Source organism: Cryptomeria japonica, chromosome 9 (assembly GCF_030272615.1).
Source record: "Cryptomeria japonica chromosome 9, Sugi_1.0, whole genome shotgun sequence".
NCBI classification, from domain to species: domain Eukaryota; kingdom Viridiplantae; phylum Streptophyta; class Pinopsida; order Cupressales; family Cupressaceae; genus Cryptomeria; species Cryptomeria japonica.
In genome coordinates, this window is record NC_081413.1 from 352290196 (window position 1) to 352362284 (window position 72089).

The following is a 72089-nucleotide window of genomic DNA, read 5'->3' on the forward strand; positions in this document are numbered from 1 at the left end:
TTGAACTTGAGTAATATCTCCTCCTCCCATTAGATCTAAGGAGTCAACACAGTCATCATTGATGGTCCTCCGAAATATCAACTTCATAGAGTCTTCACTTAAGTTACTATGTTTAGATTTGCTGACACTAAATAAAAACCTTTCCAAATAGTCCTCTAGGCTTTCATCTTCTTTTTGTGTCATTCTAAAGATATCATCACCATGTCGGTCCATTCCTCTGCAATAGTCTTTATATTTCTTCCTAAACTCATAAACCATCTCAAAGCAACTTCTTTCAAAGCAGCAAGGAATAACTTGAGTTTATGAGCATCGGTGGTATAATCATAACTCCTGCAAAGGATATCAAATTCAAACAAAAAGGTGTCTGGATCCTCTATTACCAACCCATAAAATTTTGGAAGTGAAGAGGCTGGTATGTTTTTCAAATTTGCATTATCATGCAAGTCAAGAATGGGAAGCTCAAATGTTGGATTTACAGGTGGAGGTGGAGGATTTGCTGCCATTGGTCCCTGATAAATAACTAAAGGTAAAATGTTTTTTTCAAGGGGATCATTCAGAAATTCTTGGTCTCCTTCTGACAAATTAAAGACACTACCATTTAGCACATAGGTTTCTACAAAAGGGTTTACTTCAGGTGCTTGATCTGATCTTATATCTTGAGTAGAATGCGAGGGAAGAAATCTTCCTAATGCATCTCTTCTCCTCCTATGCATGCAAATTAATGAAAGAAATTCTAAAGGCTAATTAAAAAAACTTAAAACTAATGGTTTACAACAGATTCTTAGCTTGGCACCATCCCCGATAATGTCACCAAAAATGTTGGTCCTGACAACTGGAATGGCAACTATGTGATAAAACACAATTCAGAGATTGAATATTCTTGAATAGATAACTTTTCCTATGGAAAAGGCTCATTTAGTTATCAACCAGGGATGTGAACTTGAAATGGGCCAGCACTGTATGTGCACCAAGTTCATATTGCAACCATTTTATATAACTGCAGGAAATGAAATTCTTCTTAAAGAAAACACACAAAATCTCTAATAAACTAATACTTAATCCTACAACTAGAATTTTCTTTAAACAACTACTGTTAAAAGATAAAGTTCTGGTGAGAAGCAGGAACTACTCTACTATCGTGGCTGCAAGAACAGACACAGGAACTGTTTCCTATGGCTGTAGGAACAGACAACTGCAGAAACAACTATTATAGAAGTATGAAAACTAGTTAAAACATACAAAGGATTACTCACCAAGTGGGACCCCTTGAGTGAGTATTTCCAGAACTTTAGATTACACTTATCTAATCATTCAAAATCACGTTGATCCCTTTATTTCATTTTGACTGGAAAATACATACATAACACCAGAAAATAGTGTACTAAAAAATATTATCTTTTTCTCTGCTATCCCCGAGAGGAGAGAGGTCCTTTTATTTATAGGAAAGCTTATAACAAACTTCTAACTAACTGCCCACATCCCTACGGAATAGGTGAACATGATTTATTAACAAAAGAAGAAGAAGTTAGCATAGGATAGCAGAACAACATTTGTCCTGCAGCTGAGAAAATATAGCATGACCACCTCCTAGATTTAAGATCCACTAGGAACAGTTATAAATGTTTTCATAAATAAATCTGCTGAAGAACTGGTCAAGTGATCCCGATCATAACTACATTCTTTTGAGGTTATATACTTGATGATCTTTTGAACCACCATTTGTCTTTACTTCACCTTTGCTGACCCTGCATCAAGATATTAACACGCACAACAACATGTGTTTATACTAATGCTAACATGATATAACATAAACCATATTTATAATTAACTTTAGATATTTGCATAGATAGATCATTTGAAACCACAATATAACATCCTTAGGTATAGGTTAAACCAGTTTCAAAAACACTTAAAAGGTATCATCTTAGGAAAGCATTATAATCAAAATGTCATCTAATCATAAGACCTAGGTAAGAGTATTATATCATAAATCTATAAAAATAGAGCCATTGTTTAGGCTCATCAACTCCTCCCAATGAAAAAATCCATGCAGTTTATCATTTCCAGAATGATCAGACTCAAAAGGTCTTACAATGCACCAATGCACCACTTAAATCCTCTAAAGAAACTTCTTCTCTAGTTGCAAACTTGGCAAGTTTAAGTCCAACGAAGAAAATAGTGCCATTTCTTTTAACAATCACACTTTAATCTGCCATCACAAAAATTATTGTAGATGACATTTGTGTCTAATTATAAAATATTCTTCCAATATCATCTCTGTCTCAAATACATCTGCCTACCTTTGAATATTAGCACCATCACTATCAACAAGATACATACCAAATGCAATATATAGGTAAGCACGATGATGGATCACATAAATTTTACTAGTATCCTCTCTGCAGTCTGCATCCAGCCATTTAAATTTGGTAGATAAAGGTTAGCAATATTTTGAACTTATGAAACAAGAATACAACATCTCACCCATGGTGGAACACTGCCTATATGGTAAATTTTCTTGGCCAAATTGGTCATTATGTTAAGATTTGCCTTCTTCACATTCTCAAGTCCACCGAAATCATCCCACTTTACATTTGGTACTTTTGGCTATCCCCAAAGATGATGCATCTCCTTTGTGATTTGTTCAAATGATTGTTCCAAATCTTGCCTACTAGATGGCCAAAAATACTTGTAAAATTATGCTATATATCTTATTAAATTTATCAAACTCTCTTCGATCAAATATGCGAGCAGTGAACATCAAATAATGTTTTAGGATTCGCTATTCAATTCTTCAATATTCTACTCATTTGTTCAGGGACATATTAGGAAATAAGCCCCCATGAGCTATTGTGTTTCTTTGGACTAAATTCTTAAGTGTGTGGCACTTCTCTTGGTGCACCATGAGTCTTTGTCTTCGTCATAAACCTACATTCTACAATGGCTTTTTTTATCCTATGCAATCTTCATAAAGGGACGACTCAGTCTTCTACAAATTCTCCTTTGATTATGTTGTCTTAGTGGCATTCTTTTATCCAAGCTTTCAATTGCAGAAAACTATACTTCAAACATTTCTCCTTCAATTTCCTTCAACATTTTGTCTAAATGAATCACTTTCTTTATTTGTGTTTCCACAATATGCATACATACCAGTTGAACTATTTCTCATATTCATGTTGTTGAATTTTCCTGTCCATGAATATCATTGCTTCATCTCCTCAAACTTGATCATCAAACTCTCAACCATTCTGAAATAGATAAGGGTGCATAAGTGAAGACAATGTGATCGTTTCACAATATGAAATGACTACTCATTAAAACAAGCAATTCAAATATTATTCTTTGTGCCCTCTCATATTTTCTTTCCCAAAATTTATTTAGGATATGAGCTCTTCCATCCACATTCAGTCCAAACCTGCTAAAACGTTGAACAAGAAATTTTCATTCGCCATTGGAAGCATTAAATAAAATGAACTAAGCACCTTGCCACTCAATCTTCCTCTTTAAATTGTATGTGTACTTATTCTATCTCAAGATATCGTGTGGCTATTAATTATATTACTAGAGTTTATATGTAATAATCTACAATGAAAAACTATTAAGACATTTGATGAGCCCCCTTTTGACTCAGGTTCTTCTTCCTTTGTTGTTAATTTAAAAATTTTGCAATAGTTTAAGATAATCAAGTTATAATCCTGAAATAAGTTTGTTTTTTTATTCTTCTTGTCTTCTACTTCATCCTTGTGGTGAAAAGGGGCAGTTATGACTAATATGATTTTTCATGATTTTAGATACTTATTGGGATAGCTGTAAACACCTAACAAATTCCACTCAAATAAAAACCATAAACCTATGTGGAATTTTATAACATAGGCTTTTCCAGAATTTTGACAGCTTTCTTCTTCTCACAAATATGCGACTTTTGAAAATTTCAAGATAAATTTTAAAAAATTTAGCTAAAAAATAGTCCCTCACAACATAAAAATATAGTTTTTTTAACTCCTTTGAAGGTTCAAGGATCAAGGGACATGACTTAACATATTTGAAAATGATCAGTCATTCTTAAAAACTTCTAAAAAAATTTAATCTAAAGGATTAAAATATGTTAATAGCTCCAAAAGGTTGTACTGGATGGATAGTTGTGGTCTTTAAGTGGTCATTTGGAAGGTCACTTTAGAATGGTGAGTTGTAATAGAAATATCTAGATTCTTATTGTTTACAGCAATGGTAGAGACATGATTGACATATTGTTAGATGTGGTTAATCGTTATTTCATAGCCGATGTTGACGTAATTTGCATTATTGTCCTATTTGCTAGTTGAGTTGGGGGCTTTATACTTCCCATGGTTTTGTGCAAAGGATTTGTAAATATTGTGTGGTTAGTATCTAAAAATCTTAATGGTGTCTCTTCTATGTTTCCTTAAGCAATGAGATCTTGGATAATATTTTTTAGTCTGTTGCAATTATAAGTTTTGTGTCCCTTTGTTTTATGGTACTCATAGAAATTGTTATCATTTCACCAAGAGGGATTGAAGTGTCCTAGATCATAGTGTTTTATTTTAGTAAGTGTGATTGTGTTAGATTGTATGAACTTCTTCAAAGCTGACTCAATCCCCTAAAGGAGTGTATTTGCATCTAGGGATATTGTTGTTATTCCTAGAAGGTCCAAATTATGATTTGGATTGAGCATCATTTGCTGATAGATTATTGTGATTTGGTTGGTTATTTATTGGCATGTTAGAAAATCCCTTTAAAGAAATAAGGGGTTCAGCTTTGTTGATCACTGGGGTATCTATGACGCCATCATTTGTTACATGTTTGTTACATGACCAAAATTTGGATTTGTAGTTGTTCGAACTAGAGCAATTGTTGCTAGTCTCTTTGTAAATATTTATACTTCCCTTAGAAATGAGGGTTTTCTCACATTTAAGTCCGTTGTGTATCACTCAATCAAAAATTTATAGACATTGCATTTGTAATGTGAACATCATTTCTCTATTCAAGTTTTCAATGAATATTTGCACTTGATCTTTCTCGAGTATATGACATGGACTCTTGCTTGCAAAACTTCAAAATCATTGCAAGATTGAAGGAAAGCTTTCCCCATTCTTTTTCTTGGTTGTGAAAAGATCCATTATTTTCATTTGGTGTTTTATATTATATGAGAAATATGGGATGAATTTCTCAACTAGTTCATTCTAGGTTTGCATGTCATGTGGCAAGTGCAAAAACCACTCCATGGCTTGTCCTCCGAGACTTCAAGGGAAGAGGAGCATAAGGTATGTATCATTATGTGCAACCTCAAGAAAGGCACCAATGAAAATTTCCCTAATATAATCTCAAGGGTCTCCCTTTCCCTCATATTTATCAAATTTGGTGTTTCAAAGTTTGGGGGAAAGGGTGGTATGTATAACAAACTTTCAAAAAGATAAGGGCATAAGTCCTCCATCATATAGGTTTTCTTGAGTCTTCCATCTTGGATGTTCTAGATTTGTTGTTGTAAGTTATAAACATGTCATATAAGGATCTTTGTAGGTGTTGGTGAAACATGATTGTTATGCGTAGAGTAAGATTGGAGATGTTGATTGGGATTTGCAAAGGGATTTGTATTGGAATAGATGGGTGATTGTTTGAAAGTATAGCCATGTTGGTTTGCATTATGTAGGTTATGATGAGACATGTTGTAACCCACCATGGAAGTCAAATTTGGTGGAGGTGTGTATGTGTTATCATTAGAAGGGGCACCATGAGATGTTGATTATTGGTTATTAATTGATGTACCTAATGGGAGTGGGGTGTTATTCTGAGATATGGATGGTGTTGTTAGGGGTTGAGAAGTGTTAGCGGTATTTGTTTGAGATATGGAAGGTGGTATGTTTTTATTTTGAGATAGTATACCATATGACGGGCTAGTAAATTGTGAGTTATGTGTGGGTGGTGTGGATGTGCTAACATGAGTGGTTTTGTGAGATTTGTTAACTGGAAACATACCCATGGATATTTGTTGAGAAGAATATGGTATAGAAGGGGATCTTAAACTTTGTGATATGTTTTTCACCTCAGGTTCTTTCACAAGTGATAGATCGAAATTCGAAGGTAATTTTTTCCTATTTTGGGCAAGTAGGAGAAAATATTTGTTTGGGTTGACAGATAACAAAACATCCATGAATTTAATAACATGGGGATCTAGTAGGGCATCATTGATTCCATCTTGTGTCATACCCTTTTAATTTTTAATTTTTTTAAAACTTGTAATTAAAATGTGGTAGGGTGGCCCCATGTCATGTTTTTCATTGTGACTATGATAAGGATTGAAAATTCATTGTACTACCAGGGTTGAATTTGGGATCAGATGTTGTATCTATTTGATTTTTGGTTCGTGCTCGCGTGTTGATTGTATAAGTTTGAGGAAGTTGTATCTTTTTAGATTGGGATCACGTGTCGACCATACGAGACTTAGAGACTCACTTAATGTTGTTCTAAAGTGATACTAAGGTTAGGACTATAATAATATGTTAAGAACCTATAGCAAATTCAAGTGAACTATACTATGTTTTTGTGATTTTTGAATTTTAAGGATGAAAATGTAACTTAGGAAAAGACAATGAAATTCTATATTTTTTTTGGAATTTTTTTTTTTGGGAAAATGATTGAATGGAACCCTACAAGACTGAAAGGAGAATTTAGACCTCAATATCAAGATGATTATGATGGTAAATTTGATAGAGTATTGACCTTTACTAAACTAAAGACTTAGGGGTTCAATTGTTGGTGAAAAAGATACATAAAAGGGGTTACAAAGGTCTAAAATGTCCTAACAATGACTATGCAATTGATCCAAGATTTGTTTCTTGGGCTTCCCAAATTCATTTTAAAGCTTATATGCAAGCTAGGAACTAAGAAGTGAAAGATTCGTTTGATAATGCAAGCTAAATGGGGAATGAAAACCTATGTTATGGACAGAATGTAAATTGAGCTAAATGTAACCTTAAAGAGTAAAGTCCTGACTAGGACAATCCTCAAAGACTTAAACCTAAAAAATGTAATGTCTAAATGCAATAAAAAGGTAAATCGCAATGGTTTTGATAGTCACAAATATCTCAAAACTCTAATCTTGATCCAAATTGAAGGTCTAGTTGTGAATTTTTGGACTTCCTAATCTTATTAGTCAATTGCATCATGGTCATTGGAAAATGTGATATAGATTAAACCAATACAACATAGCGATAAATGTATGCAGTATATATTTTAACAAATGCATTATAGGACTGATCAGTTGCAGTGAAGATTTGGCATTGTTGGGTGAATATTTTGTCACTAGCGTACCAATGATAAAATATGTGATTCACACATAGCTATGTTGAAAAATTAATCTCTCCTCTCATCAAGGGGAGGTTCCCTTTCAAATTTCTTCTCTAATTAACAAGAAACTAAAATTTATGGATAAGTTTTAGGCATATAACTCTCTTTTTTCAGATTCTATGTATTCTTCCTCCACTTTGTTACAACTCTCTATCACTTTTGATACTTAAAGAAATGAACAAACTAATCCAATAAATTATACCAAAACTTACAACCAAGAAGCACAAAGTCTTTCTTGAATGCAATTCTAACTAAGCTTATTATCACAAATGGTAAGAAATCCAACTTACAGCTCAAAGTATTCAAGTGTACTTCCCCAATCCTTAAAACCACAAGTAAATAGCAGCAATACAAAGCCTACCACTAATCACTTAAAAGCAAAAAATTTCTCAAATCTGTAAACAACACAAAGTCTATTTGTACAATTGGAAGGCTCTTTCATAAACTTTAACAATTTCACCAAAATATTCAAGATCATAAAGAATGATTATGAGAACTAAACTTAAGAATGATTCCAATCACAATCACAATATTTAGTCCAACACAAAGTTTGGAAACTATTGAATTGCTATCTTTATTTCCTTGAATCCACTTTTTTTACATCAAAAGCATAAAGTCTTAATTGAGATAAAAATTGGGCAGAGTTTTGCTAAGCATATTCAAGATAAACTATATACAAATGAGGGTCCTCCTTATATATGAAAAGAGTGGAGAAAAACGTGGGCACAGTTGACTAATTCAACTGCACAGTCCCACTTGACTACAACTACAACAAAAATAAATTATGCAACTGCGAGAAAACTGGCAGCATCTAACAATGCAACTATGCGGAAAGAAAATGTCAAAAATGGGACATTTTATTCATCTTTCTCCTCCTCATTAGATTTGTGAAATTATTTAAACTTGGTCAAGATGGCCTCCATCTCAGCTTTGTTTGGCATTGGGGTAGAATCAGTGATAATAAAAGCATGGGAGATTGCATCCTCGGCCTTTATATATTCCTTTTTTCCATCTTTCAACATGGTGCAAGGACCTCAAAACTGACTTGAATCTCCAGCAATTTATCAAATGCACTTAGAGAGAAATCCTGTTTCATCCAGTGATCCATTAGGGAAAGAAATTCATGTGTGATGGCATCACTAGTAACAAGATTTTGATTGTCATCATATAGATTAGAAAGAATGCCAGCAATCCTGGCCGAAATGAGATCAATCTCATCATCACCTTCCTTCCTTTCTCGGTCTAGCTCTGTAATCATCAACCTTATTGTCTCTTTATTGTGAGACAACAATGACAAGATTTGGATATACTTCTCTCTTGTTGGAACTACTTTATTCTCTACGAGGACTTATATTATGAAGTCCTCCATTTTGTTCCAAAGAGTTGCACTTCTCTCAATATCTTCTATTTCTTGAGATAAGGAAGTCTTAATACTTTGCATTTGACTTTGAATTACTTCAAAATCAGCCAACAAATTAATTGTTGAACTTAGAAGATGAGATCCTTTTGATTTCAATCATTCAATCCACTCATCTACTACTCAGCTCTTGACTCCCACCTATTCAACCTTCTTGAGAGCCTTAGTATCTATTGAGGAACCTATAGGATCTATTTCTTGGGAGGATTGTGTAACCTTGAGAAGAACACTGGTTAATTGCTTACACTTTTGTTTTAACCCATTCTTCTCATCTCTTTCTTGATCAAATCTCCCCAACAAATAGTCAAAAGTAGTTTGGGAATCCAACTTAACACTCTCATGCGTTTCCACTCCAAGATCTACAGTTTGCATAGTATAGTACTCAGGTTGTATATTACCTTTATTCTTATTTGATGATGGTACCATGACCTTAGCATATTTCCTCTTGGTAGCTAGATCTACCAATACACAAGAAATAGTCTTTGACTTTTTTGTACCTTTGGATTTTGGGGGAACCAACTATTCAAAATCAAACTCATTCGATGAAATTACCTGTTTCTTTCTTTTGGGTGCTACTACCTCCATCCAAGGTGGTAATTATGGATTGGCAAGTGGAGTGGTAGCCTCTTGTTGAGTATCAACTGGTATTTCTGAATCAAACTAACTTGAAGTTGTGGCAGTTGTGGATGTCATTACTAGTATCAAGGTTGAAGTGTCCTGTGATATGCCAGTTGATGTAGCAATAGTAGTTTCTATTGATACCTCCTTTGTAACAATTATAGATGGAATAATGGAAGGTACATTAGTAACTATCTCAGTACTTACAAGGGATGGAAATTCTACTATGACCATTGTAGAAGGTAAAGTCACCTTCTGTTGTTCTGCAAAAGCTTGCTTCATAGTTTCAGTAAAATCCAACATTGAGGATTCAATAGTGGTTGAAGGAATATCATCCAAACTGGAAAAAATGGATAGTGTAAAATATTGTTGGGCAGTCTCTAATTGTGGTATTTTCATATCTAATTCTTCATCATCAAATTCCTCATCTTCTTGATCTGAGTCAGTTTCAATAGAATGAATAACAATTTTCTGGATGAGTTGATACATGTGAGGTGGTGAGAGTATTACCCTCTCCTTGAAGTATTGGTTCTTCAAGCTGTTCTTCCTCTTGATGAGGAATTTACCCTTCTTCCGGTTCTTTTTCCTTCTTAGTTTCCTCAATAAACTGCTGCTCTGGCTCTTTTGTGGTTGTCTCTTGCATTGTTGAAGATGACTCACCTTTTTTAGACCCTTTAATTATGAATTTGATTTTAGGTCGTTTTCCCTTAGAGTGTTGCAGGGACTGAGGGTAGTTCTTGTTGATCTGCTTTGCTTTTAGTCCTCATTTCAGTCGTATCTATTTTACCAACTGGGCCATCGCTATTGTCATCATCACTGAAACTATTAGGAAGTTGTTTCATTCTAAGCTTCTTCTTCAACAACCATGCATTGGTATTTTCCAAAATAGGGGAAATTCTTTGAGTAATAGATTTACTCTCCTTTTTTGACCATTGCACCAGTGGGAGTGGAGAATCAACAATTTTCTTTTCATAATAGACTAGGTCTACTATGTCATCAGTATCCTCCATGGTCATTGGTATTTTAGAAGGTCAGATGACTGAAATCCATTCTCCTTATGTCTTCTTCATCTTGACAATATGCCCATACATCTTCAAACCTAAAAAACATGGGTGTAATTTCTTTTGAGCTTATTCTTCATGCCACGAAAATCAAAATTATTTTGTGCTTTGAACCTCCTCATGGTATTCCATTGCATTTCCTCTTCCATGTTCTTGGCCTTGGGATTAGTCATAACCGAATACCGGCCAATAGATTCTGAGAATTTTAATCCAGTCTTATGGGCTTGTGGCTACTTTTCGTGCACATAAATTAGTTGTCGACATAGCTCCATGAGTAAAATTTTGTTAGATGGATATCTTGGCAAAATAAAAGGTTCTCTTGAGAAACATCCTATTCGGATGTAAGTGAATGTAGAGAATTGAAGAAAAATACATCCAAAATGAGAAACCCTATTATATGTTGCCTCTGACAATCTTTTCTTCTGCAAACCTTTATCAAACATACACTTCCATACAACAAAGAAAGCGCCATTGACTCTTCTGAAATGACTCCCTTGATTTTTGATTATGAGTTGATCATAATAATCCCAGACAGGTACTAACCTCCTGTCACCTTTTGTAGATAAACTTGGATATTGCCTCATGGAGGCGGCTGCATATACAAGGTATGAGGTCATAAAGAATTTGAGGTTATTTTAACCTCCTTCAATTATGCACAGAGTGCGTCACTGATCTGCTCACCCCAATCTATCTTGGTATCTCCTTTCCTAATTATATTCATATAATAACACATCTAGCTTTGAAAATAATGAGAATCTTTCAAACCTTTCACCCGTGCTAACATGGTGACCATATCATTGTATTCCTCACTGAAGTCACTTCTATGGAAATACTTTGGTCATCTTGAGGTGGTGGAATTTCTAGCAGTAGAGAGAAAAACTGTATTAATTAATTTCTTAAATTTTACCTCATTTTTCTCAAAATATTCTTGAGCACTTTCTTGAGAAATGGTGGCCACTTATTCGACTGGAGAACCCTTGAAGATGCTATTAAAGAAAACATTGTCCAATGTCATAACCACATTTTGATCAACATCCTTTACTTGTCTAGTATTTGGATCGAAATAATCTGCCACTGCAAGTACAAAATCTGGATCGTGAGCTAAGATTGGAAAGGAAGCATATTTGTGCAACTCTGATTTGATCAAGTTTGTCAAGCATGATAGAGCTTTCTCAAATTGATCAATGAACTCCTGCATATTGACATGACCAATTTATGTATCCTTGATCTCCTTCATATTAGAATCTGCTAAGCTTTCTGGGTACATATTCAAGTATTTATCATACTTGTACTTCATCTTCTTTGCTGATGGTTTTCTCTGTGAGGATTCCAATTGACTTGATGAAGGCTTTGATTTGTCTTAAGAGGGTTTTGACATTTGCAAAGTATTGCATTCAATACTGAGGATTAGCTTCTTCGACAGTCATCATCATCATAAAACTAAATTTTATCAAATGGATCAAAAATTCGGAGTCAGAATGGACTTGGGAACAAAACTATCAAAAATTGGTAGGTCAGGGAAAAAAGTCTGATCTACACCTTAGGAGTCAAAAATTGCACATCAGACTTTAAAGTCCGAAGTGCAAGGGCAAGTATGCTCAAAGGATAAGCACACCGGACTTTATAGTCCAATGTGTAGGAGAATAACATCGATTGACATGTCGGGTTTAAAAACCCATCATGTTAATCAGACAAACCCAACTTACATATCAAACTTTAAAGTCTTATATGTAAGATATAACTCTTCTGCTAACATGTCAGGTTTTAAAACCCGACATGTTAACAAGAAGGATATCTCCTGCATATCGGACTTTAAAGTCCGATATGTAGGAAACATCTTCCTTCACCTGCATGTCAGGATTTTAAACCCAACATGCAGATGAAGAAAAAGAGAGGAAGTAAAGATTGAGAACAATCAGATTCCAAAATCCGATGCGCTCCAACCTCAAACATGGAAACCCCAAAAAGGAAATGATGAAAAAGAAGAACAAAGGACAAAAAAGAAAGGGAAAACCCAAAAAGAAATAAATGAAAACCTACCTCAATCAAGGTGATCGACAAAAATCTGATGAATCCGCAAGATAATCACAAGCGAAAATAGAGGAAAAAGCAAGAGGGCATGCAATATTAGCAAACAAAATGAGGAATTTAAACACAACTTAATAAATAACCCTCATTTTATCAATTAATACCCTCATTAATTGATAAGCGCGTTGTGCATGTCGGGCTTTAAAGTCTGACATGCAGGATAAAACCTCTTGCAAGTTGGACTTTTAAGTTGGACATGCAAGCCACTATTATCAACCTATACATCGGACTTTAAAGTCTGATGTGCAAGAGCAAAGACCCTGTAGGCTGAACTTTAAAGTCTGATCTGCAGGAGAAAGACTACCTGCACGTCAGACTTTAAAGTCCGATCTATAGGAGAAGGAACTAATACAATGCACATCGGACTTTAAAGTCCGATGTGCAATTATTTCAAAGGAGAAGCCTGCAAGTCGAACTTTAAAGTCTGACCTACAGGCATAACTGTAAAAAAGCAAAAAATAAAAGAACTTAAAAACAAGAAAAACAAAAGATGAAAAGCAAAAGGAGATAATCGACGGAGTCGATAACCTCTCCCAGAGGACGTAAGCTACAAAACAGACCAGTTTTGTAGGGTTGCCTCATGATTTTAGTCATGTTGAAATCAAGGATAATAGGCATATGCGTGACAAATTTAAATAATTGTGGTTCTCTAGTTTTGCGATGATTTTGTTTCAGTTTTTGGTCAATTTTTATTTAAAACAATAAAAAAACACAGTAGACAAATTGTAAGTTGACCTTGATACTAACTTTGATATTTAAAGTTTTGTTTGAGGGCCTAAATTAGCCCAAAGTTCTTTTTGCAATGGTATCAACATGTCGATAAGAAAATAATCATAAACAATTACAGACTAGTACTCAAGGGTACAATACTAGTTAATTGGGCCCACAATGCAAGTGTTAATACCTCATGAATGGTTTTGGACAACTTTCTTTCAAGAATGAATAGCTATAGATCCATTCCTTTATGAGAGTTAACCTTTTCTCTCTCTTTAGGATGGCTATGAGAGTCAAGTCCAAGGATTTCTCTCTCAACTCAGCCATATCTCCTACACCATTAAACAACTATAGAGGTTGACTTCTAAAATAACAAATGACAAATATTAAATTATCCAAGAACAACAATGTAGGATAAGAATGTGGAGACCTAGTATGTGTCAATCAAGATGATGTGATCAGACTTGGATCCTAGCCCAATATGTCCCGCATCATCAGAGTGTTAGCCAATTTCTTTCATTTAGTGCAAAATAGTCGCAAGATTAAATGTTTCTAATGTTTGATCTACACCCAAGCGATAAGTCACATTTTCACTTTTGCAAGGATTTTCCATTAAAATTCTGAAATACCTTAACTTTATCAAAAGTGTTTTTAAAAAAAAGAAGGATCTTTTGTTTGACCAAATCCACAAGCATGTGAAAAGAGGGAACCTTTTTTATTTAATTTTCAATGAGCTTCAACTATTTCAATTATGCATTGCATGAAAAGAGAGAAATCATTTTACAAGGAATTCAAGTCATAAATAAACTAGAAGAGTCGCTAGGGATTCATCAACAATTGCCCTCTTCCCATAATAAGTTAGAACTCTTCATGGCAGCCAAGACTACATTAAACCTTGATGAGGCCCTATCATTAAGGAGCATGATGGGGCTTTATCTCATAAAATGGAGGGGAAATTATTGCTATGTATTTAGACATTATGGTTTCTTCTTTCAATACTTATGAAGGCTATTACAGAGGTGCAACATATAATAATGTATAATAGGGGCAGTCAAGGTAATGCATTTCTTACTTTCTCTAGAGCATCATTCTTTTGTTTTTTGTCAAGTTTATGGTTAAAACATATTATGTATATTACTTTTTCTTTTGGAGTTTGATGTTTCACAACACAAACAAGAGAAATACAACTAATAGATGACATGAGAGGAGGGTAATATTTATGGGAAGAATACTTTTTGTGGGGATTATAGAATGCATAGGGCGTAACTATCAAGACAATTCCATATTGACAAATAGGGAAAAGAAATAAGAAGTGCAGGTCATTCATAGCAAAAGACAGTCCATTTTAAAAGACCAGAACAATCATTAGTATGCAAGAAAGAAGGATGAGTTTTTTTTTTTGAGCAAAATATTATGCACAAATCATATATCACATTCCACTCAATAGATGCTAGAGGTATATTCCTCTTGGATATGAGAATGCCATGTAAAAGGGTAGTAGCAACAAGAAGAGTGACTATTGCAAATGGAAAAGAAAGGACAAAGGTCAACAAGGTTAGAAGAATGATACCATGGAAGGCAAATGATTGTGAAGGGATGGTCTTATAACAAAAAACAATGAGAGTATCATAGTCTATAAACCTGAATGGCCAAGGGAGAAGGTCCAAGTTTCCAAAAGATACTTGTTCACATGCATGTCATGTGCAAAAAGTGGAAATAATATGTCATACCAAATGTAATGAAAGTGTCTCAAATCTCATCTATTCACATTTTTTAAGTACATTGTCATCTCATACCAAGGAAAAAAAATTGAAGAACAAGGTATGGATATTCATCACATTAAATAAGTGATGGAGGAATTTTATTGGATGTTGTGGTTTCTACTACTCTGGTAGATGCACATGCAAATGTAAAGATTAAACACAATGAATATGATCAATTTGGTATAATACCTTGTAGAGATTATGTGTCATAATATGCCTTGAGTGAAGGTTAAGAAGAGTACAATGAGGACAGCAAAATCATAAACAAAATCAATTTGAAAGAAGTTTGTGACAATCTAGAGTAAGGGAAATCATAAAAATAATCAAATGCAATAGTGAGCTTAATCCAAAGGTGTAAGACAACAAGATTCAGTCATAAAGATGCAAGAAAAAATAAATAAATAAATATCCCTCTCAAAGGAAAAATCATAGTCAAGGCTCAAGAATGCCAAATATGATTGTAATCAAGGAGAGAAAGAAATTAATGCCCTAATAATTTATTGTCATGGTATTTTTATGGTAGTGATTATGAGAGGAGCACTATCTCTTAATATCAAAGGTAACAAGATAGTCATAGTCCTTATGACTATCACAACTTTGTAAGACGCAAAGTTCATGCTAAAGACAATACTATGGCAGAGTATGATAGGGTTCATGAGGCTATTCATCCCAAATGACAAAATGGATAATCTTGAAAAGATGATATAGCTTAAGGCAAGTCTGATAGTAATATACACTACCAAACAACATGATATCTCATCATAAAACAAATAATGATAATTAAAGAGAAGTAGGATAAAGGACATGAGATCTATAGGCATACAACATAGTCATCATGTAGGAGAAGTCATTAAGGAAGCATAATTCATATTAAAATTGGCATCATGACAGCCATTGAGATTGTTATAATGGTAGTCCTCCTACTGGAACAAGGGGTGGAAGAAGAGAATGCAAGATGACAACCCTTGCACAGTTTGGCAGATGACAACCTTAAAGAAAAGAAAAAGAAAAAAAGGAACAATGAATGCAATGCTTGATTGAGAATAGTATAGAGACTTGAAAATAGTCAATCACCTTCAAAGATTGAGGCATATCCAGTGGAATAGTAAGATAGTCATAAGTATGGTAGATCTGCCCTTAATAGTGAGACACAGTGACATAGATGTATATGGCCATAACTATGGGGGGCAATAATTTTATCTTTTGTATTAATGTTTCTTTTAAGGTCAATAAGTAGGCATATAAATAAAAAGGATGATGGCCTCCAAAAGGTAACACATCAATAGAATAATCTCATGGAGATTTGGAATAAGTGAAAAGGTTAGAAGTACGAGCAATATAAAGACAACATTAATCTTTAAGATAGGAAGCAATCAAATCATAGTCGATTAAGAGGAAAAATGAAGTCCATTGTTCATCCTATATGGATCATAGTGGAGAAAATACACAGTTTCCATAAAGGACCATATGTCATTAAATTGTATGGCAAGTGAATGGTAAAAGATGTCCAAGAGCTTGAAATATCGTGTGAGAACATCTAAATAGAAAACTATGATAATAGACAAGAAATAAATTCAAGCAAATAATAGTTTAAAGAAGACTACAAATGACTAAAAATAATTTTAATTGTAAATTCAACTAGATTAAATGCAGAGACAAATGGTAGTGAGAAAGGCAATGAACTACATGATGACAGTTAGAATGCCAAGTGAACTTATGCAAGGAAAAAGAAAAAGATAGAGAAATGGTCATGCTAGGTAATAATAGTCACGAGGAGAAGTTTCAAATGGTAGATTTATAGTCAAAGATGAGGATTGACTATTAAGTCCTACACAAGAGCACAATGAGAAATTAATGAATATATGTGATCAGAAAATTGAGTGACAACCAATACTAAATTACAGTCCTTCAAAGAGACTTAATGGATGTGGCTACTTTCAAGCAAAAATTTTAACCATTGATCACCCATTTTTGAGTAGCTATGATCATTGTAAATTCCAAAAATTAGTTTTATCTAACCCTAATATTGATCCTCAAAAGGGATTAAACCTTTATAAGGTAGTCGGGGAAGTTTCTCATTAGTGGGATAGGCACCCTATGAAACTACCTTTGGGGTGTTAGAATTTGGCTATTTGAAATAAGGGGAAAGAGGAAAAATGGGAAGAGATATTTACTATTAGACTAAACTAAAGAGGTAATACGCCATTATAAACATTGCTTTCGAAGATGACTTATTATCATTTTGGTCGAGAATGTGTGTGATGAAGCTGATAGGGTTTCAACCATTACTGGTTAGGTATTCACACCATCATGAAAGAGACATGATGTACCACAGACCCTTCATTGTTAGCTAGGAGAAAAAAATGTGAAAAGCCTACAAGGCATAGGACATAACATTCAAATCCCAACTGTGGGAAGCACCTGCAAGGGTCTAAGAGATAGTATAAACTCCTAAGGGATGTTCAATCCTTTGTGTTAAAGAACATGATACAAGAAGATAATCCCAATCAAGAGATCTCAAGAATGGATTCTTGCTTCTTAATCAGATTAACCCTTATAAAGGATCAATAAGAATATTTTAACCTCCAAACTATGATTTCCAAAAGAGTAGGCAATGGGGATACAATTCATCTTTTGTTTTAGATGCCTTACAAATAGAGGAAAACATTCATGATCATAAGCACACCTAATTAGACTTAAAATAAAGATACCCACAAAGTAAACTGGAACAAAATCAACGAAAATCAGCACAATCTATTTTGATTAATAAAAAGAAAAAGGCTCCATGGGCACAGTTTCCATAATTCATTAAGTGTAAAAACACCAAGGTTAGAGAATATTTTCCAGAAAACTTATAATAGAGCAAACCCCTTTGGTATTAAGAGCATGGAGTTACCCATAAAAACTATGAATTTATAATCATTTCCTAGCATAAACTTTTATCTTGTACAGGTTTTTCTCCTCAAGACTTTTTTTACTTTTTTTGTATCCCCCTTTACAATGAGAGCTTGTGGGCTTTTAAAGAGAAATCAGACCTCTTTCTTGGTTATGTTGAAGACTTGATTTTATCGTGTCTAGGACAGATGTGTCCTTTTCACTAGTTGTTAATGGGATGTGTGCCAACTGTTGATAAAAAATTGATTGCCCTAATTTTGAGGCTTTTCATGATTGCATGGTTAGACTGAGGTCATTCTTTTAACATTTGTCAGCCCATGGTTGAATGTGAGAAAGCTAGTAATTGTACATACTTCAAGGATGCACATTGATAACCTTGATGAGGGAGTGGATAACTCGATGGACATGTATCACAAAGGTGGACCTTCCTGAGGGGAACTTCTTCGAGTGAGTGCAAGTGCCCAAAAGGTTGGCCACATGGAACCCCATTTCTATAGCAAAAACATGAAACATTTGGTGGGGAAACCGTGTGCATGTATGTGGAAAATTCGATAATCAAGGAAGAGATGAGGCAACTTGGTGTAGACGGAGACTACAGTTTTTGGCGACTCCTAGGGGATCTTGGCCTATCGAGATAGCAATCTTGGATCTCTAGTTGGTGGACCAATGCTTGATCCATTGGGCAACAAAGTTTGATCATTCTTTCATATAGTCATGATTAGGATTCCTTCCTAGGTATTAGCATTTTTTCTCTTAACAAAAAAAAGGAGTGCCGTAAGAAGAGAGCCCTTAGAAGAAAGACTAGAACTCTGAGGAATGACAACTATATATAAGACAAAAAAGTCTTCTGCATTGTAGTGCTTCTTGGAAAAGAAAACCTACTATTTACACTACCCATGAATCAGAGTGATTACAAAGATCCATTTATAGGAAAACAAAAATAGCTACCTTTATGACCCAATTTATTACATATTAACAACTTATCTATAATGCTTTGATTTGGGAAAAAGAACTGAGGAACCATTCTTTTAATGCATGACAAGCTGGAGAAAAACACATAATGATTTTCTTCCACCTTGCACGATACTTTATTACCCTCTGAATGAATTTTTTCATGTTTCAGTGTGAGCATTGTAGATTGGGAGGATAGGAGAGCTGTGGGTTTAAAAAAATATCTGATTGGACACCCTTGAGTCAGTTTGATATCTGTCACCATGAGAGGGGGGTTGAGAGTATAATCAAATCAAGCTTCTAGCTGGCTTGATGTGGAGGGAGGATCTTCTTAGATTAGCGAAACATACTTGTTGAAGGTGGCACAAAAAGACTTGAGTTCATACTAGAAAAGCATGTCTTCATCTTTTACCTCTTCTATCTCACCTGCACCCTTAGGAAGGGGGCTCCAAATAAGAGCCTCTTCCAAATGAGATTCAGAAACCCCTAGCACTTTCACAGTAGAAATCTCCTCTTCCAAGCTGAAAATTGTGGGGCTATGGTCATCAGTTTCCAACTACTTTTGGAGAGAATTCTCCTTTTGAATCTGGTGGAGGGGAAGTGGGTCATCACATTGCAATCGATCTAGCTCATCAACTGCTCTGATGCACCAAACCACTGGTCCACCTTTGAACAATGAGATTGTATCTAGAATATGGGACGAAAAGGATAACCCTAGAAAGGAATTTTGTGTTAATGAAATACCCTCTAGAAGCATCTTCTCTTCTGAATATCCATACTTGGCTTCATTTTCAAGAGGCTTCTCTTCTACTAGATATAGATCATTGGATGAATCGGCGGATGACCGATCATGGAGTATGAATCCTAGAATTCAAGACTTTTTCTTTGTCCCTCCTCCATGATTATCTGCATCTCATGTTGAAAATCAAGGAAAATCTCTCGAACGCTTGGAACTGGATGCCCCTGGCAAGGGTATGATGAGGCTGGATCATTGAAGCTCAGACTCATCTTGAACAATCTTAACAAAGTACATTTGATATCTTCATGCAATCTGAAAAGCCAAAGCGTGTACCTATTAGCAACAATCAAGAAGGAAAACTGAGAGGGGGGGTTGAATCGGTCTTCACTGGAACAACAAACTTAACCACGAAAAATAGATCTAATAAACTGTAGCAATAAGATAGATAAGCAAGTTGATGGAACAAGACACAAGACCAAGATTATGATGTGGAAAACCCTGTTAAGAGAAAAACCACGGTGGGAACCTACCCACAGTAAGATGATACCCTGCAATATGTGAAAATATTATAATGGGGAATGCACATGCATTCAAGAACACTGCCTAGAGCTCACTGCTCAAATATAATGGCTTGGAAGGCTACAACCCTCAGGGAAGTCTCATTGACTTACAATAAGATTCAGACTACAATCTAAAAGAATTGAAATGAAAGAATAGCATCTCCAAATGCCTGATTATAGTTTTGGTTAAGCACAGTTGTCTGCTCAGCAACACCAATCTCACCACAATCTCAACACTAAAGGTTAAATCACTTGTTCACACATAAACCTCTCTCTGATAATGTAGACACAACATCAACACCCAAACTACATGAATATATCACCTATATATATAATTAATCAACCTTGATAACAAGGTCAACTAAACCCTAACTCCCAACTCATAAATACAAAATTACATCACACGCTATAAATATCAACCATCAGACCAATATAATGATTTACATAGCATAGAATAGACCTAAATCAAATCCCCAAATGATTAACTCCACCAGAAATCACGCCAAGATTAACCGCAACATGTTACACTACCAGAAATATCACATAACATGAAAATCATCACTAGTTGATGCAAACCATCAAAAACTCACACAAAGATCAATGTGGATCACCAAAACAAATAGGACATGACTAGGAAACACCAACAAACACATTATAATCATCATAAATAGTTGCACCAACACCTCTTTTCAAATATACATCGGTCAAGGTCTGAAAGCCAAAGAGCACAACCAATTGGCAACTGTCATGAAGAAAGATAACTTGCGGAGCACCAAATCACAAACCACCTAAAATGAAGATACACAATACCATCCCAAACAATATTCCAAATTCTTAGCACAATATCTGATTGCACTATAATATACTAGAGGATATATCGAACTCTGCAAAATAGTGATCGGCAAAACAATACTGCAAAACCAAATCATAAGATCTTCCCAGTCTGCAATCACTAGAGAAATACACAGGAGTATGTTGACATCAATGACAACAACATATCCTAGGAGCAGAAATGACCAACAATATCTAATAGTCTCCCCCTTTGGCATTGATGGCAACATATGAATGTGAAAAATAGTCAATGCAAAGAAAGAAGATATCTCCAGCAAACTCCCCCTAAGATCAGGATAGATTAAGTAGCTTTCCACATGATCTCTCTCCCCCTTTGACAGCAATGCCAAAGATCTCAAAACAAAAAACCAAACTCATTCTCCTCCAAAACAAAAACATGAATCTCTCTCCCCTTGGTACACACAACCAAGTCAATAGACTACTCCACCAGAGGAGCAACACCAACTCATCAACTCAGATAAAAAGATAAAACTTTGAAATCCACTAGATTGATGCAACTCAATGCATCTAGTTCTCATTGGGAGGGTTAAATACCCCTAACTTGTCTCTCAAATAGACAAATGTATCTGCAAGCAAAGGCTTAGTGAAAATATCAGCTATTTGTTCTTTTGTAGATGCATACTCCAGCTTCACCTTCTCTTCACTGACTTGCTCTCTTAAGTAATGATATTTGATTGACACATGCTTAGTCTTTGAATGTTTCACCAGATTCTTTGACATGTTAATAGCACTGAAATTATCACAGTAAATAATAGTAGGCTCATCATAAATAATTATGATACCTTTCAAAATTTGCTTCATCCAAACTACTTGAGTGTAATTACTAGCAGTAGTAATGTACTCAGCTTTAGCAGTAGATAAGGACACTAAATCTTGTTTCTTGCTAGCCCATGAAAGCAATTTATTACCCAAAAAGAATGCTCCATCAGTAGTGCTCTTCCGGTCATCAACATCACCAGACCAATTAGCATCAGTGTAAGCACATAGCATGGAATCATCATTCCTCGGATACCATACACCATAGTCCATATTTCCCTTCAAGTATCTGAATATTCTCTTAACAGTAGTGACATGACTCTCATTCTGATCATCTTGATATCTAGTAGAAATACACACAACATACACAATATTTGGTCTAGTCTATGTAAGATATAATAGTCCACCAACCATAGATCTATACAAACTCTTATTAGCTTTCTGATATTCATCATTCTTAGACAATTTACAACTAGTTACCATAGGAGTTCCAACTGGTTTGGAGTCATCTAACCTAAACTTATTCAACAATTCCTTCACATACTTATTTTGAGATATGAATATACCTTTTCCAGTCTATGCAATCTAAAAACCTAAGAAAAATTTCATCTCACCAATCATAGACATCTCTAATTCTTTCTACATATCACTAGAAAACTTCATGCTCAAGCCATCATCACCTCCAAAGATAATATAATCAACAAAGACTTCAACAACCAGGATGTTATCATTCTCAATCTTAAAGTATAGATTACTGTCAATAGCACCTTTAGTAAATCCCAATTTCAGCAAGTATTTATCTAATCTATCATACCAGGATCTAGGGGCTCATTTCAATCCATAAAGTTCTTTCTTCAATTTACATACCATGTCTCCATAATCTAACAATGAAATTCCAGCAAGTTGTTCAATGTAGACTTCTTCCTCAAGATCACCATTCAAAAATGCAGTTTTGTCATACATCTAATATACCTTGAAATCTTTATAAGAAGCATAAGCAAGAAACAGTCTAACAGCTTCAAGTCTGGCAACCAGAACAAAAGTCTCCTCATAATCAATTCCTTCTTGTTGTGATTATCCTTTGCAAACTAGACTAGCTTTATTTCTAACAAATTCACCAGCTTCATTCAGTTTATTTTCGAATACCCATTTGGTACCAATAACATTCTTATCCTTAGGTCTAGGAACAATTTCCCATGTATTATTCTTTTCAATTTGTTCTACTTCTTCTTCCATAGATCTCATCCAACTTTCATCTTTACAAGCTTCAGCATCATCTTTGGGTCCCACTTTAGAAATTAAACATACTTCTTCAGCAGCTAACCTTCTTCTAGTCATTACACCTTTGTTCTTATCACCAATAATTTGATTTTCAGAATGATTCAGTCTTACATACCTCAAAGTCTTTTGATTGTTCAGATTCTCAAATCCATGCACTCCATCACTGGTAGCAACAACATCTAAGTTAACAATTTCTACTAGGTCATTCTACTTAGGCTCTTCAGTCTGAATAGGGGCTAAAACAACATGTTGACCATCATCATAACAACATGCTATGATCTATTTCCCAAGGTTCTCATCCACCTTCACATTTGCACTCTCCATGATTTTTATCAATCTCTTATTGTAGCACTAGTAGGCTTTTCTCTTTGTAGAATATCCCAAGAAAAATCCTTCATCACTTCTAGCATCAAACTCCTATATATTCCTCTCTCTTGATATAACATTTTCTACCAAATAATTTGAAATATCTCATAGTATGAACATGACCAAACCATAGCTCATAAGGGGTCTTAATGGTATCACCTTTGATGTGAACTCTATTGAATGTGTAATCAACAGTACTAATGTCTCTCTAGTAGATATTTGGAACATTTCCTTTAATCAACATAATCCTTGCAACATCCAAAACAAATATGTTCTTCCTTTCAACAACTCCATTTTGCTGAGGGGTTCTAGGAGAAAATAATTGTCTTCTAATTCCATGCATCTCATAGAGTGAATTGAACTCACTGGAACAAAATTCTCCACCTCTATCAGATCTTAGACACTTCACCTTCAACCTAGACTCAGTCTCAACCTTAGCTTTAAAAATCTTGAATTTTTCCTATTCTTTTGATTTCTTCTTCAAAAAGACAACCCACATCATCTTGTAATAATCATCAATTAGTAGCATAAAATATCTATCACCCTACACACTTCTGATATTTGTAGGTCCACATAGGTCAATATGCACAAGATCTAGTAGTCCATCAGATGTATATTGTTTTCTCTTGAAATAAATCCTTGTTTTCTTACCCAACTGACATTCCTTACATACTGGATTAGTAGGCTTGACAATCTTAGGAAAATCTCTAACAACATGTGTAGAACAGATCTTAATCATTGAATCAAAATTCACATGACACATTCTCCTATGCCACAACCAAATTTCATCTATCTAAGAAATCAAACAACTTTTCTCACCAGCATTCAAATGAAAAATGTTACCTTCAGTCTTAGTCCCAGATTCAATCTCTATACCAGAGGCATTTAAGATCTTGCATGTTCCATCCTTTAATTCTAGATCATAACCTTTATCAACCATCTGTCCTGTTGGTATTTTAGATATGTTGATATGGTTTTTGTCATTGATGTCAACACCTATTAACTCTTATCAACTCTGGCACTTTGGAGGATTGGTTATGTTCACCGGTAAGCAAGTGACTTATGCACAGTCACTGGTATCTGGTACACCAGTAGGATATATTGTTCACCAGCACTTGGAATGACATGGAAAACACTTGGTTATGTCAAAGACATCGTTTGGACACTTTGTCTTGGATATTTGTTCATTGGCATATTTGTGTTTGCATATTTGCTGTCACCGACAAATAGGTCCACAATAAGCACCAATAGGCTTATCTATTCCAGATTAGCATGGCACACTTTGGAGATGATTTATCAATATTGTAAATGCATTAAGCCGACATGTTGAATCAGATATTGTATCAGTTATTGATTTAATTGTAAATTGTTTTATTGTAATATCTTTTAGCGGTGACCTACTAAAATTGGTCTTAGGTTATGGTATATATGTAAGATCTTATTTGTAAGATGGATATGCGATAGGGAAAAGGAATTGTAAGAAGGTATATGCGAGAATAAGTAGAGATATACACATAGACATAATTTGAAGGTGAAGCAAGGTTTTTGTGAAGGCATATCAGAACTGAACCGGTACTAAATCCAACATATGAAGATGTTATTTTGAGCAGTACATCATTATTGGATTTAACCATCCAATTGTAGTCAGTGTGACTCCGATTTGTGTTTTAGCAGCGAGCTCTAGGCGCTTGGCCTTTCTGAATATGCAGACCCCATTTGTATACACATACTATCTGCAGTAGTATGATCTGATTGTGGGTAAGGTTTCCCACCATGGTTTTTCCCCTTATAGGGTTTCGATGTACAAATATTGGTGTTATGTGTTGTGGATGTTATTGTCTTTCTGTTTCATGCATTAATCTTTACCGGTACTCCAATTGACTGATAAACTATCTACCGACATAAAGTTTGGTTTACCGGTATTAAACATTAAGTTTGGATAAGTTGTTTTTGGTTTGAATTTATTTGACAACTAATTCACCCCCCCCCCTCTCAGTTGTCTCTGGGACCTAACAATTGGTATCAGAGCCTAGTCGTCTTTTTGTAGAAGTTTAACAACTTGAGGATATCCAATGTCTACTAACTATTTCAAGATGGACATTCCTAAACTTGATGGAACCAACTATGGAATATGGAAGATCAGGATGGAGACACATCTAAATTGCATTGGAAAGGACATCTGGGATGTTACAAGAATGGCTATATTGCTCCTACTCAAAGTCAACCTAATCCACCTACCTTAGGAAAAGATGAGGAAAATGATTGCAAAGCAAGGGAAGCACTTTTGAGCGCATTATCAGATCAGAAAATCATGGGATTATCAGATAGATCTACTACTAAATCTATTTGGGACCATTTGGAAACATTGAATGAAGGAGATTCCACAGTCTAAATTGCAAAACTTTAAAGCTTCTGGGTCAAGTATGAAAATCTGAAAATGGAAGAAGATGAAAGGATTTCTGCTTTTATGGAAAGAGTTAATGAAATTGTTTTGGGTATTAAATGTTGTGGAGGAACTTTAAGTGAAGATGAAATTGTTTCAAAAGTTTTAAGATGATTGCCACCGCCATATAAAATGAAAGTTACTGCTATAAACGAGTTAAGAAAAATGCCCAATACATCAGTAACTAGGGACACATTGATTGGAAACCTTTCAGCTTTTGAAATTGAGAAATTTAGTCATGTTACTACTATAAAGATAGATTTAGCTTTTAAGGCATCAACATCATCTGCACCATCATTTGACAAATCTGATTGGAAAGCCTTTTATGCAAGAGAACTTGAAGAAAGAAGGAGAGAAAATGAAGAACTTGAAGCACTATTTGCAAGAAAAATGCCTAAAGGTCCAGTTGGAAGTAAGTATGAAGATAAAGCACCATTTAAATGTTTTAACTGTAATAAGATTGGTTATATGGCTTCACGATGCCCTGATCAACATGTTAGACTAAGAGAAGAAGCTAGAAGAACATACAAGCCTGACCCTGAATATCAGAGATACAAATTTAAGAAGAATAAAGACAAATCTTGTTATTTTGCTGACGAAGGAATCACTAATGATTCTGATGAGGATCCAGAAGATAATGGATGCGTCTTTGTTTCTATAATAGAAGATAAACTGACACTTATTGTTCAACTGGTAGAGTAGGCCCTGGCAGCTAAAGTTGAAGTTAAGGATGAATGGATCATTGATTCAGGATGTTCACATCATATGACTGGTGACAAAAGTAAATTCTTGAACTTTCAGGAATATAATAGAGGTCAAGTAAGATTTGGAGATGATAAAGCTTGTTTGATCAAAGGAAAAGGTTCTATATCTATTGATGGTAAGCATAATACTGAAAATGTTTACTATGTTGAAGGTTTAAAGCATAATCTTTTGAGTGTTGTTCAATTAGTTGAGAAAGGATTTCAGTTACAATTCAAGAATGGAAAATGCAAAATTATGAACAGAACTGGTTTGGAAATTGCAACCGGTAATCAAACTATAGGTAATATCTTTCATTTGAATAATAGTGAAAAGACATGCTTGATTGCACATATTGATGAAAGTTGGCTATGGCATAAGAGACTCTGTCATGTAAATTTTGATTGCATTGTGAAAATCAGTACTACTAAGGAAGTTAGAGATTTACCTAAGATTGTCAAACCTCACAATCTAGTATGGAAGGAATGTCAATATGGAAAACAAGTTAGAGCATCTTTTAAAAGTTCCAGAAAAATCCAATAATGTTGATCTTGACTTAATTCATATTGATTTATGTGGTCCAGCTAGAACTAAAAGCTTACAAGGTGATAGATATTTCATGCTAATCATTGATGACTATTCTAGAATGTGTTGGGTTACTTTTCTCAAAGAAAAATCAGAAGCACTTGGGAAGTTCAAACTATTCAAGGTAATTGTAGAAAATGAAACCGGCAACAAAATCAAATGTCCGAGATCAGATCAAGGAGGTGAATTCACATCTAAGGAATTTAATAAATTCTATGAAGTGAATGGAATCAGAAGACAGTTATCAGCACCCCGGACACCACAACAGAATAGAGTTGTAGAAAGGAAAAACAAAACTATCTTGGATGCAGCTAGAAGTATGTTATCAGAAGCAAATCTATCACATGTATATTGGAGAGAGGCAGTAAGCACAACAGTCTATACATTCAACAAAGTTCACATCAAAGTTGAAACCGGTAAGACCCCTCATGAACTATGGTTTGGCATTACTCCTACTCTTAAATATTTCAGAATATTTGGATGTAAATTCTATATTATGAGAGATGAATGTATTGGAAAATTTGATCCTAGAAGTGATGAAGGAATATTTCTTGGTTATTCATCTAGAGAAAAGTATATAGATGTTTTAACAAGAGATTGCAGAAAATTGTTGAGAGTACAAATGTGAAGATTGATGAACAGTTTAGAGGAACTTCAAGGTATATAGACTTTGAACCGGTAATAGAGATACTGACAAATGAACCTACATTGAACCCATCGATACAAAATGAAGATCTAGTTACACCGGCATCATCTGAAAATTCCACTATAATTGAGGAACAACAGCAAACGAAGACACCCAGGTATGTAAGATTGAACCACTCTGAAAATCAGATAATTGGGAACAAGTATCAAGGAGTTATGATAAGAGGAAGACTAGAAAATGAAGAGGTATGTCTTATTTCTCAAATTCAACCATCATCAATTAATGAGGCATGTGAAGATAAACACTGGATTAGAGCTATGGAAGAAGAATTAGAACAATTTGAAAAGAATAACACGTGGACATTAGGTCCCCGGCCTAAAGACAAAAATGTAATTGGAACAAAATGGGTATTCAGAAACAAACTTAATGAAGATGGTAAGGTAATCAGAAATAAAGCAAGACTAGTGTGTAAGGGATATTCTCAGAAAGAAGGAATTGATTATAATGAAACCTTTGCACCGGTAGCTAGAATTGCGGCAGTTAGATTATTCTTAGCTTTTGTAGCACACAAGAACTACAAACTATATCAAATGGATATTAAATGTGCATTTTTTAATGGAGATCTTGAAGAAGAAGTTTACATTGAGCAACCTGATGGATTTTCTATGACAGATAACAAAGATATGGTATGCAGGTTAAGGAAAGCTTTGTATGGGTTGAAGCAAGCTCCAAGAGCTTGGTATGCTAGATTGGATAAATATCTTTTGAAAATTGTTTTTTCTAAAGGTAATGTTGACAACAACTTATACTATAAAGTGACTAATGATGACATCTTGGTTATAGAATTTTTTGTTGATGATATAGTCTTTGGAGGAGAAGATGGATTATGTAAAGACTTTTCTAATGAAATGCAACAAGAATTTGAAATGTCTATGATTGGAGAGATAAAATTCTTTTTAGGATTGCAGATTTCATAGACTGATAAAGGTATATCTTGAGTCAATCCAAGTACTTGAAGGAGTTACTAAATAAATTTGGGATGGAGAACTCTAAACCAATAAGCACACCTATGACTACAAATGACAAATTATCACTAAGGGATGAATCTACACCTGTTAATCCGACTAGGTACAAATCTATGATAGGAGGCCTACTATATTTGACACAAACAAGACCTGATATTATGAATGCAGTATGTATTGTTTCAAGATTTTAGAGTAATCCTAGAGAAAATCATGAATCAATAGTAAAAAGGATTTTTTGGTACTTACAAGGCACTACAAACCTTGGTTTATGGTATCCTAGAGATGAAAACTTTGAATTATGTGCATACACAGATGCAAATTGGGCAGGAGATGTGGATGGCAGAAAATGCACCACCGACGGAGCATTTATTCTTGGAAGCAGATTAATTTCTTGGTTGAGTAAGAAACAAAGTTGCACATCTTTATCAACAATAGAATCAGAATATGTTGCAGCAGCAACTAAATGTACACAGGTATAATGGCTTAAGAAAATGTTGAAGGACATAAAGGTAAAATGCAAGGAACCTATAACTATCTATTGTGATAACACAACAACAATTGATATATCTAAGAATCCAGTACTACATTCTAAAACTAGACATGTTTCTATCAAATTGAGTTTTCTGAAAGAGAATGTTGAAGCAAAAAAAGTAAAACTAGTTTATGTGAATACTAAAGAGCAGATTGCAGATATTTTCACTAAGCCTTTGCCTAAGGAGACTTTTGAATATCTTAGAGATCAGCTTGGGGTCATACCTCCACCAGTAGAGACATAGATAGTTTATGTTTGTCATCAACCGACAGATTTAACAGAGAAATCTTTTACTCTGGCTTTGATGAGGAAAGATACTTCTCAGGGGGAGTAGCTGGTATACTGAATTGGTTAGTATTTTGTATTTGAACCTAGTTTTTGTATTAGCTTTGGCATTTGATGTCAAAGGGGAAGAGATTGATATGGAAAAACACAAGGATAACACATGTTACCCTAGGACGAGAGACTTGGGAGTGATTGTTACTTTGGGAGAGATTGATTACTCTCTATATCTGAATTTTGATTTTTGGTTATGATCTCTTTTGGGAGATTGTTGGTTTTTGGTATTTGGCATTTTTGTTTTGGCACTTTGATGGTTTTTCCATCTTGTGTTGCCATCAATGCCAAAGGGGGATATTGTTTGTATTTTGGATATGTTGATATGGTTTTTGTCATTGATGTCAACACCTATTAACTCTTATCAACTCTGGCACTTTGGAGGATTGGTAATGTTCACCGACAAGCAAGTGACTTATGCACAGTCACCGGTATCTGGTACACTGGTAGTATATATTGTTCACCGGCACTTGGAATGACATGGAAAACACTTGGTTATGTTGAAGACATCATTTGGACACTTTATCTTGGAGATTTATTCATTGGCATATTCGTGTTTGCATATTTGTTGTTGCCGGCAAATAGGTCCAGAATAAGCACTGGCAGGCTTATCTATTCCAGATCAGCATGACATGCTTTGGAGAAGATTTATCAATGTTGTAAATGCATTAAGCCGACATGTTGAATCGGATATTGCATCGGTTATTGATTTACTTGTAAATTTTTTTATTCTAATATCTTTTAGAGATGACCTACTAAAATTGGTCTTAGGTTGTGGAATATTTGTAAGATCAATATGCGATAGGGAAAAGGAATTGTAAGAAGGTATATGTGAGAATAAGCAAAGCTATACATGTAGACATCATTTGAAGGTGAAGAAAGGATTTTGTGAAGGCATATCAGAACTGAACTAGTACTGAATCCAACATACGAAGATGTTATTTTGAGCAGTACATCATTATTGGATTTAACCATCCAATTGTAGTCAGTGTGACTCCTATTTGTGTTTGAGTAGTGAGCTCTAGGCGCTTGGCCTTTTTGCATGTGCAGACCCCATTTGTATACACATACTATCTACAGTAGCATCATCTGATTGTGGGTAAGGTTTCCCACCATGGTTTTTCCCCTTACAGGGTTTCCACGTACAAATATTGGTGTTATGTGTTGTGGATGTTATTGTCTTTCTATTTCATGCATTAATCTTTACCGGCACTGCAATTGACTGATAAACTATCTACCGACATAAAGTTTGGTTTATCAGTATTAAGCATTAAGTTTGGATAAGTTGTTTTTGGTTTGAATTTATTTGACAACTGATTCACCCCCCCCTTCTCAGTTGTCTCCTAGACCTAATAGTCTAACACTCAAAATATTATGCTTCAAACCTTCAACATACAAGACATCATTAGTGTTATGCTTACCATCAAAAGAAATGGAACCTCTCCCATTTATTACACAAGCTTTGTCATCTCCAAATCTAACTATTCCACCATCATACCTTTACATGCTCACAAATTTTCTTTTACAACCGGTCATATGATGTGAAAAACCGCTGTCAATAACCCATTCATCTTTCTCTTCAACCTTAGAAACTAAATCCTTCTCCTCAATAGTGCAGCAAGTGGAATCAATAGGTACAGGTCTATCTTCTTTAATGGAAATAAACACAACTTCATCTCCTTCTGATTGTTCATTTGTAACACCTTCGTTAGTAGCATAATAACAATTCTTCTGATTCCTAATCTTTTGGTTAAACTTGTAGGGCTTGTCATACTTCTCATGCTTTTCACGTCTATCATTCCTATCATGCCTGTCATACTTAGCCATTCTCTCTGGGCATCTAGAAGCAAAATGTCCTATCTTATTACGAGAGAAACATTTCAAGGGCAACTTTCCATCATACTTACCGGCTCCTTTAGGCAATCTTCAGGGAATCAATGCTTCAATCTCATCTAGTTCTATTTCTTTCTCTTCCAAGTCTCTTCTCTCTCTTTCATATCTGGATATTATGCATTCATCGAGATCATACTTCTTCTTACCGGATACAGATGCAGATGCTCTAAATGTTGTCTTGGACTTTCAATGTGATTCTCCAAATTCACTTAGCTTAAATGCAGAAATCTTTCCAACCAACACATCTCTTGTCACTGTAGTCGGATCTCATCAATAGTAGCAACCTTATATTTATAAGTAGGAGGAAAAGATCTCAGCAGCTTAGCAACAATTTCATCTTCCTCAATGGTTCGACCAACACTTCTAATACCTAGGAAAATGTCATTCACCTTAGCCATGAAAGAGTGTATGTTCTCATCATCTCTCATCTTAAATGTCTCATACTTTCCTTTTAAACTTTGTAACTTAGCAACTTTCACCTGTTTATCTCCTTCATACAGGACCTCAATAGTCTCCCAGATCTCATGTGCGTTCTAAAGTCCCATTACAATTGTCATCTCAAAATCAGTCAAGGCACTAAGAAATGCTTCCTTCGCTCTAATATTGTGTTCATCTTCCTTGATCTCATCTGGAGTAGTCAGTCCATTCAGAGGAACAATATACATTCTTTGTAATCTTCCAGTAATCTTCTCCAAGACATTTCAAGTGCACTTCCATCTGGTTCTTCCATATAATATAGTTACTTCCATCAAACCTTGAACTATCCTTCTTAAAGATAATGCCTTGAGCTACAATCCCATATCTCCTCAAGCGATTAAGCTTCTACTGGAGGATATAGCTTTGATACCAGTTGTTAGCAACAATCAAGAAGAACACTGAGGGGGGGTGAATTAGTCTTCACCAGAACAAGAAACTTAACCACCAAAAATAGATCTAATAAACTGCAGCAATAAGATAGATAAGAAAGTTGAAGGCACAAGACACAACACCAAGATTTTTACATGAAAAAATTAGCTAAGGGAAAACCCACGATGGGAACCTACCCATAGTAAGATGATACTCTGCAGTAGTATGTGAAAATATTGCAATGGGGAATTCAAATGAATTTAGGCACATTGCCTAGAGCTCACTACTCAAATACAATGGCCTAGAAGGCTACAACCCTCAGGGAAGTCTCATTGACTTACAATAAGATTCAAACTACAATGTGGAACAATTGAACTAAAAGAATAGCATCTCCAAATGCCTAATTATAGTTTTGGTTAAGCACACTTGTCTACTCAGCAACACCAATCTCACCTCAATATCAACACCAAAGGATAAATCACTTGTTCGCACATAAGTCTCTCTCTAATAATGTAGACACAACGTCGACACCCAAACTACATGAATATATCACCTATATATATAATTCATCAACCTTGATAACAAGGTCGGCTAAACCCTAACCCTCAACTCATAAATATAAAATTGCATCACATGATACAAAGATCGACCACCAGACCAATATAATAATTTTCATGGCATAGCATGGACCTAAATCAAATTCCCAAGAAATCAACTCCACCAGAAATCACGCCAAGATCAATTGCAACATGTTACACTACCAAAAATATCGCATAACACAAAAAATCATCACCAGTTGATGCAAACCATCAAAAACTCACGCAAAAATCAATGTGGATCACCAAAACAAATAGGAAATGAATAGGAAACATTCTAGCAAGAATATTAGAATCATCACAAATAATTGCACCAACACCACTTTTCAAATTTCCATCGTTCAACATCTGAAAGCCCAAGAACACAACCAATCGGCAACTGTCACAAAGAAAGATAACTTGTGGAGAACCAAATCATGAACCATCTAAAATTAAGATACACAAGACCATCCCAAACAATATCCCAAAGTCTCAACACAAGATCTAATCACACCGGAATATACTGGAGGATATACCGAACTCTACAAAATAATGATCAACAAAACAATACTATAAAACCAGATCATAAGATCTTCCCATTCTGCAATCACTGAAGCAATACATAGGAATATGTTTATATCAATGACATAAACATATCCTAGCAGCAGTAATGACCAATAATATCCAACAGTAACAACCTTGACGGATATGTTTTAGTTCGTGTCCCACTGGGCTTGCCAAAAAATATTGTTGATCCTCATAAGGGATTAAACCTTTATGATGCAGTCAAGAAGTTTCTTAGGAGAAGGATAGGCGCCTTGTTAAACTACCTTCAGGGTGGTAGAATTCAACTCTTTGAAATAAGGGGAAAGAGGAAAAAGGGGAAGAGATCTTAACTATTAGACTAGACTAAAGAGGCGATACGCCATAGTAAATATTGCTTTAGAAGATGACTTATTATCATTCTAGCTGAGAATGTGTGTGATGAAGTGCATAGGGTTTTGACCATTACTGACTAGGTATTCACACCATCATGGAAGAGACGTGATGCACCACAAACCCTTTATTGTTGGCTAGGTTAACAAAATGCATAAAGCCTACAAAGCATAGTACATAACATTCAAATCCCAATTGTGGGAAGCACCTACAAGGGTCTAACAGATAATATAAACTCCTAAGGGATGTCAAATCCTTTGTGTTATAAAACGCGATACTAGAAGATAATCCCAATCAATAGATCCCAAGAATGGGTTCTTGCTTCTTAATAAGAATAACCCCTATAAGGCTCAACAAGAAGATTTTAACCTCCAAGCTATGATTTCCTAAAGAGTGGGCAATGGAGATACAATTCATCTTGTTTTTTAGATGTCTTACATAGAGAGGAAAAAATTCATGATCATAAGCACACCTAACTAGACTGAAAATAAAGATACCCACATAAGTAAACTAGAACAAACTCAACAAAAATCAGCACAAGATACTTTTATTAATAAAAAGTAAAAGGCTCCATGGGCACAGTTTCCATAATTCATTAAGAGAAAAAACACCAAGGCTAGAGAAGATTTTCCAGAAAACTAATAACATAGCGAACCCCTCTAGTATTAAGAACATGGAGTTACCCAAAAAAAATTTGAATTTATATTCATTTCCCAATAGAAACTTTTATATTTTACAAGTTTATCTCCTCAAGACCTTTTTAATTTTTTTTATCCCCCTTTACAATGAGAGCCCACGGGATTTTAAAGAGAAAACAAGCCTCTTTCTTGGAAATGCTGAAACCGATGAGAGTTGTTTATGTCTCATTTTATGCCATATTCTAGCCTATTTTCTGCACTTTCATGCCCATTTCCACATTCCATTTCTATTCCATGTTATATCATTTTATCACCTTTATGTTGCATACGATTACATATATATAAGTGGTATTTAATATAGTCTTGAGATTAGAATATGGAAATTATTATTGATTGTATTTACTAAATAAGTATTGTTATTTCAAGCCTTGCAAAATATATCTTTCAGTATGTAGATTTAAGGATGCAAATCTTCCTTCCTGACACTTTTTGGTCAGGAACTATTGTAGATTACTTTATGACCAGCGACTTATTTCCTACCATCTTTTTGAATGATGACATCAAATTCCCAGTGGCGTCAACCTGCTGATTGGATACCAGAGCTAAAATGTGTGAATGGAAATTGCTAGCTATTCGTTGTTATAACGTGCGTCATTTTTGTGATGGAGGAAGGTTGTGGTGAAGGAAACTGACCAATTTTTATGTTTCTCATTCTCAGCTATTACGTGGGCCATTATTTTATTGGCCATAGGCCACACAAAGTTCACATGCATGTACCTCTGCACTATCATCAGATTTAATAGGAGTTGTATTTGTTATTGAAGAAAACCAAAATATGTTATCTCCTATTTACTATTGTTGTTATAACCCATCATTTTTAATCCAAAAGGAACAATAGTAGAAGTCTTGTGTAGACCATTGAATTACTTAGTATGTTCTTTGTATACAACAACAATAAGTTATTCTTATACTTTAATATTATTGTTCTGAGAAGTCTGCAAGCTCTGTGAACATCTTCTTGAATTGGTTGACTGGGAGGAAGGGCGTCCACTCTCTAGTAGTTAAGTGAATGCATATATTTTCATATATGTAATGTGTTTTATTATTTCTATAATGTTTAGATTGATTAAATATTAGAGATAGATATTAATATTGTATATTAGAGATAGATATTAATATTGTATATTAGAGCTATTGTAATTTTTATCTTTGTTATTTAATTTGAATTGGATTCCATGTCTTAGATTTAATTTCATGGTTTGTGTTAAATTTGTTGTTTCAGAGTTTGCTACAATTTCTGCATAGTTCCTGTCACCTGAATAGAGTAGAACAGATCATGTCGCCAGTTCCATTTTGATTTGCAATAGGTTTCTTTTTGTAATTGCATTCATCCCTACTTAGCTTGTTATCTTCATCCCTTGAGCAGATAGCCACTATACCTTTCATCAGTCTACAACCCCAAATTGACATTAGGAGCAAGCTAAATTGGCTACTAAATCTTATCAATTATTATTAAAATTGAAACTACAGTTTGTCTCTATAGAAACCTTGATTTTCTCATGTCAAGGATAGATGTGTCCTTTTCGCTGGTTGTTAACAGGATGTGCACAAGTTGTTGATAAAAAGTCGATCACCCTAATTTTTAGGCTTTTCATGATTGCATGGCTAGACTAAGGTCATTCTTTTAACATTTGTCAGCTCGCGGTTGGATGTGAGAAATCCAATAACTACGCATACTCTGAGGATGTGCATTGATAGCCTAGATGAGGGAGTGGCTAACTCAGTGGACATGTGTCACGAAGGTGGGCTTTCCTAAGGGGAACTTCTTTGAGTGAGTGTAGGGACCTGACAAGTTGGCCACATGGCACCATGTCTATTGTAGCCGGAACATGACATGTTTGGTGGGGAAATCGTGTGCATGTATGCAGCCAATCTGATGATCAAGGAAGAGATGAGGCAACTTGATGTAGATGGGGACTACACCTAAACACATGAAGGATGAAAGGTAAGTTGAAAAAAGTGTGAGGAATGTATCTAGGACTGTTGGCTAAGCTTTTAAGTGGTTGTGAGGATTTTGGGATAGTTTTTGACTCAATTATATCTAGTTGATAGAATCAAGGAGTCAAATGAGGAGCCTCATCAATAAAGCGGTCAAGGAAGGAGACTTTTCTTCATATTTCCACCTTTTTGACACTTTTAGGCCCTCAAAAATAGGGTTGAATCAGTTGGATTCCCATGAGGTTTGACCAATAAAATGCATCTAGCATGTCTTTCTTGCCTTTATTTCTTTAGCATGTGTTCCTTTAGTGTAGCTAGCTATTGCACAACTATAGAAAATATTTAGGCTTCTTTTTGAAGTAATATGCTTGATCTAGGCCATACATTGTAACTTGAAACAAGGTTCTTTTAGGCCTAATTATGTTAAGTGACTCAATTTCAAAAATGTACAGTTGGTGTTAGTATCTTTTGATTAATAAAAAAACCATTTAGCTTCTCTAATCTTCTTTTGTGTGTAATCTTGAATGTTTGATGTATTTTATAGTGATTAAATCCTTTTAAGTATGTCTCATTCCTTCAATACCTTATGTACAAATAAGAATGTCTTATACAAGTTGTAGGTTATGTCATAAGTGTGCACAATTTTCTAGTTGTGGAAAGTCTTATTTTTTCCTTCTAGGAATGAAAAATTCCAACTTTATTATGAAGTGTTGATTTTTGGGTATGTTAAACTTGATTTGTGTAAGGATTAGCTTGTGTATTGATCAATTGTGTATGTTAAACATAACTTATATGTTTGAAATCTATTTTGATGTGTCACCATTAGTTGTAGGTTTCATCTTATGCAATTTCTCCCCTTTTCCCAGCAAATCAAGTAGTTTTTGGTGAGGTATCCAATGGAACCAACCCTCTCTAGAGATTGCCCTCTATTTATCAAAGCCACACTTTGAGAGGGCATCCCATGTACAATCAAGTTGTCAATTTATGACCTTCTCAAAGGTGCAAACCTTGGTGATAACAGTTTTTGGCATGCTTGATGGGACTATTTGAATTATCTTACTTTAAAATTTTCCTTCTTCTTGTTGATATTTGGTGTGTATATCAATGGTTTCTTCCTTTGGAGGCATTATCTTCTCACACCTAGCAACTTCAAGCTCAAGGTTATTGGTTTCAGCAATCTAAGTATTGGTATGTACATAATATTGTAAAAGGAAATATGATTTCTATATATTTCAAAAGTTTTGAAATTATTTCCAGCTTTATGAATGAGTAAATGTGTCTAACTCTCATGGACAACATGTATTTCCATCTCCATATCATGAAAATCTTGTTTCCATACTCTCTTATTAGCCATATCAAGTTGAGTATATTATTGGTTTCATTCAAAATGAACCTATTACAACAAGCTATCAACATACTCAATATGCTTATTGTAGACTAGAAATTTGCAATGCTAAGATCATCCTAGGATAATCATTGAATCCTTGAATCTAACCTATCAACTAGTCTGACCTATGAAGAACATGATAGGGAAGATGAAGCTATAAACCTTAGCTAAACAAACATACCATGATCAAAGAAACTAAGATACCTCTCTGAACTCCAATGTAAGAAAGATAATATTATGAGAGACAAGAAATAGACATGGCAATCATAGAAATAAAGAAATAATAACATCAAGCATGAGAGCATGAATCAAAATCTCCTTGAAGATCTCCATAGTTTTTAAGTTTCCTTCAAATTTTTGGTAGAGTTGCCCTCAGAAGTCTACAAGCACAAAATAAGATAAAAGGTAAGCTCAAATATGGTGGTTAAAAATAAAATGGAAGCAAAGATTCTTATTTATAGATTGGAAGACAAATAGATCAATGGTTGAGTTTGAATTTATCCCAGAAGGGATGGACGATTGAGATTACATAGGAGAAATTTTACCAAAGATACAGAGAGAGTGGGAAGTTGCTCAAAAGGAATCCAAAGGCAAGTGGTGGAGGTTGTAAGGTAGTGGGGAAGTGGACAATCTAGTGAAAGAAATCAGAGGACAAGTAGCAATGACTATAAGAAAGTGGAGAGGTGGAGAAAAAAGGGAATTAAATGATTTAATTTCATGAGCAAGTGAGATAAAAGTAAATAAACATTTCATCTATTTACCTGGCCTAAGGAATGAAAGGATAAAGGGATTTATTTATTCGACCATAGAGGAATAATTGATTAAATAGTAAAAATTATTTAATTACAAAAGAACTTTAGAAGAAAGTGATAGGAATAATTAATTAATTAAAATTCAATTAATTGTGGGATAAATGATAAATTAATTAAATAATATAAAATTACTTAATTAATATGGAGAGGGGGGATGATTAGTAGCTTGATTAAAAAATTAAAAAATTATTTAATTGTAAAGAGTGTAAAATTAGGGTTTCCACCATGAGAGGAATGAAAACCACTAATTTACCTTTACATCAAAAGAGGGGTGAATCCAATGGATTTAGTCACAAATTAGTAATGATGAAAAAAAATATTGATTGGATTCAAGGGGTTGATGTTGATTGCCCTCTTTTGTGAGTTGAAATGTTGAAATTAGGGAAAAGTGTTGGAAATGAGGGTAAAAATGCAGAAATAGTGAGCTACAGTCATCAAATTTTTGAACACACCTGGATTCGAGCAGTATATGCAGATTCATATTTGATCCTTGAAAAAGCTCCAAAAATGTCGGGACCAGTGTACCCATCACCTTGGTCCTCCTACTTTGTCACACGCCAAAGAGGGTTGATTTGTCTCTGCAAATAATGTCTATTTTGAAGAGTACAACTTCACACCTAGTTCTTGCACGCAGAAAGGAAGAGAAATAGGTTGGGAATAGGTTTAGGAATTAACCTTGACTGAAATATTGTAAATACTAAAATAAATGATGGAAGGATATACCTCAGATCTGCAATGACTAATAATGATGTTTTTCTTCTTGAATGTAATCATATGTGTTGTATGAAATGGCATGAATATGACAAAACCCTAGTCACTCACACATGCTTGCAAATGTATAATGTAATGTTGCTCTACAATTGATGAATGAAGAATGTAGTCTTGAAGACCTCTAGAAATTATTGATGATGAATGTTTCAATACTTGAAAGCTTGATCATTATAATTTTTCCCTTCTATTATGATGGTTGTATATATGCAAGTGAGAGGGGAAATCCTCCTTATATACTTGCTCATCAAAAAATGCATTAATTTTTTGACATAGGCCAACAAGGGGAGAGATTTCCTACTTAAATGTGATAATTTAAGAGGGGTCCAAAGAGAGGACCAATTAAGGGGGACCAGAGAGTTTTGCCCTGGTCTAATGAGGACCAAAGCACCATGCCCTAGTCCTATCCCTTTTTAGGTCCAAGGCAAGGGGGTTATGTGGTGGATAAAGTGAAAACAAGGCCAAATGTGCATGGTATAAGCATAATCAAGCCTTAATTAGGCATAGAGATTCGAACACTAAGGTGAGGGCCCTAAATGTAGTCAAAATTGCAAAGGGGTGCAATTTTAGGATGATACATTAATTATGGGTGAAGATTGATGATTAAAAGAATGTTAATTTTGGTGTCTACATTTTGCCCCTCTTTGAGGCAATGCAATTTTGACTGTTATCTCAAAGAAGAAGAAGAAAAATTAGAGGAAATATGCCCCAGCATGCACTAAAGGACCAAGATAAGGAGGTATGATGATGCCCCCTTGAGAGATTGGCTGAAATATAAAATTTGAGGTTAATCATTCAAAAGAAAAGAATGGTATATGAAAAATATAAAAAATGGTTAGCTTGATGTCATGCATAGTTTTATTAGACAAAAGGGTTTTATTAAATAGAAGAGATAGTTGGAGTGATTTATAGATAGATATTTTGATTGATAATATTGATTAGTTGATTGATTGGATTGAGTTGATTGATAAAGATTAAGTCTGGTTTCAAGAAGGACAAACCTTTTGTAAGACAAAAGATAGATGATCAGATGGAAATGGTTGATAGGAAATATAAGCAAGTAGAAGAAAAGTTAGTAGGAATAGAAGATAGTTAGGTTGGTTAGGGAAAATATATAGATCAAGGGGATAGGAAAAATGAATTAGAAGAAAAGAGAGAACGGATGGATAGATGCAAAAGAGATAGGTAGATAGGGAAGATGAGGATGGTGAGCTTTCTTTAAAAGTGCTTATTTTTAGCATTGGACATTTTTGGATTTTTGGAAATAGGTAAATATATACCTAGGCATGGAATGACCTAGGTGAAGATGGTATCACTTCGCATACAAAAACACATTACAGACAAGGAATGATTCCATCCATCCTGAGGTGTTAGTGTTTATGGCCAATGTATGCGTGATAGTCATAAAAGATGATGATCCACATGTAGAAAAATGTTACATGACCTTTGATCTGTAGAGGATATATGACCATGGTAAATGAGACATGGCAACATAGACACCAAGAATGCTTGCCCCAAAACTTCATGAAAAATACCTTGCAAACACAGCATATGAAAACCCATGCCAAGTTCCATTCTCAGTCTAATCGCAAGGATATACTTGAGTAGCATAAGAACCTGACATGAAAAAGATCAAATAAAAAAATCACTGACCAAACAAGTCAACAAGAAAGGATGAAAGTTTATTATGGAAGTCCATATAGAGTAATGATAGATAGAGAAGCTTTACTGACTACGTGTGATGCCTATTTGCTAGGTTTTCACCATAGTACTTGCCCAAGGCGCCATCAAAGTGATTTTCACCAGAGGAAGAATCATTTTTCTTGACTTTTTTCAATTTTTTTAGATTTTTTTGTGTCACACAAGATGCCTCTTTACCAAGTTTTCATCAAGGTGATAGGTCTTTTGCTTTTTCATTTTTTTGTATTTTTTGACATTTTGCAATTTTCTTGATTTTTTTACTTTTTTCAATTTTTTTATTTTTACTTTTTTCAATTTTTAAATTATTTTAATGGGATACTTTGAGGATCAGGTATAATTTTTTTTGAGGTGCATGTTTTTGAGTGGTTGTTCAAGAGGCTCTCCTTTAGGTGTGGTGATTTGATATGCAAAGGATCCATAAGCGGCTATGATAATATACTTGGTCCTAGCTGATTAGGTTCAAATTTTCTTGGATTTTCTCTTTCCTATTAATTTTTTGGATTCTCTCTGAATACCAACTCTCTAATATTGAATATATGAACTATGACTCTCTTGTTATATCTACAACAAAGATAATTCTAGTAAGCTTGAAGATGATTTAATGCTATCTACCATATTTCATCCAATAACTCTAGCTCATGTAGTTTGGAAACTATATTCTTAATTATCCATAAAGCATTGCAAGGATTCTCTTAAAGATGGAAGCTCGACCTCTATATGAAAGATGGCTTTAAATCCATAAACCAAGGATTAGTGAGTGGCACTTGTAGGATTCTGAATGTTGGTTAGGTAGCCCATAAGACAGGATTGAGTTGGAGATGCTAATTGTGACTAATCTCATTGACTATATTTTTGAGGATTTTCAAGATAGTTTTATTAGATGCTTCATATTGACCATTACTCTAAACGTATTAGGAAGTGGAGAAGCGATGTTGAATATGAAATTTGTCACAAAGCTCATAGATAGCATGAATTTTAAAGGGGTGACCATTATTTGTGACAATAGATGAAGGGACACCATAGCGAAAAATGATGTAGTTAAGAATAAACTTAGCAATATAATTTTTAGTGATATATGTAAGGGTTATGGATTTAATCCACTTTGTTAAGTATTCAGTGATGGTAATGATAAACATGTGGCCATTGGAAGAAGAGGGATGGATCTTTCCTATGAGGTTGATTCCCCACAGAGAAAGGCTAAGGTGTTGTAATAGGATGCAATTCTTGTGTTGGTGCATTAATAAGATCTCCATCAATTTGACATTGGTAACATTTCTTGATAAAACAGTAAGCATCACATTTCATTGTAAGTAAATAGTAACTATTTTGCATCAATTTCTTAGCTAGGGTAGGACCACTAGAATGAGCACCACATATACCATCATGCAGCTCTCGTAAGGCCATTTGTGCTTCAACGTCATCTAAATGCCTAAGGAGGGTACTATCCAAACTTCTTTGGTATAGGATTTCTCTGATGATAACATATGGGAGGCTTAAAGAATAAATTTTGTTCTTTGGTTGGTAGATAGGTCAAGGGTAAGGGTTTGATTAGGTAGGTAATTGTAAAATTATTGATCCCAAGGGGAATTAGGACCAACAATTTAGCACACAAGATCAATATGAGGAACTTTGCAAGCCAGCATGAAAACATATTCCATTAGAAACTAACAATGAGGAACATCTAATGACATATCCAAAAGGGATCTGATTGTATCCATAGTATCAACTGCCTTTTTATTTGTTTGAGGGATTTTCTCAAATTCTATGAAAGAAAATTATGCCTTTAAATTATCAACCATTTTCTTGTAGGGGATTAGATTTTTTGTCTTTTGTAAGATACTCATTATTCACTTGTTTAATAATTAATTGTGAGTCACCATAGACATGAAGGTCTTGAACATTCTATTGCACAACTATGCACAATTTAGTGATCAAAGCTTCAAATTCCACAATATTGTTGGTACAAGGAAACACCAATTGGTATGATTTAGGAAGATAGTCACCTTGTGGTGTAATGAATAAAACTCTGGCTCCAGATCCATGATGAGTGAATGATCCATCAAACTATAGTTTTCATTATGTTGATGATGCCATTGTAAAAACTAATTCATCTGGAAAGTTTGATACTAATGAATGATTTGAGATTGTTGGTGCATTTGCTAGTGGGTCAACTATGACTTGTCCTTTGATTTCTTTTCTTTCTACACATTCAATATAAAATTCACTGAGGATCATGACCCACTTATCTAATCTTATTGTAAGTACAAATTTACTCAATAAGTATTTAAGAGGATCAATCTTTGCAACAATATTTGTTTGATGACTTAGAATACAGTGCCAAATTTTTTGGGTAGCAAAGACAACTACTAAGCAAGCTTTCTTAATAGGTGTGTAATTGAGTTCATACCCCACCAAGGTATGACTAATGCAATAAATATCTCTCTCCTTTCCAAAATAATCGTTTTGTGCTAAGAGAGCTCTTAATACTAATGATGTTGTAAAGATGTACAAGAGTAAGGGTTTCACATCAATAGGAGGCATCAAAACTAGTGGTCACATTAGATATTCTTTTAATCATTGAAAATCTTGTTGACATTTTGCATCCCATTTGAATGTAACACCTTTATGTAACAAAATTTGAAATGATTGGCATTAATCTACCAATTCTATAATGAACCTCCTAATAGACTATAATTTTCCTTGTAAACTGTGTAATTGAGACAAATTGGTAGGAGGAGGCATTTCCATAATTGCTTTAACCTTCATGGGACCAACTTCTATGCCTCTACATGAAACAATATACTGAATCAACTTTCATGATGTCACACCAAAGATGCACTTTTTTGGATTTAATTTGATTTTGTATTTTTCCAACCTGGTAAAGATTTTGTGTAGCATATTAAGATTATCTTCTCTTGTAACAGATTTATCCAACAATTCATCATCATAATCCTCCATAAAGTTATGCACCATATCATGAAATATTATATTCATATCTCGATGGTAAGTTGCTCAAGCATTCTTAAGACCAAAAGGCATCACTTTCCAACAATAAGTTCTCAATGGGAAAGTGAAAGTTGTCTTATGATGATCTTCAGGTGTAATTCTTATCTATTTTTAATTGGAGAAGACATCCATCAAATATAATATCTCATGTCCATATGTGGGATATACTATCATTTCAATATTTGGAGATGGAAAATCGTCTTTAGGACAAGCTTTGTTTAGATCTCTAAAATTAGTACATACATAGATGCCCCCATTAGGATTAGTAATAAGCACTAGATTTGAAATCCACTGTATAATCAATTGACCAAATGAATCATACCTCTAAGAATTTTTGAAGCTCTATTTTGACTCACAAAAAAATCTGAGGATGTGTCTTTCTTAATTTTTGTTATACCGGCCTAGCTCCTAGTGTAATGACAAGATGACGTAACACTAATTTCAAATCTAGTCTAGGCATGTCAACATATGACCATGAAAATTTGATTTATCTTTATTTGAAGAATGCCAAAAAAATATCTTTCTCTTATGGTGACAAACCTTCTGCAAAGTGTACAATCCAAGGTGTCTCTGATGTACTCAATTTGATCTTTTTTGTCTTCTTTATAAGAAGTGTTGATCATTCTTGATTTATGGTGAGTGGGTCAAGGCTTCCATCTTTGGGCTCCTGAAAGAGGTTTTCACCTTCAAATATGTCCTTTATTTTTACTTTTTTAGTCTAAAAATGCCTTTTGGTTTTCACTAGAAGACTTATTTTTTATTTTAATATTTTTGTGACTAGAAGGATTGGCACAATCTCAAAAGTATGTTGTAGCATCAAGATTAATAGTGAAGCTTTATTTATGGTCATCTAGTGGTATTCCTTATTGACTCTCTATAAATTCAATGATCACCTCATCATTTTGAAATAAATCTAAAGTCAGAGGTCCTTGTTGGTCCCAATCATTAAGCTTAGGGTGGACTAGAGGGAAGTTATCATCATATTTTGCAAAGGCTAGGGATTCAACAGTTAATGTGAAGATAAATGAATCATTAGGATCTCAGAAGGACTTAATCCAAGCATGGTTAATGGTATATTTATCTTCACAGGGGGGTTGAAATTTGGTATTGTACCCTCACTAGAAGTCTTGACTTTGTCAAAAGTATGAACATTCTTACTAGAGGATGACTCAGTATGATTGAAAAACACTACCAATAGTTCACACTATAATCCTTTATTTCAATGTTGTGGTTTAGGTTGGAGAGGCTCTTTGATACCTTGTTTATGTGGTCATAGGCTGCTATTACCTTCATATTCATTTTGTTCCATTATAGAGAATCTGTTGCCATATTTTTCAATAGGTAATGCAACAATTTCTTGATCTTCCTCATCCTTATAGAGCAATTTAAAGATACCATCTTCAATGTCTTATTTACATATACCACCCCATTTTGTGAATGTAGTATGTTTTAATTGCACAACTGCTTTAGGAGTAGGTTTAATCAGTTGTGGTTTACCATAGGACTTAGATGATAGTGACAGTTTCTCGATGCAAAAAGAGTTGCTCAGATCATATTCAATACACTCCCTATCATGGATATTAGCCTTGATTTCTGGTTCGCAAGTGGAAGCTATGAAATATTTATCAATAGAGGATGAGGCTTCAACATTAATAGGGACTTGGTATGCAATTGTTCCTCTTAGATTATTGCAATACTGGAAAGGGTTGTAATCACTAGTTATTATAATTTAAATTCCTTTTGAAAGGGAATTTTAAGTATTGATGGAAAGTGGAAGGAACAACTCACATAATGTGAATCCATGGGCGACCAAGGAGAAGATTAAAACAAAGCTCAAGGTCCAATGCTTGACATAGGGTATTTTGGACTTTAGGATGAACTTTAATAGGTAAGACAATTACTCCCTTGAAAGGTCATTCAACATTTTCATTAGCTTTGATAATATTTCTCCTTGAAACATCAATAGCATCCATAGAGTATCACAAGATTTTGACAAATTTAAAAGTACAAATATTAAAGCTTGCTCTACCATCTAATATCACAACTCATTTAATCTTATGTTTATTCAAAAAGACTTCTAGGTAGAGAGGATCATTATGACATGGCATATGAGAAGGGATGTCATTTTCAGTGAAGGTAATTTTTTTGGAGGTGGTGAGATGTGCTACCATGGCTTGAAACCGGTTGACATTTATGTCAGTAGATACAAATGTATAATGAAGCTCTTTATCAAGATCAACTTTATGGATAAGAAAAATATGTAAGAGATCAAGAACAGATATATATGTGTGGGTGTATTTTCCAAGTGATCTAGAAGGTTGTACTGACTAGAGGGGTGTGACTTGGAGATGGCCCCTTAAAGGGTCACTTTGGATCTATGAGTAACAACTTCACATTTAATATTTTTGTTCTTGATGGTAATGGTTGAAACATGGTGATTAACTTGGTCTATGTGATTGGTTGTGTATTCATAACCCACACTAGCATAATTGCATTATTATCATTCCCTTGATTAGAGGCACCTCCCTTTCCATTATCATGCAAGGGATCCTTGAAAACTATGTGGTCACTATTAGATGTTCCTACTGGGGTTTCAATTACAATGTCGCCTTGATTAATGAGGTCTTGAATGATGTTTTTTAATTTGAATAAATTGGAATTTTTATGCCTTTTTGTTCTATGGTAATTAAAAAAATCAGTATCTTTCTGACTTAAGGTTCATATTGTTTAATTTTGTGAAGCATAATTGCATTGGATTGCATCAATTTTTGAAGGGTGAACTCAATAGACTCATGCAATGGTGTGTATTTATCTTTCAAAAAAATTGGTTTAGAGCCCTTTTGTCATTTATTTTGAACAACATTTGATGTTTGAGCATTATTGGATTTCTGAACATGGTTAGACACTTGAGAATGAGATGAAGAAGCTCCTTGAAGATTAATTGAAGGTTGAGCATTATTGACAATTTTTGCATGAACCACACCATCAATGACTATGTTTTTGTTCTTATTCCAAAATTTAGACTTGTGATTAGATGAATTATCTATTATCTTTGAAGATTTTGATATCTCCTTTGTTGATAAGGGCCCTTTCAACCCTAATACCTTTGTCAATAGCTTGGTTGAAACTATCAAGACCTTGAACATATAATTGACACATCATTTTTGGGGTCAAGTTTTGTATGATATCAACTTTTTTGAATTTTAGGGATGTCAAATGGACATTTACTAGAAAGGCTTCTCCATCTTTGTAAGAAGGGGGCAAAGGATTCCCTAGATTTTTTCTTAGTGTTATAAAGGCCACCCAAGGACACCTCATGGTCAATGTTATAAGAGAAATGGGCAATGGATTTTTCAGCAAGTTATCTAATTTTTTGATGTCATGTGGAAGATAAGAGAACCATTTCATTGTCAAACAACCTAAACTTTGTGGGAAGAGGTGCATTAAGTGTGTGCCATTGTAAGAGACCTCAAAGCATGATATATAGAACTCTTTGATGAGTTCAATAGGATCAATTTTCCCCTCGTATTTTTTAAATTTTGTTATGTCAAAGTTTGGAGGAAAAGGAGGAATATGTATGCTTCTACTCAAAAGTATTGATAAAAATGTCTTCAAATAAATATGTCATTTTGGTTTATCCCATTTTCATATTGGTAATTTATTGTTGAAGATTCTATAGTTGTTGAGACAAAATATATGTTGGTTGGAGAAGGGGATTGGCATTGTGATTTCAAAATTGAGGTAAGTTGTTACTTGATGTTGTCAAAAGTGAATAATTAAGAGAATTGATGCTAGAATTGATGCTTTGTTGTATTGAAGATTATGTTAAACCAAGTTCTAATTGGGAGTGGAGGATGAGTCATGTTCTGATTAAGTCCCAATTTTTGATAATGTGTCCCCAGATATTGGTTTTGATGAGTGGGATATGTATTACATAGGGGATTGTTTTTTAGAGAAGAGAAACTCAAAAAGTGTCTATGATATTTTGATTGTAGGTTCCACTAGTTGGAGGGACATGTTGATTTCTAGGTGGAGGTGGAACATTTTGACTTGAGATTTGACTTGGTGTCGGATTGGTTGTACCTTGGTTGACATTTTCTTGACTCAAAGGATTGACATGGATATTTTATGCACTTGTGGTACTTTTAGTATTAGTTGTGGTTCTCATTGAAGGAGGAATGTTCAAAGGATTTGGAATTGATGATGAATGTAATACCCTGAAAATGGACATCTAAACCATGGCCCCCTAATCTTGACAACATCACCAAGGTCCTAACCAAAGGCAATTAAATCAATCTTGAGCATATTATTAATTCTTTAATCATCAAATATCACATGGTAAGTCAATTACTCAATATTAATTAAATATTTATTTAATTAATTGAATCATTCCAAGAAAATCATTTTTTAATCAATTATCCTATTTAATTTATTAAATATCCTTGCATATTTAATTAATTAATAAATTTGCCATTTGATCATGCAAAAAAGAATTAATTTATTACAAAAGAGGAATTAATTACAAAGCAAGAGTTGAATTGAAAATAAAATAAAAGAATTGAATTGAGAGAGAAATCAAACTTGAGATATTATTTCTTTTTCTAAATTTAGAACTTGAAATTGGAAAAGCAATTAATTGAATTACTAATCATTCTCTAAAGTTGGAACTCAAAGCTTTTCAGAAAAAGAAGTTCAATTGCATTTAAAAGACTCTTTTCTTGAATAAATCAAAGAATTATCTATTTTTATCACAAGTGCATGGAATTAATTAATTCTTATTTCCAATGCAACTTGAACTTCCTAGCTAAATGCATTTCAATTAAACTATAATTGGAATCTATCTCAAAGTTAACTGAACCTGATTTCTCAATTATATTCAATTAATCCTAAATTGAGATTTTTCATTTTCTCTCTTGTGAATTCTCTATAAATTTAGCCTTCAACTCTCATCTAATTTACCCCAGAGATTTTTGAGAACACTCTTGGAGATTATTATTATGCTGATTTTGCTTTGGAGTCATTGAATACATTGCACTTTTTTAGATTGTTTGCATCCATATTGCTTGAATCCATTATTATTTGAATTCGTTATTGCTTGAATTATTGCATCCATTTTAGCTTAATATCATGCTCATATAGATTAAATCCTTCATCTTGGTGTAGTCTAGTCACTGGTATTGCTTATAAAAATCTGAGAGCAATCTTATACTCGCATCTTTTAGAAGGCAATTGGTCAATTTGTAATGGTTGTATTGTTCATGCTTATATTTGTCTAACCATACATGTAATGACTTAATTTAAGTTTTGTGTCTTGCAAATACAAATCCTTATTCCACTTTTTCACACACACGTATCTGGCGCCCACTGTGGGGTAGAAGACTACATTTTTCGGCCTCCAAGACTGACTTTTTATATTTGTTATTTTTCAGATTTTAGACTTTTTGGATTTTCAGCTGTACAGCTTCTGCGTCATATCGTACAACATTTCTCACAGGACAAAATGACAAACTGCAGGTGTCGTATGAGCAGGAATCCTATATTGTACGATCTAGTAAACTCTGTCATATGAATCTGTATTTTTCTGGTTAAAAGGACAAAAAAGAAAATTTCAAGATTTTGGTTTTCTGTTCAAATTGATTATTCTGACGACTGACCCTAGTTGTTTATCTATCTATCTTAGAATTTTTCATAGCCTAATCAGTTTTTGTAGAATGTTTGTTGAAGAATATGCTTGTCGCACAAAGACAAAATGACTACTGATTCATTGTCTTTGCAAGTTGCCTAAGAAGAATCAACCAAACATCGTGTATTCTTTCAATTCATTTTTAGGCACTTAAATTGCTATCTGATTAAAGAAAAAATCTGTATTTCGTGGTTTTAGAAAATTCTGAGAAGTAGGAGAGTATGCTCTTATCTTTTTCTAGACAATCAGAAATCCAGACCCTTGAGGCTTTTTCTTTGTTTGAGATTTGTACATCTTTAGCAGCCTTGCCCTCCTGAGGAGCTTAAAAACTCTTAAAGTCATTATAGTCAGTATGAGGGGAATGACCTAAGTGGGAACGACTAAATGCCAAGTATTCCAACCCACTATAAAATAAACATGATTTGATGAAAATCAAGTCAATGGCAGTGCTCGAGAATAGCTCTCCTCAGTACCTTCAAGTATATTGAACCTTGGTTTTCAAGGCTAGGAGACCTCTTAATTGATTTTATACCTCGATGCACTGAACAGACCCCTTACTAGATCCAATTAAAATTAGAAGCTACCTGGTTCACCTCCGAACGGGAGATAATCTTTGTGCAAGAGAGATAGTAACTCTCCCAAGATACTTATCATTTGTTCCCCCATTAGCATTTGGAGTTGGATAATATGGCATTGAGAATCCATTGCATGAGACTCAATGATCGTATTCTGATTAGCTATTGGGTGTGTACTTGAGTCTACAAGCAAAGGTTTTCTTCTCTCACCAAATTCCATAGGGCTTGCATGTTGTGATTAGAGTTACTAATCATACTACGTGTTTTCTGTGTTTTCATCCCTCAAACTAAAACTAGAATACCAAAATTGGAGAAAATAAGAAACAAACTCAGTGATCAAAAACTTTGTCCGTGTCAAAACTAGTCTATCTTAGTCAAAACTTAGTCCATCTCAGAATTGGTCATACTCAGCTATTGAAAAACTCAAAATTTTTGTCTTTGTCCAATTAACAGTCGTAGAAATCTTATCATTTATCGTCCTGCTCTATATCATGTGTCGTACGAGTCTAATAATTTGTCATCTGAGCTCAATCCTCTATCGTACGAAACCCAGCAGTCTATCATTTGAAGCTAAATTCTATGTCGTACGATACATGATTGCACTGAATCTTCTGTCATCCTAGACATACCCATCTGTCGTACGGTACTAGGCAACAACTCATACAAAACAAAACTGTTGTCGTCCTAAAGCTATTAAATTGTCGTCCAACTCAGTAAATCTTGTCGTATGAATATATGGCTTTGTTAGTACAAAGCAGTCAAACTTGCCTAAAAACATTCTACAACAAACATAATACTGGTTACCATCATCTTAAGCATAAACAAATCAAGACAGTGTACCTTGTTCATTTGTGTTGCACGATTTGGTCGATCATCTTTTAGCTAGTTCAATCAACTGCCTATCAAACCTAAGTCACTTAGATAATGTCTTATACATGATAGATCGTTCCTAAAACCAAACCGAATCTTAGTCACTAATCTTGAATCAACTTAGATAAATGTCTTATACAGGATAGATCTTTCCTGAAACTAGACTAAATCTTAGTTGCTTCTCTCAAACAAATATGTTAACCGAACAACTATCTCTGAAATTGATCTTGACCTTTGTATCACAAACAGTTTAGGTCACACTAATCCATAAAAAATATCTACTCAAACCAGGAGTTCTCGTAAGAAAGAGGCCAAAGGCAAAGGACATCCCTTCACATATCAAGATAACCCATACTACGTGAAGGACCCGCTCACTAATAAACCTTCATCATCAAGGATACCAATTTTTGATGAACCTGAATCTCCCATTATACATGAGATGGAATACAATGACAAAGACAACCTTAGTGTTCATGAAACTAATAATGATTCCTCATCAAGTGAAGTTGAAGAAGACGTTGAACCTCTAGAAAAAGAAATTCATGATTGTTAAAAGGATAAAGACTTCTGAAAAATGATGAAAGATATCCTGGCTCGAGAAAATGAAGACTATTTCTTAGAACTAGCAAAACAAGGTGCCAAAATTCCTACTGGATATGATGTTCAAAAACTCGTTACTAAAAAGGAAGAATCACCTATACTCATAGTACACAGATGATTACAAGTCTTACAGACTGAGATCATAGAACTGAATAATAAGGATAAGTCCCCAAAACAATGTTCTCTGGAGACAATATGCCCCTTTCCATTTGACAAGAATCTATACATGCCTCCATTTCCTTCACGAGTTGAGATCCCAAAATTTGACAAATATGATGGTACCTCAGATCCTCAAGATCATGTCAGGGAATTTTGTGCTACTTGAATGGAGTTCATGCACGATCAAACATATCTCATGGACCTTTTTCCAAGGAGTTTGGGAGGACAAGCTATGGAATGGTTCTCAAGTCTACCCAAAGGAATAAAAACGTTTGACTAACTAATCCAATTGTTTTTACAACAATACTCATACAACATTTGACATCCTGTGACTATGATAGAGCTTTGCAATACTAAACAGAAAACAGGGGAGCCTTTCCTTACTTTCCTCCAATGTTGGAGAAAGATGTTCTCTAGGTATTCACGACCTATCCCAGATTCTGAGAAAATGGACATATTCGTCAACAATTTGGTCCTAGAACTGAAATATAGTATACAAGTGGAAGTACACCCATCATTTAACAAAATGGTAGATAATGCCATTCAAATGGAAGATGTGCTCATAAAGAAGGGGGATATCTCACCTTGGAAAGAAACACAACCAGGATCTAGCTCTAAAGAGAAGAACAAGTATTGGAAATTTGGCAAAGACAACAACAAGAATGTTGTTAACAATGGAGTAGTAGACACTGTTAAAGCTAACTCAAAGCCCACAATATTCAACTTGGCTAGTGGTACACAAGCACTTAAAGCTGCTGAGGCTACAGCAGAAAATCTGCCAAAGAAAACAAAAGAATGGTTCAAAGAGAAACCTTGGCTTTCCAAACTTAAGCTTGATTTCACTCCTCTCAAAGAATCATACGAGTTCGCTTTCAAAAATATGTTGGCAAACAATCTGATAATGCTACCAGATAACTCTAGACCATATGATCCAGAAATCAAACCAAAATGGTGGAGAGAAAATGAATAATGTGACTTCCATCGGAATAAAGGTCATAACACAAACAATTGCATGAAGCTTAAACATGAGATTCAAGATCTCATAGACATTGGTAAAATTGTTGTCGGGAATCACCTGACCAATGCTGATCACAAAGCATTTAAGGACCCTTTACCTGTTTCCGAACAAGGTGATTCTTCAAAGACCAAAGGAGGTGCCAAAGTAAATTATACTTATGCCAACAATGACAACATCACTAACATGATTGAGCCTTCCCAATCTAAATATTGCAATGTGATTATAGTCCAAGATAAACCAAATGAATCATGATATGCAAGAGCTCTGACCCATTCTCAAAAGAAAGTCACTCTCTAAGGAACTAGTTCTTCCAACCCGACTCAAGCAACATCAAACCCACGAGCCCCATCAAACAAACAAAAAGAATCAACCTTGGATAAATTTAAAAGGCTATCTTCAACATCATCCTCTAGATAGCGTTGTTGAACAATTGAAAAGGACAAATGCTCAAATCTTAATCTTTGAATTTCTAAATATCTCTTCTACTCATAAAGAGATCCTGGACAAAGAATTGCTCACCACTAATGTTCCAAAATATTTAGATATTGATCAGTTTCAGTCTATGGTGGGTCATCTAACTTCACCTCACTATCTGACCTTCTCTAAAGAAGATGACAACTCGCTAAATCATCCACATAACCAGCCATTGCATATTGAAGCCATGATCCATAAACACAGAGTTAAACATGTTTTGATAGATGGAAGTGTAGGGTTGAATATTTGTACTTACAATTTGCTTACACAACTAGGATTCTTTGAAAATGTCATTGATCCCATCAAGAAAATAACAATTAAAGCCTATGATGAAGAAGAAAGGACCTCTAAAGGTCTGGTATCATTACCCATCAAAGTGGGACCTATAGAAAGAGATGTCCTTTTCTAGGTACTTGATCTTCCTTTGTCATACAATATCTTACTGGACAGGTCGTGGATTCATGAAATGAAGGTAGTTCCATCAACATACCATCAATGCTTAAAATTTCCTTATCAGTATTCTTGCTGATACAAATCTCACCTAAAATGCATTAACAAAAGGTGTTGATACTTTTGTACCTCATAATAGGGCAGCCTCTACAAATGAAAATCTGGAAGCTTTGATGAAAGAATTAGAAAAGAAATTGAATATTACAAATACTAGCATGGATGGCTACAAGATAGAACCGGTACTTTCATTATTCTCTCTCCCTCCATCACCAAAATAGTTGGGCAAACTATCAGAGGCTATGAGAACACAGACTTCGACTTTGAATATCATATATGATGGTCTTTTTGTATAGTGTTCTACTTCACTAGAGATGAAATAGAAGAGGATGCAGTTCTTAGATGGCTTTTCAAGGAAGATAGTCAAAATGAGGAAGTGCGACATTGTGAGATTTCCTCAACCCAATATGGTCCTGGCTACAAGATGATTCAACATATGGGATATTCAAGTACTGGTCCCCTGGGTAAACATCAAGAGGGTATTATTGAACCGATTCAGCTCAAACAAAATCAACAAATGATAAGGATGGACTGGGGTACAATCTGAAAAATATATCAGACCAAAAACATGCTTCTAAGTCTAAGTGGCAGAAAAGGATATTGCCTTCAAAGTTACAGGAAACAAACACTCAACAAACTCAAGCAGAGTGTGTAAAAGAGAAAGAGGAATCAATAGTAAAGAAAGAAGAAACAGTTAGCACTCAAGCTCCAATGGTGTCAGCTACAATAATACAAGGAGTTGAGGTCCCAGAGGATATAAGAGACGAAGTAGAAAGAATCAAAGAATTGTTTGCACCACTGAAAGTTCTAGTCACATACACTAGTAGGCAGTAAGTAGACGATTTAGAGACTAACTCAAACGAGTATGAATGGGGTCCCGACCACCTCTCAGATACATCCAATATAGAAACTCTAGAAGAGTCTAGCAGTATCAGAGATGATACTCAAGAACTGATGTGCATAAAACTAGAAAAGGATATACAGGAAATCAGACTAAGAAGACAAGCAGACTATGAACAAGGAATAAAGGAAGGAATAATACTAGAAATCTTTTCATATATGTACCCCTATACTAAGATAGAACAAATCAGGTAAGGGTTTACACAAGAAGAACTGGAAGCTACAGAATCAGAACCGATCATCAGTCTAGAGGAAGCTGAATGTAATAGATGACAACAAATCATAGACACATCAAAATCATGTCAACAGGTGTGTCAGATACAAATGACAAATGAGCCAGAGCATGAAGGAACTTGCAACATTAAAGATGTTGGTGTTGATACCATACATATACTCACTAAATCACTTGAAGAAGACTCGAAAACTTCATCCGATGACTCTGATGACTTTGACAACAGTCCTATTCATGACAATATCTACTCAGCATCAAATTCTGAAAGATCTGATGAAAATAATGAAAATTTGTCTACTGATCTTATTATTGTCAAACCACAATATGAAGTCTAGTATGGCGTAGAGAACGATGCTACAAGTATGTCTATTGGATCAGGTCAACTAAATATTAATGTGAACTTTAATAATCATGTTCTGACTTTTCCTGGTCTCGAGACATTTACGCAAGATATCCTTCTGGAACTCGACTTTTTGATCCGCAGTTGTGATGACAATACCATGAACTCCCTCAAACCGGTCCAACATTTATCCTTACTACATCCAGAACTAATTGACTGTACTTTATCAAACCAGCCCATGAATGTACCTACTTTTGCTAATGACTATACGTTAGCATATTATCTCAATGCAGTTGAACCCATGAAATCTTCCACCACTGGACAAAGTGAAAACATAACTGAAACAAATATCAAGTATCTTAGTCGCAAAAATAGGAAAAATAAAAATAAAAGACTTGATGGCGAAAACCACATTGTGGTGGTGTCAGAATCTAAAAAAGAGAAATAAAGGATGTACCTAAAGGTGAAAACCTCTCTTAGGTTCCTGAAGGTCAGATACTTGATATATTGCCAAGTCACTTCCAGAAGAGATCTTCCATATTGATTGAGCCAACTAAGCTAGTGAACATTGGGAGTCAAGGGACACCACAAATCAGTCATGTAGCTCAATCACTATCAACAGAAGAATTGAAAGATTTCACTCATCTATTTTTAGAAAAGAAAATCAATTTTGCATGGATGTACTCTGATATGCTAGGCCTGGATCCTGATCTTATCATGCACCATCTTTCCATCACACCAGGAGTTAAACCAGTCAAGCAAAAACTCTATAAGATGCACCCGCATGTGGCACTACTAGTCAAGGCTGAACTAGAAAAACTACTAAAAGATGGATTTATCAGAGCTATAGACTATGCAGAATGGATTTCAAACATAGTACCTGTGTCAAAGGCAGACAAATCTATCAGAGTTTGCACATACTTCAGAGATCTCAACAAAGCTTGTCCAAAGGATGACTTTCCATTACCAAACATTGATATGATAGTCGACATGACTGTTGGGTATGAGATGTACTCACTAATGGATGGATTCTCTGGATATAATCAGATTAAAATAGCTCCTGGAGATCAATAAAAGATAGCTTTCACCTATGCGTGGGGAACTTTTTGTTGGAATGTCATGCCATTTGGGCTAAAGAATGCAGAAGCAACCTACCAAAGAGTAGTAACTACTATATTTCATGACATGATGCATAAGAATATGGAAGATTATGTTGATGACACCTTAGTGAAGACTATGAAGAGATCCATGCATATTCAAAAGCTAGGCCCTATACAAGATAAAATGGAAAAATTCAAACTCTGATTAAATCCAAAAAAGTGTGCATTTGGAGTGACATCTGGTAAACTCCTTGACTACATCATTTCAAAGAAGGGAATCAAGGTTGATCCTGAGAAGGTCCAAGCTATAATGGAAATGTTGCCTCGGAAGAACATCAGTCAAATGAGAAGTGTACAGGGACATCTCTAATCAATCAGACGCTTCATTTCTCAGCTAACAGACAAAGCTCAACCTTTCACAAAAGTATTGAGGAAAGGAGTAATATACAACTAGGATCAAGAATGTGAACAACATTTTCAATAAATCAAAGAATACCTATCCAATCGACCAATATTGATGCCACCAATTCAGGGTAAACCATTGATCTTATACATATCAGCAATCGATTCATCACTGGGGGCACTGTTATGTCCCGGAGACAACTAAGAGGGGGGGGGTGAATCAGTTCTCAAATAAATTCAATCCAAAAACCACTTAACCAACCTTAATGCTTAATACTAGTAAACCAAACTTTATGTCGGTAGATAGTTTATCAGTTAATTATAGTATCGGTAAGATTAATGCATGAAACAGAAAGATAATAACATCCACAACACATAACACCAATATTTGTACATGGAAACCCTGTAAGGGAAAAAACCACGATGGGAAACCTTACCCACAATCATATGATGCTACTACAAATAGTATGTATATACAAATGGGGTCTACACATGCAGAAAGGCCAAGCACCTAGAGCTCATCGCTCAAACACAAATAGGAGTCACACTTACTAAAATTGGATGGTTAAATCCAATAATGATGTACTACTCAAAATAGCATCTTCATATGTTGGATTTAGTACTGGTTCAGTTTTGATATGCCTTCACAAAAACCTTTCTTCACCTTCAAATGATTTCTGTGTGTATAGCTCTGCTTATTCTCACATATACCTTCTTACAATTCCTTTTCCCTATCGCATATCGATCTTACAAATAAGATCTTACATATATACCACAACCTAAGACCAATTTTAGTAGGTCAGCTCTAAAATATTTTAGAATAAAACAATTTACAATAACAACCGATTCAATAACCAATGCAATATCTGATTCAACATGTCAGCTTAATGCATTTACAATAACAACAAAATCATCTCCAAAGCGTGTCATGTTGATCTGGAATAGATAAGCCTGTCGGTGCTTATTCTGGACCTATTTGCCAGTAACATCAAATATGCAAATACGAATATGTCAATGAACAAATCTCCAAGACAAAGTGTCCAAACAATGTCTTCGACATAACCAAGTGTTTTCCATGTCATTCCAAGTGTCGGTGAACAATATATCTTGCCGGTGTACCAGATACCGGTGACTGTGCATAAATCACTTGCTTGTCGGTGAACATTGTTGATCCTCCAAAGTGCCAGAGTTGATAAGTGTTATAGGTGTTGACATCAATGAAAAAACCATACAAAAATACCAACAATCTCCCCCTTTGCCATTGATGGCAACACAAGATGGACAAACCATCAAAGTACCAAAATAGAAATGCCAAAAACCAAAAACCAATAATCTCCCAAAAGAGATCATAACTAGAATTCAAAATTCAGATACAGAGAGTAATCAATCTCTCCCAAAGTAATAGTCTCTCCCCCTGAGATTAACATGTGTTTTCCTTGTGTTTTTCCATATCAATATCTCCCCCTTTGTCATCAAATGCCAAAGCCATACAAAAGCCAGATTCAAATACAAAATACCAACCAATTTAGTATGCCAACTAATCCCCCTGAGAAGTAGCTCTCCTCATCAAAGACGGAATAAAATATTTCTATGTTAGTTATGGTGGTTGATGACAAACATCAACTATCTAAGTCTCAACATTTTCTTAAGCCATAATACCTGTGTACAGTTAGTTATAGGTTCCTTGCATTTTACCTTTATGTCCTTCAACATTTGCTTAAGCCATAATACCTGTGTACAGTTGGTTGTTGCTGCAACATATTCTGATTCTGCTGTTGATAAAGATGTGCAACTTTGTTTCTTACTTAACCAGGAAATTAATCTATTTCCAAGAAAAAAAGCTCCGTCAGTGGTGCTTTTTCTATCATCCACGTCTCCTGCCCAATTTGCATTTGTGTATGCACATAATTCAAAGTTTTCATCTCTAGGATACCATAAACCAAGATTTGTAGTGCCTTGTAAGTACCGGAAAATCCTTTTTACTGTTGATTCATGAATTTCTCTAGGATTACTCTAAAATCTTGAAACAATACATACTGCATTCATAATATCAGGTCTTGTTTGAGTTAAATACAGTAGGCCTCCTATCATAGATTTGTACCTAGTCAGATTAACAGTTGTAGATTCATCCCTTAGTGATAATTTTTCATTTGTAGTCATAGGTGTGCTTACCGGTTTAGAGTTCTCCATCCCAAATTTATTTAGTAACTCCTTCAAGTACTTGGATTAACTTAAGAATATACCTTTATCAATCTATGAAATCTGCAATCCTAAAAAGAATTTTATCTCTCCAATCATAGACATTTCAAATTCATGTTGCATTTCAACAGAAAAGTCTTTACATAATCCATCTTCTCCTCCAAAGATTATATCATCAACAAAAAGTTCTATAACTAGGATGTCATCATTAGTCACTTTATATTATAAGTTGTTGTCAGCATTACCTTTAGAAAAACCAATCTTCAAAAGATATTTATCCAATCTAGCATACCAAGCTCTTGGAGCTTGCTTCAACCCATACAAAGCTTTCCTTAACCTGCAAACCATATCTTTATTATCTGTCAAAAAAATCCATCAGGTTGCTCAATGTAAACTTCTTCTTCAAGATCTCCATTCAAAAATGCACATTTAATATCCATTTGATATACTTTTTAGTTCTTGTGTGCTGCAAAAGCCAAGAATAATCTGACTACCTCAGTTCTAGCTACCGGTGCAAAGGTTTCATTATAATCAATTCCTTCTTTCTGAGAATATCCCTTACACACTAGTCTTTCTTTATTTCTAATTACCTTCCCATCTTCTTTAAGTTTGTTTCTGAATACCCATTTTTTTCCAATCACATTTTTGTCTTTAGGCAGGGGAACTAATGTGCATGTGTTATTCTTCTCAATTCATTCTAGTTCCTCTTCCATAGCTTTAATCCAGTGTTTATCTTTACATGCCTCATTAATTGATGATGGTTCAATTTGAGAAATAAGACATACCTCTTCATTTTCCAGTCTTCCTCTTGTCATAATTCCTTGATACTTGTTCCTAATTATCTGATTTTTAGAGTGATTCAGTCTTACATACCGGGGTGTCTTCGTGTGTTGTTGTTCCTTAGTTACAGTGAAATTTTTAGATGATACCAATGTAACTGGATCTTCATTCTATACCGGTGGATTCAATGTAGGTTCATTTGTCAGTATCTCTATTGCCAGTTCAGAGTCTATATACCTTGAAGTTCCTCTAAACTGTTCATCAATCTTCACATTTGTACTCTCAACAATTTTCTGCAATCTCTTGTTAAAACATCTATATGCTTTTCTCTTAGATGAATAACCAAGAAATATTCCTTCATCACTTTTATGATCAAATTTGCCAATATACTCATCTCTTCTAATATAGCATTTACTTCCAAATATTCTGAAATATTTAAGATTAGGAGTAATACCAAACCATAGTTCATGTGGGGTTTTACTGGTTTCTCCTTTGATGTGAACTTTGTTGAATGTATAGACTGTTGTGCTTACTGCCTCTCTCCAATATACATGTGGTAGATTTGCTTTAGATAACATACTTCTAGCTGCATCCAAGATAGTTTTGTTTTTCCTTTCTACAACTCCATTCTGTTGTGGTGTCTGGGGTGCTGATAACTATCTTTTGATTCCATTCACTTCACAACATGTATTAAATTCCTTCGATATGAATTCATCTCCTTGATCTGATCTCAGACATTTGATTTTCTTACCAGTTTCATTTTCTACCATTGCTTTGAATAGTTTGAACTTCCCAAGTGCTTTTGATTTTTCTCTAAGAAAAGTAACCCAACACATTCTAGAATAGTCATCAATGATTAGCATGAAATATCTATCACCTTGTAAGCTTTTAGTTCTAGCTGGACCACATAAATCAGTGTGAATTAAGTCGAGTGCAATATTGGATTTCTTTGGAATACTTTTAAAAGATGCTCTAACTTGTTTTCCAATTGACATTCCTTACATATTGGATTGTGAGGTTTAACAATCTTAGGTAAGTCTCTAACTGCCTTAGTAGTACTTATTTTTACCATGCAATCAAAATTTACATGACAGAGTCTCTTATGCCATAGCCAACTTTCATCAATGTGTGCAATCAAGCATGTCTTTTCACTGTTATTCAAATGAAAGGTATTACCTCTAGTTTGATTACCGGTTGCAATTTCCAAACCAGTTCTGTTCATAATTTTGCATTTACCATTCTTGAATTGTAATTGAAATCCTTTCTCAACTAATTGACCAACACTCAAAATATTATGCTTTAAACCTTATACATAGTAAACATTGTCAGTATTATGCTTACCATCAAGAGATATAGTACCTTTTCCTTTGATAAAACAAGTTTATCATCTCCAAATCTTACCAGACCTCCATTATGTTCCTAAAAGTTCAAGTATTTACCTTTATCACCAGTCATATGATGTGAACATCCTGGATCAATTATCCATTCATCCTTAACTTCAACTTTAGCTACCAGGGCCTGCTCTACCGGTTGAACAGTAGGTGTTGGTTGATCTTCTATTATAGCAACAAAAACCCTTCCATTGTCTATCAGATCTTCATCGAAATCATCAGTGACTCCTTCATCTGCAAGATAACAAGATTTATCTATATTCTTCTTAAATCTGTATCTTTGATATTCAGGGTTAGGCTTGTATGTTCTTCTAGGTTCTTCTTCTCTTAGTCTAGCATGTCTATCAGGGAATCTCGAAGCCATATGAACAGTTTTATTACAGTTAAAACATTTAAAGGGTTCTTTACCTTCATACTTACTTCCAACTAGACCTTTAGGCATTTTCCTTGCAAATAGTGCTTCAAGTTCTTCATTTTCTCTTCTACTTTCCCAATTTCTCTTGCATAAAAGGCTTTCTAATCAGATTTGTCAAAAGATGGTGTAGATGATGTTGATGCTTTAAAGGATAAATCTGTCTTTATAGTAGCAACAAGAGCAAATTCCTCAATTTCAAAGGCTGAAAGTTTTCCAATCAATGTATCCCTAGTTACTGATGTATTAGGCATTGTTCTCAATTCATTTATAGTAGTAACTTTCATTTTATATTCTAGTGGAAATACTCTTAAAACTTTTGAAACAATTTCATCTTCACTTAAGGTTCCTCCACAACATTTAATACCCAAAGCAATTTCATTTACTCTTTCCATAAAAGCAGAAATCCTTTCATCATCTTCCATTTTCAGATTTTCATACCTAACTCAGAAGCTTTCAAGTTTTGCAATTTTGACTATGAAATCTCCTTCATTCAATATTTCCAAATGATCCCAAATAGCTTTAGCAGTAGACCTATTTGATAATCCCATGATTTGTTGATCTGATAATGCGCTCAAAAGTGCTTCTCTTGCTTTGCAATCATTTTCTTCATCTTTTCCTAAGGTAGGTGGATTAGGCTGACTTTGAGTAGGAGCAATGTATCCATTCTTTGTAAAATCCCATATGTCCTTTCCAATGCAATTTAAATGTGTCTCCATTCTGATCTTCCATATACCATAGTTGGTTCCATCAAGTTTAGGACTATCCTTCCTGATATAGTTAGCAGACATTGGATCTCCTCAAGTTGTTAAACTTCTGCAAAAAGAGGACTAGGCTCTGATACCAATTGTTAGGTCCCGGAGACAACTGAGAGGGGGGGGGTGAATTAGTTGTCAAATAAATTCAATCCAAAAACAACTTAACCAACCTTAATGCTTAATACCAGTAAACCAAACTTTATGCCGATAGATAGTTTATCAGTTAATTATAGTACCGGTAAGGATTAATGCATGAAATAGAAAGACAATAACATCCACAACACATAACACCAATATTTGTACGTGGAAACCCTGTAAGGGAAAAAACCATGGTGGGAAACCTTACCCACAATCAGATGATACTACTGCAGATAGTATATGTATACAAATGGGGTCTGCACATGCTAAAAGGCCAAGCGCCTAGAGCTCACTGCTCAAACACAAATAGGAGTCACATTGACTAAAATTGGATGGTTAAATCCAATAATGATGTACTACTCAAAATAACATCTTCATATGCTTGATTCAGTACCGGTGTAGTTCTGATATGCCTTTACAAAAACCTTTCTTTACCTTCAAATGATGTTTGTGTGTATAGCTCTGCTTATTCTCGCATATACCTTCTTCCAATTCCTTATCCTAATCGCATATCGATCTTACAAATAAGATCTTACATATATACCATAACCTAAGACCAATTTTAGTAGGTCAGCTCTTAAAGATATTACAATAAAATAATTACAAGTAAATCAATAACTGATGCAATATCCGATTCAACATGTCGACTTAATGCATTTACAATAACAACAAAATCATCTCCAAAGCATGTCATGCTGATCTGGAATAGATAAGCCTGCCAGTGCTTATTCTAGACCTATATGCCAGTAACAACAAATATGCAAATATGAATATGCCAATGAACAAATCTCCAAGACAAAGTTTCCAAATGATTTCTTTGACATAACCAAGTGTTTTCCATGTCATTCCAAGTGTTGGTGAACAATATATCCTACCGGTGTACCAGATACCGGTGATTGTGCATAAGTCACTTGCTTGTCGGTGAGCATTGTTGATCCTCCAAAGTGCCAGAGTTGATAAGTTTTATAGGTGTTGACATCAATGACAAAACCATACCAAAATACCAACAGGCACTTCTGGCACAACATGATGAAAATAAAAAGGAACAAGCTATATATTACATCAGCAAAATATTGGTGTCTTATGAAATGAACTACACTACAATAGAAAAAGCATGCTTGGCATTAGTCTTTGCATCACAAAAATTGAGACACTACATGTTAGCACATTCAGTCAAGCTAGTGGCTAAAATTGATCTACTCAAATATCTTCTCAACAAAGCAACACTTACAGGAAGATTGGCAAAATGGGTCATGATCCTTACAAAATTTGTTATTGAGTATGTGGAATGCAAAGCTATAAAAGGATGGATAATTTCTGATCAAATTGCTAAATCTCCACTTGAAGACACTCAACCGTTGCATATAGAGTTTCCAAATGAATCAATAATGCACCTTACTCAACAACCTTGGAAGATGTTCTTTGATGGGTCTTTTACTCAAAATGGTTTCGATGCTGGAATACTATTTATTACTCCTCAGAAGTATTCAATCCAAAAGTCTTATAAGATTTTGTTCCCTTGCACAAACAACATTGTAGAATATGAAGCTTTGGTAAATGGGGTAAAGCTATCTATTGAATGGAAGGTTGTAGAATTACACATCTATGGAGATTCTCAATTGATCATCAATCAAATCAATGATACATATCAGACTCAAGATGAGAAATTGATGCCTTATAAGAGAATGGTTGATGATATTAAGAAGTATTTTTCTTTTGTATCATTCCAATAGATTCTGAGATCTGCAAATAGAGCAGCAGATGCTATGGCCACCTTGGCGTCTATACCTGAGTTGCAAGAATCCAATCTTCACTTTGAATTCCTGGTGGAAGAGTTACATTACCCTGCCTATGATTCTCCTGAGACCCAAATAGTTTGTTCTATTATTTGACATGACTCATCTTGATCTAGCCACATCTACTCTTATCTACGAGACCAAATTGTCCCTGAAAATCTTACCCGTAATGAGAAAAGAAACCTAACCCAAAATGCTTCGTGACATGTTATTATTGCTAACGATCTATTTAGATGAGGTTTGGATGGTACATTGCTTAGGTGTCTAGAAACTGAAGTCTAAACATGCATTATCAGAAGTCCAAGAAGGTATTTGTGGATCTCATTTGAATGGTCTTACTTTAGCTCGAAAACTACTACGGGTTGGCTACTACTGGCTAGACATGGAGAAAGATGCTATAAAGTTTTCTAAAACTTGTGAAAAATGTCAGCGACATGGAAATCTCATACATGCTCTAGCAAGGGATCTCATACCCTTCATCACACATTGGCCTTTTCAGCAATGGGCCTTGATCTCATTGGTCAGATCTATCTTGCATCATCCAATGGACATAAATTTATTATAACTGCCACTAAGTACTTCACTAAGTGGGTAGAAGTGATTCCGCTCATCAAAGCAACCGGTAAACAAGTAGCTCTATTCATCCTAAACTATATCATCTGCAAGTATGGGATACCTTCATCCATCGTGACTAACAATGGAGGATAGTTCAAGAATAAAGATCTAGATGAGATCTATGAGAAATTCAAAATTAAACAACACTGGTCATCAGTATATTACCCTCAATGTAATGGACAAGCCGAGGCATCTAACAAAAACCTATTGACTATCTTGCATAGAACAGTGAACAAATCTAGGATGGATTGACATCTGTAGCTCAATCCTACATTATGGGCTTACAGAACAAGTATCATAACACCTATTGGGGCTAAACCTTTTTCTTTGGTGTATGGGTCTGAAGCAGTATTACCTATTGAAGTGTAAATACCATCTCTAAGAGTTTCTTTGCAAGGTCTTCTTACTGATGAAGGCTATAGAATATCTAGATTGCAAGAACTTGAATTGTTGGATGAGCATCGACAAGTGGTGTTTGATCATCTTAGAGTGTATCAAAAGAGAATGTCTAGAGGATATAACAAGAAAGTTTGACAAAGAGAATTTCAGGTTGGTGACCTATTTTTGAGAGAAAATCCTAAAAATCAACAGTTTCGAGACAACAAAGGGAAGTTTGAACCCAACTGGCTGGGTCCCTACATTGTTACTATAGTATTTGGCTTTGGTACCTATCATCTCTCAACATTGGAAGGAGAAAAAATTCATGAACCGATTAACACCATCCATTTGAAGAAATTATTCACTTAGCATTCTCTGCTCCAACAACCTGTACAGCTGAAAAAGTCCTGAAAAAAATAAAAAATAAAAAAATCATAAAAAGTCCTAAAAAAAGAAAAAAAATGCCCTGGTGAAAACCTGATAAACAGGCACCTTGGTAAAAAAAAAGAATCTCTACCAAGTAGTTGAAAACCTGGCAAACAGGCGCCTCTTGTACTCAATGCTCCATCTATCAATGCAAAGTTGGCATTTCCCGCTTTCATGCATCTTTATTATTGCTTGTACCTATATTTCAATCACATTTGTGACATTCGGGTTCATTGGAACCCTCATGGCTTGAAACTGATCAATGTCCTAGTCTTAGGTTAATTGACAAAGCACATTACATGTCCTAAGCAGTATCAACCAAGTCATCTTTCCATCAGTGAAACCTGGTCGTCCACTCTGAGTTAGTCACCTGTCTCCTGACTACAAAAGAGTTTTATCACTGAGTTAACAAGCAAAACAACATAACGAAAAACAATCACTAAACAGTGTGAGCTATGCATGAAAATTTTCTTTGTGTGTTGTCTTTTATATTGGTTTTTTATTATTATCCCTTTGATTAACTCGAGGAAGTCTATCTTGACTTAGAGGAGCAAGGATTGGGGGCATAATATTTTCTTTGTTTTTTGCTTGTAGGAATGATCCCAATGATCTGGAAACAACTAATTAGCTGGGTGTCTGTGATAAGAGCCTTCACATCAAGGTGAAATTGCCACACATACCTTGACTCCACTTATTTGAATTCTACAAGGAGGTCCACATCATTCCTTTGTCTGTTTTCAGGGAATTTCTTTATCATGCAATTTGGGTCCCTGCAAAATCTGTCCAAGGATATGAACCAAAAAAGGGTCATTGTGGACAAGATAATAAATATTGCACATGAAAAGAAAGGAACTCTAATCTGCCTGTTATGTTTGTTATGCTCGGTGATGAATCTTAAGCATTTTAAATCCAGTGACTAGGTTTAGGTTGCATTTCATTCTATATTTTGTGAATGTAGAGTGATTTCGGTATAATAATAATGATCTCTTAATATTCTGAATGAGAGTTGGAAGCATCATCATTTCTTAGCTAAGTGGTCTCTTTTCATCATTTCTCCGATCGAGTACTTGTGTATTGAGATGTTAGCTGCATACATAAACATCTTATATAGATTCATACGTTTCATTTTACTCATTTGCATTCATCTTATTGCATAGAAAAATAAAAATTTGCATTACTCATTACTAATTCTCATTCATCATTTATTTGCATATGAAAAGAAACAAAAATAGACATCCATATTCATTCGCATTACATACATCCATACTGAAAAATAAATGCATACATATAGAATAAAGCATATAGAAAGCATCTCATAATTGAATCAACACAAGTACAATGAAGTCAAATCAGATCTTGTATATATATATATATATCATATAAAGTCTCAGAGTACAAAATGATGTCAACTGACATATACAAACTCCCACTAGAGAAAGAATCGTATAGGCTACAAAAAATGGGTGTGTCTACAAAAAATATCAGAGCTACAAAAAAAAAGAGTATCTAGCTCTTAGCCTCTCCCTCATCACTAGGTGGAGGAGGAGGAGAATGTTGACTGGGATCCTGATGAGGTACCTGAGCTCCCTCCAACTACACCATGTACTGTGAGTAGGGGACAACCTACTGTGCTAATGGAACTATTACACTGTAAGCCACAACATAGTAAGACGCTCGACTAGTCTAGTGCAAAACCTCCTGCTGAAGAGTGTCTCGCTCTTCTCTCATCACCGCAAACTGACTATCACACTCTACGCTAAGCTCCACCAGCTGACTATCATTCTTTTCTCTGAGCTCCACTAGCTGATGATCTTGCTCTGCCCTAAGCTCTGCTATCTGTTGGTCTCGCTCCGCCAGCTGAGTCTGTGCAACTGTCAACTATGACTGCAGATTTGCTAGACATGCTCTCATCGACCGTGCTATGTCGGTCCCCTACTCTCTCGCAAGCTCTCCATCACCATCTCCACCTCCAGCTCCACCCTGCTCCTCCCATCTCTACCGGACCTATCTCGACATTTCTCTCTCCTCCTTAGCTCCACCCAACCTCACACCTACACTCCCTAGGGATCCGTCGTCACCCCTCTATTGTCCAACCCTAGCTGAAATCCTATTGCTACTAGCACCAAGATCACCACCTACCTGCCTTAGAGCCTTGGCTCCCTATCTCTGGCCCTATCTTTTCCCCTATGCAGGGGCATCATCCTCAACCTCCTCAATATGAGGTGCCTACTCTACCAGATCAAAAAATCTAGGGAATGGATGCTGCTGGAACCAATCCTTGTACTGGAGCAATACCCCGCATCTATAATATCACCCATGTAGTCCCACCGGAGTTGCTGCAATCCAGTCAACTCCTGCATACTCAAGGCATAAGATAACCTCGGTGACCATCACTGCCTCTCCTCATCAGCATATCTAGCGTACGTTGTGAACTCCTGCGAGATCCCCTGAGGCCTACCATACTACCTCATCACTTGAGATACCACAAATCACTCCACCATAGTCTGCGATCTACCAATGAGTGGGCATGTAACAAAAAGATCTTTGTGTACAATCCTCTAGTTATCCCATGGCTCTAAGCCCCTATAAGGTCTCCATACCACAACTATCAAATCATCTAGCTGCCATCTCTAAAAATTTGTCTTGCCCAGATGGGGCTGAGTAACATATCCAGAATACCTATATACAATCGGCTGACTAGGCTCCCTGTTGTCATCTACAATCGGTCTACAAACTGGAAGGTTCTCCCAAGCCCATACCTATAAAATCAAGACTCCTACAACCATACTCTTCCCCTCCTAGAAGACGATCTCATGCATCTCACGATACATGTGTGCTAATATACAAGAGCCCCAACCTAGTCTCTGAGGGGTCTCGACAAGTCTCTCTAGCATCCTACCCCATCCACAAAGGAATCCCTGCTGTCCCATATTCGGCATCAAAAAGCAGCCAATAAAACATGCTAGGATGCAAGCTAGAGGAAAAGCCTCACTATACCTGCTCATCATAATATCCCAACTGATAGAACGTGTCAAGATATCTAGATCCCTGAATACACATCTGACAACCTGTAATCTAGGAAGATGTGCTGCATCATAATCTACCATACCCCCAGCAAAAGGGATACGGAGAATCCTATAAATGTCCTTGGGAGTGATGGTCATCTCTCCAATTGGCAAGTGGAAGGTGTTATGCTCAGAATGAAATCTCTCAACTAACGCTGTGAGCATCCCATGATTTACATGGATATCGGGTAACCTAAGAAGGTGGGTGAAACCACACAAATCAATATGTGCCTACTCAACATTTGACAACTATCGAACTAATGTCATAGTGGGTGGATAGACACATCTGAAAAGAACATGAGGCAATCGAACCTGCAAAAATCAAACAACAGAGTATCAGAAAACATTCCAAATAAGCCTACAAGAGAAGTAAAACATCATGCAAATTCAACTACATTAATTGCCAAGTCAAAATTTCAAGTTTGGACCTTCAAAAATGCTCATTGTTTTCCAAATGACAAAACACAGAAGAGAAGACACTCGTATGAGTCAGGATGGGCTTCGTACGACAAAAGATACCCATACGACACAAGAATAGACCTCAGACAACAAAATGGTCTTTTATGAATGTTGTCGTACGATAGAAGGGTAGGTGTCGCACGACAAAACAAACTTTAGCAGTTTGTCGTACGAGACAGGATCCTGTCTCGCATGACAAAACATGAAAACCCGACTTCAACGTGCCAAAAACTTGATAAAATCAACAAAAAAATTCAAAATTGAGAACATAAAGAGGCATAAGATTGATCACTTACCGTCGGTTCATAGTTTTGCGGTCGATTATGTCATCTCCAGCACTTGAATCAATGCTCATGAGTGCTAACCACCATTTTTCTTCGCAGAAGGCCTTTTGAATTTTCAAACTTGGGAGGTTAAAATGAATTGAAAATGACACTTTTACCCCTTATATAGCCAAAACCCTAATTTTTCAACTTGCTCTGATGGACATAAAAATTGTACCCTTAGCTAATTTGCCCATTCTGATTCCATTTTTGGGATCAAAATCGAAATACAAGATCATTTTCCTAGTCAATTTTACAATTTGGACCACTTAGCACTTTTTCATCAAATGCTCATTCTTTCTTCAAATTGCACTCAATTTCTCATTAATCAACGGTGAATCTCAATTTTACTCTACACAACAACTTTGCACTCAATTTCTTATCAATCAATGCCAAATTTTCAAAAATTCCTCTGAATCAATTTGTGCTCAAATAATTATCATCGCCAAAAATTGCCTATAATCATGCACCCTCGCTATCTTCCGAGGGGGCATACTTGTGACCTTATGACCTCACATCTTCAAAATTGAGAAAATTTTCAAATCTTTACCAAAAGTTGAGCAAAAAAATATTTTTCAACTAAATAAAATCAAATTCTTATTGCTAAGGGGCATCTCAACTTCATCACTTCACATCAAGTTGAGATCTCTCGATCATCTGAATCGAATTAATCGCTAGGGGCATATCAATTTCATCGCTTCATATCAAGATGATATTTGTCTTCATATGAATCAATCTCTTAATGTTAATCAGTTTCATCGCTTTACATCAAGTTGATTATTCGTTTAAATTCAATCAAGGGTTTAAAGAGTTTCTTCAATCACACGCTCAATCTAAGCAGGTGTTTAGTTTCATTACATCAAATCAAGCTGGACAGTTTATCTTCACTCATCATATCTTGATCAATCAAGTTCAAGATCAATTTTATCTTCACTCATCGTGTCTTGATCCATCAAGTTTAAGATCGATTTTATCTTCACTCACTGTGTCTAGTTCAATCAAGTTCTAGATTAGTAAGATCCACTTTTTGATCAATCAAGTTCAAGTTCGGTATCTTTGCTCTCTATCATTCCTAGTTCAATCAAGTTCAGGATCGATATCACTTTAATCAGACTATGTTCAGCTTCATTGCTTCAAATCAAGCTAAACACCTCGCTTTTTATCTGGTTCGTGATCAATCAGATTCAGAACTGGCATCTCCTAGACATCAACTATTCTTTGAACCAACGCGCTGCTCGCACATTAATTCAAAGAGGGGCAAATGTAATACCCTAAAAATGGTCATCTAAACCATGGGCCCCTAATCTCAACAACATCACCAAGGTCCTAACCAAAGGCAATTAAATCAATCTTGAGCACATTATTAATTCTTTAATCATCAAATATCACATGGCAAGTCAATTACTCAATATTAATTAAATATTTATTTAATTAATTGAATCATTCCAAGAAAAACATTTTTTAATCAATTATCCTATTTAATTTATTAAATATCCTTGCATATTTAATTAATTAATAAATTTGCCATTTAATCATGCAAAAAAGAATTAATTTATTACAAAAGAGGAATTAATTACAAAGCAAGAGTTGAATTGAAAATAAAATAAAAGAATTGAATTGAGATAGAAATCAAACTTGAGATATTATTTCTTTCTCTAAATTTAGAACTTGAAATTGGAAAAGCAATTAATTGAATTATTAATCATTCTCTAAAGTTAGAACTCAAAGCTTTTCAGAAAAAGAAGTTCAGCTGCATTGAAAAGAATCTTTTCTTGAATAAATCAAAGAATTGTCTATTTTTATCACAAGTGCATGGAATTAATTAATTCTTATTTCCAATGCAACTTGAACTTCTTATCTAGATGCATTTCAATTAAACTATAATTGGAATCTATCTCAAAGTTAACTGAACCTGATTTCTCAATTATTTTCAATTAATCCTAAATTGAGCTTTTTCATTATCTCTCTTGTGAATTATCTATAAATTCAGCCTTCAACTCTCATCCAATTTACCCCAGAGATTTTTGAGAACATGCTTGGAGATTATTATTACGTTGATTTTGCTTTGGAGTCATTGAATACATTGCACTTTTTTAAATTATTTGCATCCATATTGCTTGAATCCATTATTGCTTGAGTTCGTTATTGCTTGAATTATTGCATCCATTTTAGCTTAATATCATGCTCATATAGATTAA